The sequence below is a fragment of the Lolium rigidum genome, chromosome 2 (assembly GCF_022539505.1).
Source record: "Lolium rigidum isolate FL_2022 chromosome 2, APGP_CSIRO_Lrig_0.1, whole genome shotgun sequence".
In the NCBI taxonomy this organism is placed as follows: domain Eukaryota; kingdom Viridiplantae; phylum Streptophyta; class Magnoliopsida; order Poales; family Poaceae; genus Lolium; species Lolium rigidum.
In genome coordinates, this window is record NC_061509.1 from 42,030,447 (window position 1) to 42,102,535 (window position 72,089).

Below are 72,089 nucleotides of genomic sequence, written 5' to 3' on the forward strand. Positions count from 1 at the left end.
TGGACATATGAAGATGTGCATCAATGGAGCTTTCCCATCATAGTGTATGGGGGAGCATTTGTGAGTATACACGAAGCGACAATGATCAAGTGATGCATTCCGGCTTGAGTGGAGCGTGAAGTGTTATCATCAAGATCAAGCGGGATGCGCAAGGCAAAGGTATGACCTTGATAGGTTTTCCTTTTACCGGTCTCGAGGTGGTTGATGGGAGACCGGATTATAGGATAAATAGCTGCACTATTAAGAGGGGCTTTCGGTTGGTTAACTTGATCACATCGTCTTAGGGAGCTCAATCCTTGCATGCGTTGCATATTCTTATTGCTTCTTGGTATTTCTCGGTGTGAGGTTCTTGAGCTTGTTGTTAGCTTTACAACAAGCCCAAGTTCATCGAAAACGGAGTTCGCATGCATCTTCTATTGCGTTTTCGAGGTTGGGCGATTTTACCGGTTATTCATAATATAAGGTTCTACCTTTTATATTCATGATAACATCCCCTCCTACAGATTCTTGGGTTTTTCACTTTCTATAAGATAGCATTTGTTGTTATCTTCCAAACAAAATTGGTTTCATGCGATTCAGAGTTCGGGAGCAATTGTTATTAGGGAAAAAGAGAAAAGGATAAAAAGAAAAGAAAAGAAGAAAAAAAGAGGCGTGGCAGCCGGCCGGCCGCCCGGCCTGCCGGGCCGCGCGCCGGCCCATCCGGCCACAACCGGCCTGGTGGCTGGTGCCATCCGGAGGCGGGGCCAGTGGGCCTGGCAGCCTCCCCCGGCCCAGGAGCCGGTCTCCCACCGGGCCGGCCGGCCACCACCCCGGCCCAGCCGGCTTTTGAACCGGACCGGGCGCCGGTCCCCTTATCCGCCGCCCGCGTGCGCTGCGCGCCTCGCCCGGCTGCTGGGCCGGTCCGGCCGGACGGGCCACCGGCCGCCTCAGCGCAGAATCCGGCCGGCCGGCCTGGCAGCCGGCTGGGCCACTTTTTAGAGCCGTTTTCTGCCCGTTTTTCTTGTCTTTTCTCCCCAACAGTTTTATTTGCTCCCATGCTATAAATAGCTCTTCTTCCACCTTGAGCAACTAGTTCTTCCTATTCTCTCACCTCCATTGTTGCTATTTGAAGAACTTGCTCTCCCCCTTGATTCCTCCAACCATTCTTGCTCATATTTGAGGATTTGAGAGAGGAGATCTAGATCTACTCTTCCACCAAACCGTTTCTTCTCTAAGTGAGGGAATCTCTTGGGATCTAGATCTTGGAGTCTTTGGTTGACTTTCCCCTTGTTCTTCCTCTCCAATCTCATCCTAGCATTCGTTGCTTTGGTGGGATTTGAGTGTGAAGGACTTGAACACCTCCGGTGTTCTTGCTTTGCATCATTGCATAGTGTTGAGCTCTCCACCACGATTTGTTCGAGTGAGAGACCGTGAGCTTGTTAGTCTTGGAGGGTGACCTCCTAGTTGGCTTGGTTGGTGTCCCGGAGATCTCTTCGTGAAGATTGTGAAGGGGCCCGGGCTTCTCCTTCGTGGAGCTTGTGAAGTGGTTGTGGAGCTTGCCATCTCCGGAGCGGAGGAAAAGCTAACCATAAGGAAAGGGCCATTATCCTTCGTGGGTGTGGTTCGGAGAATAGGGTGAGCCTTCGTGGCGCGGGGAATCCTTCGTGGGACCTCCACTCCTCCAAACGTGACGTACCTTGTTGCAAAGCAAGGGAACACGGGAATACATCCTCGTCTCTCGCGTGCCTCGGTTATTTCTATACCCGAGCTCTCTTTCCTTGTGATAGCCATCGTGCTTGAAGTATATATATATCTTGCTATCACTTGTGCTACATATATCTTGTGCCTATCTTGCTTAGCTCTAGTTGTTATTGTTATACCTAGTTGAGCTTAGCATATCTAGGGTTTGTGCTTGTAAACTAAACGATAGTTTAATTCCGCATTCTTACAAGACAAATCCGAAAGAGTTTGTAATTGCCTATTCACCCCCCCCTCTAGGCGACATCTCGATCTTTCACGTATGAATGGCTAGGATCTTCTTGGATATGGACAGGGGCACGAGCGAGCAGTGCATGACAAGGGGCGTGTTTGGTAGCATGGGCGCCCCTTGGCTCGCATCGGCCCAGCATTTTTTGGGCCGTTTGGCCCCTGAGCTCAGTCGTGTTATTGCATAGCATGGGTCTTAAAGTATCTCTGGGACAGGCTCCGGAGGAACGTCCAATTTGACAGTTTCTCCAGGGCCAGTCCCTGGCGAGACGAAAATCGACAAAGCCGTTCGCGCGGGCGCTCCGCCTCGGCATGGCGGGAGAAGCCGAAATCCCAGCGGTGTTGCGCGTAAAAGGTAGGGGTAACCTCCCTCTTCGTTTACCCTTTCCATTAGCTCCCTCCCAAATTTTCCCTTCCCCCAATTTTCGCACCGGCGGCGGCGGCAACCCAGATCTGGCAACGCGCATCTCCCTTCAGTCTCCGGCGCCGAACCAGGGTCCTCTTTTCCAGCAGTGGCGGAGCCTGCGGACATCTGCGGCGGCTTTCGGCCATGTCCGTCATCCGCCATGACGGAGGTAAGGAGAAACTCCTTTGCTCTACCATACTCTTAGATTCACGTTGGTAGAACTAGTTGGGTTGTATAAGACCGTTCGTAATGCATAGATCTTGTTTGAGTAGACCGATCAGCTCCAGCTTGTGCATCACGCCGCAGCACTCATCGTTTGCATACAAGCCTGGATCCGGATGCTGCACAAGAGAGCAGTTAGGCATGTTGCTTTTCATCGTGTGAGTTACGGTCCAATATTACAACGAGATCAGGAGAGGAGCTGCCAACGTCCGAGTATAGCGGCCACCAGGTTTCGGGTGAGAGAAACGGGACGACATTGACGATCGCATAGGATACCTCGCCTAATGGGTAGAGAAGACCAAAGAAGATAACACCGTGGAACAGCTCTCCATCATGCCGAATGGGGTGGACAAGGGGGAGGCGATCAGGCTAGCAATCAAGTCCTTGGAGGCGCAAGGGCCGCCGCCACACAAGCAACCCCGTTTCTCCACATGCCAGAAGGGCCGTTGGAGGAAGATGCCTTCAGCCTCGCCATGGAGGCCTCACCTACCTCCTCGCGCCATGGTCGCCGTGGGATCAGTGGCCCACACCTACCTGGCACAGCTCCTCCTCCGCCTCCAATGACATGCCCTTTAGAGCATCTCCACCGGCGCCCCCAAAATAGTCGCCGGCAAGGGCGCCGACACTGTCGTATGGAGGATGCCGGCACATCATCCTCCATTTGGGGGAGCTGCTCCCACACCGGCGCGCCTCATACGACAGCCCCAATAGATAATTTCAATTTGAAAACTCAAACACAAGCATAGAAATTCGAATAAGTTTACGAATATGAAGTTTGGGCCAACACACGGCCACCAAATTCGAATAGGTTTTGTAATAAGAAGTTTGGGCCAACACACGGTCACCATATCGCCGTCTTCGGCGCAAAAAAAGGGCTTCCAAGCCAAATGATCACATGAAGGAGGTCACGGGCGGCTCAACCTCGACGACTTACTCATCGGCGGCGAGCCTCGGCGGCAGCTCCGTCGCTCCAGCAGGATCCACAGTCGCCGGGGGAGGCATGAACGTCGACAGTGCTGGGGTAGACATGAACATGGATGGTGCCGGGGGTGGACAGTGCCGGGGGAGATGCCGACGCAGTTCGCGTCTCCATCACCTCTTGGCCGATGCGCTCGCGGTACATCTCGTGCCACGCCCGCGCCAATGGGTCCATCTTCTCCATGTCGGCCATCAAGATCTTCGATTCTTGAGACATTTTGGCCAACGATAGCTGCGTCGCTTCGTTGGTGGCCTTCATGGCAGCGGCGTGAGCTTCCATCTTCGCCGCCTCCACCCTCTCCCTCTCCAACTCGATCTTCATGTCTTGCTTGTCGAGGATTGCCTTCCACACGACGACGGCCCTATCGGCTGCTTCCTTGTTCTCCACTGAGAATGAGGTGATCATCTTCTCGATGGAGGCGTCCATGGCTGCCAATACCGGCGCTGCATCCCTCTCGGCCTTGGCCTTCTTGTTACCAATGAGGCGCCCGGTGGAGGCGCCGGCTGGATCGACCGACCCATCTTCCCCGTACTTCAATAGAGTGTGGAGGAGGTCGTCTCATTTCTTGCAACCTTGGAGCTTGTTGTAGCAATGCATGAAGGGGAAGTCTTTATCCTTGATGTCTACGTGTGCTTCTATTCTTGTAGACAGTGTTGGGCCTCCAAGAGCACAAGTTTGTAGAACAGCAGCAAGTTTCCCTTAAGTGAATCACCAAGGTTTATCGAACTCAGGGAGGTAGAGGTCAAAGATAGTCCTCTCAAGCAACCCTGGAATTAAGATACAAGAAGTCTCTTGTGTCCCCAACACACCTAATACACTTGTCAGATGTATAGGTGCACTAGTTCGGCGAAGAGATTGTAAAACACATGTGGTATAGATGAATATGAGTGGTAATAACAATCTGAAATAAATATGGCAGCGAGTAAACATGCAGTAGAACAGTAAGTAAGCGGTGTTTGCAGTATTGGAAACAAGGCCAAGGGATCATACTTTCACTAGTGGACACTCTCAACATTGATCACATAATAAATTAATAACTTCTCTCATTTGTGCTACATACACTCTTTTGTTGGATGACAAACACCATTCATTGTGTAGGGCTACAAGAGCTCCCTCAAGCCGGAGTTAACAAGCGCCACAACATTCAGCATTCATATTTAAGTAACCTTAGAGCATAATAGATCTTTGCAATTTAAATCGAGAACTAACATAGCATACACATTGTCACCATTACACTATGAAAGGGGGAATAGATCACATCAATACTATCATAGTGATAATTAACTCCATAACCTACAAGAGATTATGATCATAACCTACGACAAGAACTACACGATGCACACACTGTCACCTTTACACCATGCAGGGGGAATAGACTACTTTAATAACATCACATGAGTAGCACATAGACTAGTAGCGATACAAAGCTCATCATATGGATCTCAATCATGCAAAGCAATTCATGAGATCATTGTATTGGAGTACAGAGAGAGATTAACCACATAGCTACCGATACAGCCCTTATCCTCGGGGGAGAACTACTCCCTCCTCATCATGGGAGCAGCAGCGTTGATGGAGATGGCGGTGGTGTCGATGGAGATGCCTTCCGAGGGCACTTCCCCGTCCCGGCGGCGTGCCGGAACAGTGACTTCTGTCCCCCGAATCTTGGCTTCGCGATGGCGGCGGCTCTGGAACTTTTCTCGTATCGTGGCTTTTTCCGTGTCGAGGTTTTAGGTCAGGGAGGCTTAAATAGGCGAAGAGGCGGAGTCGGAAGGGTTCTGGGGGGCCCACACAGTAGCCTGGCGCCCCCCCTCTGGCCGCGCCGCCATGGTGTGTGGGCCCCCTGGGCCTCCCCTCTGGTCCCTCTTCGGTGTTCTGGAAGCTTCGTGGAATTATAAGATACTGGGCGTTGATTTCGTCCAATTCCGAGAATATTTCCTTACTAGGATTTCTGAAACCAAAAACAGCAGAAAACAACAACTGGCGCTTCGGCATCTTGTCAATAGGTTAGTGCCGGAAAATGTATAATAATGATGTAAAGTATGTATAAAACATTCAAGTATTGTCATAAAAGTAGCATGGAACATAAGAAATTATAGATACGTTTGAGACGTATCAAGCATCCCCAAGCTTAGTTCCTACTCGCCCTCGAGTAGGTAAACGATAACAACAAATAATTTCTGAAGTGACATGCTACCAACACAATCTTGATCAACATTATTGTAAAGCATATGAGATGGATGGAGTGATCTGAAGCAAAATATTGCTAACAAAGAGATAATGACTAAACAAATGAATCATATAGCAAAACTTTTCATGAATAGTACTTTCAAGACAAGTATCAACAAGACTTGCATCAGAGCTAACTCATAAAGCAATAAATTCAAAGTATAATGCATTGAAGCAACACAAAGGATGATTAAGTTTCAGCAGTTGCTTTCAACTTGTAACATGGATATTTGTCAATATAGAGTAATATAACAAGTGCAATAAGTAAACATGTAAGAATCAATGCACACAGTTAACACAAGTGTTTGCTTCTAAGATAGAAAGAAGTAGGTAAACTGACTCAACATAAAGTAAAAGAATGGCCCTTCACAGAGGGAAGCATGGATTACTATTTTTGTGCTAGAGCTTTTGCTTTGAAAACATAGAAACAATTTTGTCAACGGTAGTAATAATTCATATATGCTATGCATAATACTTCCTACAAGTTGCAAGTCTCATGCATAGAGTACTAATAGTGCTCGCACCTTGTCCTAATCAGCTCGGATAACACGGATTATCATTGCATGACATATGTTTCAACCAAGTGTCACAAAGGGGTACCTCTATGCCGCCTTGTACAAAGGTCTAAGGAGAAAGCACGCATTGGATTTCTCGCTTTTGATTATTCTCAACTTAGACATCCATACCGGGACAACATAGACAACAGATAATGGACTCCTCTTTTAATGCTTAAGCATTCAACAACAGATAATATTCTCATAAGAGATTGAGGTTGTATTTCCAAACTGAAACTTCCACCATGATACATGGCTTTAGTTAGCGGCCCAATATTCTTCTCTAACACATGCATACTCAAACCATTTGATCATGAAATCACACTTACTTCAGACAAGACGAACATGCATATCATCTCACATGATATCCAACAAAGGTAAAAAGTTGATGGCGTCCCCAGAAACATGGTTACCGCTCAACAAGCAACTTATAAGAATTAAGACACATAACTACATATTCATCACCACAATGGTTTTTAAGCTATTTGTCTCATGAGCTATATATTGCAAAGATAAAGGAATGAAATTTTAAAGGTAGCACTCAAGTAATTTACTTTGGAATGGCAGAAAAATAGCACATAGTAGGTAGATATGGTGGACACAAATGGCATGGGTTTTGGCTCAAGGTGTTTGGATGCACGAGAAGCATTTCCTCTCAGTACAAGGTTTGGGCTAGCAAGGTTGTTTGAAGCAAACACAAGTATGAACAGGTACATCAAAACTTACATAAGAACATATTGCAAGCATTATAAGACTCTATACCGTCTTCCTTGTTGTTCAAACACTTTACCAGAAAATATCTAGACTTAGAGAGACCAATCATGCAAACCAAATTTTGACAAGCTCTACAGTAATTCTTCATTAATAGGTTAAACTACATGATGCAAGAGCTTAAACATGATCTATGAGAGCTCAAAACAATTACCAAGTATCAAGTTATTCCAAACCATATGAAGCATTTTCTGATTCCAACCAAATAGCAACAAGTGAAGCGATCAACTTTCGCCCTTGAACATTAAAAGTAAGAATGAAGAACACTAGTGTTCATATGAAAAAGCGGAGCGTGTCTCTCCCCCACATGAGCTTGAATTTATTCAGAGAATGAAAATAACAAAACGAAAATAAAAGCACACATACGCTCCAAGTAAAGTACATAAGATGTGGCGGAATAAAAATATAGTTTCACTAGAAGTGACCTGATAAGTTGTCGATGAAGAAGGGGATGCCTTGGGCATCCCCAAGCTTAGATGCTTGAGTCTTCTTAAAATATGCAGGGATGAACCACCGGGTCATCCCCAAGCTTAGACCTTTCACTCTTCTTAATCATAGTATATCATCCTCTTCTCTTGACCCTTGAAAACTTCCTCCACACCAAACTTAAAGCAAACTCATTAGAGGGTTAGTGCATAATAAAAATTCATACATTCAGAGGTGACATAATCATTCTTAACACTTCTGGACATTGCACAAAGCTTATGAAAGTTAATGGAACAAAGAAACTCATTCAACATAGCAAAAGCGGCAATGCGAAATAAAAGGCAGAATCTGTCAAAACAGAACATTCCGTAAAGACGAATTTTGCAGGGGCACTTAACTTGCTCAAACGGAAAAAATCAAAACTAATGAAAGTTGCGTACATATCTGAGGATCACGCACGTAAATTGGCAGATTTTGTTGATTTTTTTTACAGAGAGTTCTGCGCGAATTCGTGACAGACAACAATTCTGTTTCTGCGCAACAATCCAAATCTAGTATCAACTTTACCATAGAGACTTTACTTGGCACAAAAACATGATAAGGAGAGGTTGCTACAGTAGTAACAACTTCCAAGACTCAACAAAACAGTAGTAAAATAAACACATGGGTTATCTCCCAAAAAGTGCTTTCTTTATAGCCATTAAGATGGGCTCAGTAATTTTAATGATGCTCTCGCAAGAAATAAAAGTTGAAGCAAAAGAGAACATCAAGAAGCAAATTCAAAACACATTTAAGCCTAACCCACTTCCTATGAAAAGGAATCTTGTACACAAATAAATTCATGAAGAACAAAGTGGCAAGCATAGAAAAGCAACACAAGTGCAATTTTAAGATTCTCATCATAAAGAGGGGAAACTTAATATTATTAAGATGCATATAACCATGTTTCCCTCTCTCATAATAACTTTCAGTAGCATCATGAACAAACTCAACAATATAACTATCACATACAACATTCTTGCCATGAGCTACATGCATAAAATTATTACTCTCCACATAAGCATAATCAATTTTATTAGTTGTAGTGGGAGCAAATTCAATAAAATAGTTGTCATTATTATTCTCATCACCATAATCATCATATATAGGAGGCATATTGTAATCATAATTAACTTTCTCCTCAATAGTAGGTGGACTGAAAATATCATATTCATCATTGCAAACATCATATATAGGAGGTAAAGTATCATCAAAATAAATTTTCTCCTCCGTGCTTGGGGGACTAAAAATATCATGCTCATCAAAACCGGCTTCCCCAAGCTTAAATTCTTCCATAGCCTTAGCAATAATAGTGTTCAAAGAGTTCATGCTAATAACATTGCTACAACTATTTTGCAAACAAAGTTCCATGGGTTTTTTAATTTTCTCTTAAAACACCTCATGTCCTAATTCAAGATAAATACTATAAAGATCTCTAATTTTTTGTTGTTTTCCATTAAGCCTAACTAGTGAAAATAAAAACAAGAAACAAAAAGATTTAATTGCAGAATCTAAAGGAGATACCTTCGAGCAGTCACACACCGGCAACAGTGCTAGGAAATAGCTTAGTAGTCGGAGGATGTGAATACCTTTTACCTTACCTCCCCGGCAACGGCGCCAGAAAATAGCTTGATGTCTACGTGTGCTTCTATTCTTGTAGACAGTGTTGGGCCTCCAAGAGCAGAGGTTTGTAGAACAGAAGAAAGTTTCCCTTAAGTGAATCACCCAAGGTTTATCGAACTCAGGGAGGTAGAGGTCAAACATAGCCCTCTCAAGCAACCCTGCAATTAAGATACAAGAAGTCTCTTGTGTCCCCAACACACCTAATACACTTGTCAGATGTATAGGTGCACTAGTTCGGCGAAGAGATAGTAAAACAGGGGTGGTATAGATGAATATGAGTGGTAATAACAATCTGAAATAAATATGGTGGCGAGTAAACATGCAGTAGAACAGTAAGTAAGCGGTGTTTGCAGTATTGGAAACAAGGCCTAGGGATCATACTTTCACTAGTGGACACTCTGAACATTGATCACATAATAAATTAATAACTTCTCTCATTTGTGCTACATACACTCTTTTGTTGGATGACAAACACCATTCATTGTGTAGGGCTACAAGAGCTCCCTCAAGCCGGAGTTAACAAGCGCCACAACATTCAGCATTCATATTTAAGTAACCTTAGAGCATAATAGATCTTTGCAATTTAAACCGAGAACTAACATAGCATACACATTGTCACCATTACACTATGAAAGGGGGAATAGATCACATCAATACTATCATAGTGATAATTAACTCCATAACCTACAAGAGATTATGATCATAACCTACGACAAGAACTACACGATGCACACACTGTCACCTTTACACCATGCAGGAGGAATAGACTACTTTAATAACATCACATGAGTAGCACATAGAATAGTAGCGATACAAAGCTCATCATATGGATCTCAATCATGCAAAGCAATTCATGAGATCATCGTATTGGAGTACAAAGAGAGAGATTAACCACATAGCTATCGATACAGCCCTTAGCCTCGGGGGAGAACTACTCCCTCCTCATCATGGGAGCAGCAGCGTTGATGGAGATGGCGGTGGTGTCGATGGAGATGCCTTCCGGGGGCACTTCCCCGTCCCGGCGGCGTGCCGGAACAGAGACTTCTGTCCCCCGAATCTTGGCTTCGCGATGGCGGCGGCTCTGGAACTTTTCTCGTATCGTGGCTTTTTCCGTGTCGAGGTTTTAGGTCAGGGAGGCGTAAATAGGCGAAGAGGCGGAGTCGGAAGGGTTCTGGGGGGCCCACACAGTAGCCTGGCGCCCCCCCTCTGGCCGCACCGCCATGGTGTGTGGGGCCCTTGGGCCTCCCCTCTGGTCCCTCTTCGGTGTTCTGGAAGCTTCGTGGAATTATAAGATACTGGGCGTTGATTTCGTCCAATTCCGAGAATATTTCCTAACTAGGATTTCTGAAACCAAAAACAGCAGAAAACAGCAACTGGCGCTTCGGCATCTTGTCAATAGGTTAGTGCCGTAAAATGTATAATAATGATGTAAAGTATGTATAAAACATTCAAGTATTATCATAAAAGTAGCATGGAACATAAGAAATTATAGATACGTTTGAGACGTATCAGTCCTCGTGTTGGTTCTTGTACATTTCGAGAGTTTGGAGCATCTAACAATACATGATGCAAAACAATGGAACAAGTTGGATCATCAAATAGATATGAAAATATAATGGATCGTCAAATAGATATGTAACAAGATCGATCATCAAATAGATATAGAACAAGTTGGGTCATCATTTCATATGTAACAAGATGGTTCATCAAATAAGATAGGCGTAGATCATACCCAATCCACCATCGTATTGCCGCTCTCCTTCCGTGCCTTGATCTTCTCATAGTAGCCATGGAACTTGCTACACGCCGCCTTGATCAAGTTCCAACGGTGAGAGAGGGAGCCCTCGTTCCAGTTCATCTCTATGGCGGCATAATCACCATAGTTCTTCTCGTTGAAGCAATCGAGGATGCGCTTGTAGTACTTGCCCCTGGTTAGGTTTGCGCCGGTGATGGGGCAAAAGCTCACTTTCTTCCACGCCTCGATGAGGCATTCATCCTCCAAAGACCTCCACCTCAGACCACGAGTGCCGGCGGAACGCCTGCGCATCATCGTCGTGGTCACGCCGGCGTTGGCGTCGATCGGCTCCTCCTGGACTTCCTCCTCACCTTCGTCCTTCGGCCTCTTCTTCATACTCGTCGACGGGGGGTTCGTAGGCATGGCCACGTATGATGCCGTTCAGAATCTCCTCCTCGCCGGCAATCTACGCATAAAGTTACAAACTTTCAGTCGCCGCCGATGTCTACAATGCACACAACACATAAAAGTAAGGAAACGCACCTTGTCCTCGCTCATGGACACGCCAGACGCGCTGCCGAACACCTCGGTGCCGTCTGTCACGTGGCCCTCGGTGCGGCGCAGGTCAGGCGACTAGTTCAGGTCGGGGAAGCGGAAGGCGCCGCTGCCCCTCGCCGCTGAATCCGGTGAGAACGACGCGTTGTTGTCGATGGTCATGTCAATGTCCCCGTACTAGGGGGAGTAGCGGGCGCGGCCGTCCATCTGCGACAGCCGCATCTGCGAGATCGACGGCGCGTCCGCGTTGTACCCCGCGTAGTAACCCGGCGACGACGGGGAGCTCGAGATGCTGTTGAGGCCACCGCCCAAGCTCAGACAGGCTTCCGCAGAGGCCGACGCTTTCGCTGCGTCGAGGGCGGCGATGCGGCACCTTCTGCGGTCGACCGTGATGAAGGAGCGGCGTTCCATTTCCTTGTCCCACTCCTCCTGCGACATGGTCGCCGGCTTCTCCTTCGGCGCGACGGTGCGCGTCTTCGGTGGCGCCTTCGTCGGCGGCATCGCTGCCTTCACCGGAGCCTTTCTCTTCGGTGGCATGGCGCGACGGCGAGGGTTTTTCGGGTTGGAGGCTGGATGGGAGATGTTGCAGCTGGCGGGAGAAATGAGCGGCGGAGGGGACGGGGTTTTTGGGAAGAAGATGTATATTTTGCATTGTTCAAAAACAAGGCCGAATCAGCAATTAATAGACCGATTAATCGCTACTAGGTGCCTGACCATGTCGATTACCTCTAATCGCTTGGGTTAATCCTTTAGCCCGATTAATTGCTTTGACAACCCGATTACTAGGAATATTCCCCATTAATCAGTCCACTTTGGTCAATAAAGTTGCAAAATTTTAAAAGCAGACTGTCCGTCCAGCAGCTACCCCGTTTAAATCAAGTAGGTTTGTGAAGTTTCAACTCAAATCTCGCCTCCAGTAGCTTGATTCCCACCGTCGCTGGACAATTGCTCACCGTTTCCTACCAGACCTTAGATACATGATTTCGACCGCCTTGAGGATCTTGTCGAAGAGATCCTAGACTCCTTCAAATAGTGTAGGTTGTTGAGGTGGAAGAGGGGCAGCACCTAGGTTAGGTGGTGGGAGAAGAGAAACTTTAGAGGGCAAAAAAAAAAGAAGCGAAAAGAAGGAACATGGTGGCGGCTGGTGACTCCTTTGTAGCTCATGACCTAGAAGATTACGTCACTAAGGAGAAGCTTACATGTTTTAATGGGAATTTGGCCTCTAGAGAAGTAGGGTAGATACAGAGACTCATATAATATTTCTTTCTTTCTTATATAGATGTGTTTTGGTTGCCAATTTATGTAGTTTATGCCGATTAATAGTCGATCTATTAAATCAGTTAATCGTCTGAATTTCGATTATTCACTACTCCCAAGCCGATCGAGCAGTTAACGATTACCGAATTTCTTACCATTGATATTTTGTTGTTATGTGGCTGACAGGCGGCTCCCACGTCCAAAATTTTCAGCCTCGCGAGGCGCCGGCGCGCCTGATTCGCGCACTTGGCCAAGGGACCGGCACGGGGTTGCCGGCGCTTCTATTGGCCTCGAAAATCGCCGGCATAGTTTAGGACGCGCTGGTGCGAGTCCATTTTCGCTCCCAACCCCCAAAAAACTATCGAAGCCGCTATCGAAGCGCCGGTGGAGATGCTCTTACCGTCATGGGAGCAATCTCCCACGCCTTCCCCGACCGTTCGTCCTCCTCCGCTAGTATAACCTCTGGAGCAGCCCCAACACCCAACTGGTTGTGGGATATACCGTGATCGTTGACCTCACCAAGAACGAAGACGAAGAGCGGCAGAGTAGACTACGGTTCGGCCTGTTTTAGTTTCAATATTACTTTCCCGTTTTCAACTATGTAAATTATTCTACCCTCAAAAAAACTATGTAAATTATTCTTTTATCAATAAAATTAAAAAAAAATTGTCGGACCACTAGGGCTGCCTGACTCAACCAGATAAATGGGATGGCACGGCGGGCCGCTGCCTCGGTAGAGATGCCCTAAATCTGACGTCTTTCCTACAGGATGCGGATAGACAAGGCACAAAACAGCAGCAGGGGAGTAGGCACTGACGGAAGCAAGAACACAGTAGACGCACCAGCAGTATTGACTGGACTAGTCAGTAAAACAAATCAAGCACGAGAACGAGCAGACCACCTGACGATGCTCGCTTCAGGTAATGGGCACATGCCTCTGGTGAACCGGCAGACAGGTCACAGGCAGGCCGCAGGCTGCGCAGATGAGAGACCTCAATCTTTATTTTTCGTAGGGGAAATATAACATCTCGCAAAATAATAAAATGCTACTCCGTAACAAAAGAGATATTACCACGGCTCGTCTTAGAACAAAATACCACGGCTACACAACAGCTGGTGAGTCTGCTTTGTTTTTTCTCTCCGATCCGATCAACCAACTAAACTGTGCTGTACATGAACGTTCTACCCTATACTATCCTCCATACGCGTCACGCGAGGGCTTAAATACTGCTAGGGGGTCCCAAGTACTCTAGGACGGAGGGAGTACTAACTGATCCAAGAGCACTAAGTAACACAATGCAAATACACAAACACTAGTTTGCTAATCCTGTGATCCAAAATCATAACGCAACTCACAATAGTGCAATTTACTAATCCTGTCGTGTAAGATCATAATGCAGCTCACCTACCAGTAGTACAATTTGGTAATCCTGTCATATAAGATCATAATGCAGCTCACACCTCATAAGTCATGGAGACAAACGCAACCACTACTCATACACACCATAGTTGAGGAGCTGACAGACATAGTGCAAAGGACAAGAAATAGTGCTAAAAGTGCCACCATACACCCCATGGTTGGGGAGCTGACACACATGATGCCAGTACCGCAGCAAAAAGATAGGGATTGATCAGCAGTTGATCAGAACCGGCAGTAAATTTTCACTAGTCATATATGAGGAGCCGAAACAAAGCTTAACTTTCCCATACCGCCAACAGCAGCGTCTGAGTAAACTCAGTAGATTATTCTGCTAATCATGTCATCTACGATCATATTTCAGCACACACTAGTTCAATGGCATGGACCTGGACAAGAAATAGCCAAAGAGAACCGTACAAGCCATGACACCCCATGGTTGAGGAGCTGCCACCAGATTCCAATACCGCAAACAAGTTGATCAGCACCACCAGCAGTAACTTTCCACTCAAACACTACCACATCATCTCAAATAGTACGAGCTGATCATTATCTGAAACAAAACTGAACTTTCTCCTACCAACACCAGCAGATGAAAAGAGAAGTGGAGTACTACTTGTAGTTAATTAACCATTGTAATTAACAAGCTGTTTCAACCAATAGTACTTTATTAATGGACAGATCACATAAAGAAACTTCTATTGAATGTACTTAATACTAGATAAACAGATCATAGAAAGAATTTGTACTGGATCAACCAGATAACAGAGAGAATCCAATCATAGATATAGGACAATGGCATCTTTTTGGTTATTTGCTTAATAGCTTTGGCTAAGTAACCCAAGGCAAGTATACGAAAACACTAGTTTGCTGATCATCTTATCTAAGATAATAAATAGTGCAGTTTGCTAATCCTGCAGCTCAAACCTCGTGGCATGGAGACAAACGCAACCACCCCATAGTTGAGGAGCTGACACACATGCAGCTCACAGGTAGTGCAAAGGACAAGAAATAGTGCTCAAAAGGGCCACCATACAGTACCCCATGGTTGGGAAGCTGACACATGCCACCCACATGATGCCAATACCGCAGCAAAAGGATAGGGATTGATCAGCGCATGGAGTAACTTTCCATTTCGACTACAAAGTTAGATCATCATCTGAACAGTACTAGATTACTAGATCACGAGCCCAAACAAATCTTGACTTTCCTATATACTAACATCAGCAGATGAAAAGCAAATTACAACTTCACTTAATTAAGTTGTAATTAAACAGCTGTTTCAACCAATGGTACTTTATTAATGAACAGATCACATAAAGAATTTCTATTTGACTGTACTTAACATATGAACAGATCACAGAGAGAATTCTATCAAACTGTACTTAATGGATAAACAACAGATCACAGAGAGAATTATATCAGATCACAGAGAGAATCCAATCATAGATAACATCTTTTACTTCATCGATTGAAACCAAAGCGATCGAGCGAGATCTATTGGATCTCCTCCTCACAGCACAAAAAATAGCAATCCATCATCACGATTCTTCTTAAAACACCAACGAGACAAGACCATAGTAGCAAAACACTGACTGACTGACGACTTCTTTTTCCCCTAGGACGGATTCCGGAAGGAACGGAGCAGAGGGGGAAGGAAAATAAATAAGAGAGGCGGGCGGCTGGGCGATCTAGCCCAGATCGGCAAAACTAAGACCGGTGGTACTCCGACGACGAGAAATATTTAGGCGAGGCGAGATCTATAGGGTGGGAGGAGATCGGGTTGACCACTCATTTGGCTGTGCAGTCGCGGGACATGTGGCCGGGCTGGCCGCAGGTGTAGCAGTCGCCGCGGCCGCCTCCTCCGCCGTAGCTCCGGCCGCCGCCGCCGCCGGTGGGGCAGTCCCTGGCGAGATGTCCCGGCTCGCCGCAGTTGTAGCAGCTCCCGCCGCCACCACCACCACCGTATCCACCGCCTCCGTACCCGCCGCCACCGCCGTTGACGCAGTCCCTGGCCATGTGGCCAGGCTCGCCGCACTTGAAGCAGGCTCCACCAGCACCTCCGCCACCACCAAATCCGCCTCCAGCTGGGGCGTTGGCGGAGCAGTCCCTGGCCATGTGACCAGGCTCGCCGCACTTGAAGCAGGACCCGCCAGCGCCTCCACCGCCAGATCTCCTCGGGCCGCCCCACCCGCCACCACCACCGAAACCGCCAGATCCATCACGTCCGCCGTAGCCGTCCCCGCCGCGACCACCATATCCACCCCCGCCGCGAGATCCGCCGCCGCCGCGGGACCCGAAGCCGCCTCCGCCGCCGCCACCTCCGCCGCCGCCCTGGACGAAGGATCCGTCGGGGCCGGTGACGTCGACGGCCTTGGTGCGGCCGTCGTCGCCCTGCTCGATGACGAACTCGACGGCCTCGCCCTCGGCCAGCGAGCGGAAGCCGTCGGCCTTGATGGAGGACTGGTGGACGAAGAGGTCCTCGCTGCCGTCGTCGGGGGAGATGAAGCCGAACCCCTTGGTGTCGTTGAACCACTTGACGCTGCCCTTCATCCTCGCCTCCATCGCCATGGATCGATCCGATCCAAACCCTAGCTAGGTGGAACTCGTCTTTTTCTCCCTCTGCTCCTGCGATCAGATCGATCTTATCTGCTCGGCGGGAGGAAGACGACGGGTATATATAGGCGGCGGCGGGGTGCACGAGGGAACCGCGCGGAACAGCTGGACGGCTGGGATCGTCCGTCAGATCTGGACGGACGGTCGAGGCTGGCTCGGCTGACGTGTTCGGGCCGGAGCCGCTGACGTGTGGGTCCCGGACTCTGCACGTGTGGACGAGCCAGCTGTCAGCACGAGCGCCTCTCGCCAGGTTAGTTCCGCTGGGAGAGTATGACCGGTGGGCCAGGCTTGGTTGGATCCGGCGTACGCGGGAAGGAATCAATGGTCGCCGTGATCGTGCGGCGTTGTAGGACCGACCATGCACTGCTGCATCGTGTTCTCCAGGGAGTCTACTACTAGATGGTATATATCTTGTGTTTGTTTCAAAAAGGAAAAGAAGGAGTCTAGAGGAATCGAATCTTAGTAGATTTGTTTAGTTGCTTTCAGGAACATCTATCTCGATTTTGTTTCTGCTACTGGAAGTTAAACGTTGCCATGTTTGTTTTGTTTTACCCGGTGACGACTCGTAGATATTGTGTCAGAGAATTTGGCCCCGACAAAATTCCAACAGAGTTCAGCGAAAGTACGATATACTTCCTCCATCTACGAAAATGTCTCAATTTTATATAAATATAAATGTATCTTTAAACAAAATGCATCTAGATACATTCATCTACTCCCTCCAGTTCTTTTTAATTGATTCGAATTTAGTACAAAGTTCTACAACATCCGAGTCAATTAAAAGAGACCGGAGGGAGTACTTTTAGACGGAGGGAATAGATTCTTAACAAGCGTCATGTCGTGTGTTCGACATGGTTGCGTTTGTGCCCATGTCCGTTTGGGGTGGCTGTGCACCTAACGGCAGCCCGAAAAAAAAAGCAATACCTATGGCCATAAAAGTCTGGTCAACAAAAAAATACATACTCCCTCCGTTTCAATCTATAGTGCCTATAGATTTTCTGCACGGTAATTAGCGCAACTCATTTTTTAACACAAAACCCCCTAAAGAGCCGAACCACGATCGCAGAAATACTCCCGATCTACCGATCCCTCGATCCCGATGTGGAGTCCTTTGCGGAGTAGGAGAGAAATAAGGAAAGTGGAAACAGAAACGGAGGAGATATTGCAAATAAACACAGATATACTCTTATATTATGAAACAAATGCAGAAAATCTATAGGCACTTGATGCGCGTAGATGTACACGTCCGTTGGGAACCCCAAGAGGAAGGTATGATGCGCACAGTGGCAAGTTTTCCCTCAGAAAGAAACCAAGGTTTAATCGAACCGGGAGGAGCCAAGAAGCACGTTGAAGGTTGATGGTGGCGAAATGTGATGCGGCGCAACAACAGGGATTCCGGCGCCAACGTGGAATCCGCACAACAAAACCAAAGTATTTTGCCCCAACGAAACGATGAGGTTGTCAATCTCACCTGAGCTTGCTTGTAACAAAGGATTAAGCGTATCGAGTGGAAGATGATTGTTTGCAAAAAAACAGTAAAGAACAATTGCAGTAGATTGTATGCTATGTAAGAAATAGGACCGGGGTCCACAGTTCACTAGAGGTGTCTCTCCCATAAGATAAAAGCATGTTGGGTGAACAAATTACAGTCGGGCAATTGACAAATAGAGAAGGGCATAACAATGCATATACATGATATGATAAATATAGTGAGATTTAATCCGGGCATTACGACAAAGTACATAGACCGTCATCCAACTGCATCTATGCCTAAAAAGTCCACCTTCGAGGTTATCATCCGAACCCCATTCGGTATTAAGTTGCAAAGCAACGAGACAATTGCATTAAGTATGGTGCGTAATGTAATCGACAACTACATCCTTAGACATAGAATCAATGTTTTATCCCTAGTGGCAACAGCAATCACAACCTTAGAACTTTCTGTCACTGTCCTAGGTGTCAATGAAGGCATGAACCCACTATCGAGCATAAATACTTCCTCTTGGAGTTAAGAGTAAAAACTTGGCCAGAGCCTCTACTAATAACGGAGAGCATGCAAGATCATAAACAACACATAAACAATAGATTGATAATCACCATAACATAGTATTCTCTATCCATCGGATCCCGACAAACACAACATATAGTATTACGGATAGATGATCTTGATCATGTTAGGCAGCTCACAAGATCCAACAATGAAGCACAATTAGGAGAAGACGACCATCTAGCTACTGCTATGGACCCATAGTCCAGGGGTGAACTACTCACTCATCACTCCGGAGGCGACCATGGCGGTGTAGAGTCCTCCGGGAGATGAATCCCCTCTCCGGCGGGAGTGCCGGAGGCGATCTCCTGAATCCCCCGAGATGGGATTCGCGGCGGCGCGTCTCCGGAAGGTTTTCCGTATCGTGGCTCTCGGTGCTTGGGGGTTTCGCGACGGAGGCTATTTGTAGGCGAAAGGGTAGGTCAAGAGGCGGCACGAGGGGCCCGGGGGCAGGCCGGCGCGGCCAAGGCTTGGGCCGCGCCGCCTATCCCCGGCCACCTCGTGGCCCCACTTCGACTCTCCTTCGGTCTTCGGAAGCTCCGTGCAAAAATAGGACCCTGGGCGGTGATTTCGTCCAATTCCGAGAATATTTCGTTACTAGGATTTACGAAACCAAAAACGGCAGAAAACGAGCAAGCGGCTCTTCGGCATCTTGTTAATAGGTTAGTTCCAGAAAATGCGTAAATACAACATATAATGTGCATAAAACATGTAGGTATCATCAATAAAGTAGCATGGAACATAAGAAATTATCGATACGTTGGAGACGTATCAGCACTATAGATTGAAACGGAGGGAGTATTATTATTGGCCATGCGGCGGTGAACGATGAGGACATGTGGCAATGGTTAGACATTACTCTGTGGAGGTGGGACCGGTCGGCGGTACCGGGGCCTGCATCGCCGACTGCTAGATGGCTTCATTGAGGCCACCCCCACTTCGCTAGCTCCCCCCACCGGATCCCCCTCCTCGTTCTCCAGCGGGTCCTCCAATGTGCTCGCAAGGCGGCAGCAACAGCGACGGGTCCATGTATTGGGTGTACGCGGACGTTAGTGCGACCAGTCCGGCCACCTGCGCTCTGGGATGGGGAATGCGTACCCTACCACGCCTCATCCATCACCCGTGGCTGCTCCGTCTCCTCCTTCACAGTCGGGATATGCTCCGACACCTCTTCCTCCTTGTAGCGCTCGGAGTCATCATCGTCGTTGTACTGGCTCTCTAGGTGGGCCTCGATGGATTGACGTTGAGCGTCGTGCTCAGCCTTGAACCACTGCGCCCACAACGGTGATTCCACGACGTAGGCAAGGTCCAACAGTAGATTCGATGGGAGAAAGGTCGGACACTGGCCGACACCATGTGGCAGGTGCACATCACGCAATGGGAGGGTTGGTCAAGCTATGTTAACTGGCACGCGGCCTCGGCCTCCATGTACAACACCGGGGCGCGCTGTCAAACAAATTAACGTCGGTACGGACAATGCAATGCTGCATTATTTTATTTAGGTGTCTATGGTGGAATATTATATAGTAATATCACACATATTTTCGATAAAGAAAATATACTAATAATTTAATATCATGAAGATATCAATGTATATGATGCTCCATCGGTCCCAAAAGAAGCTGCTCAACTTTTTCTTGATATAGATTTATCTACGCACTAAAAACATGTCTAGATACAATCATATTTAGATAAACTTGAGCAATTTTTTAAAACATAGGGAGTACTATCTTTATAATGCATGATTTCATGTAGTTATGTAGTAATATCATGATTTTATTATATTATTAATTTTTAGAATATCAATGCAAAATTGTATACAAAATCTATTTACATTCAGTTTTATCGTAATGACGGAACTGCCTATGTTACTCTAATCATCTCTCTCCTCCTTAGTTAGCTATCACACCAGTATTTTTTTTTTGGGGCTAAGGTGCATGATACCAACTAAGATAGCCTTACTCCCTCTGATTCTTTAATTACTATCGTTAATTTAGTATATTGTACTAAATCATCAACAATTAGTATGGATTAGAGGGAGTACCTTTAATAGTCATGTAATAAAAGCATAATAGAAAAAAGCCGCCGCCTCTCCAAAACCCTAGCCGCCTCCACTTCAGCCTTTTCCATAGATTGGTTCTCCCTCCTCCAGTCGGCTTCGCCGGCGTCGGGAGGAGTGGGGAATCTGATCTATGCGTGGAGTTTCCAATAAAAGTAGTGTTTTCAGTTGATTATGTTAGGATTTTGGTAGTTGTCTTCTTGTGGTTTCCTCTCAATGGAGATGGCATCGTCTGCAATAAGTGATCTTCGGGCTTTCGTTCGACGACGAGATCTCCTTCCCGATATCAATGGTGGTGTTGAAAGATTACAATCTTCTAGGTATGGACCTTTAAATATTGCTTCGCCAGATCAATTTTGGATCTTCTGTCGTTATTGCCGCGAGGAGGATTATCCTCGCAGTTTTTGTCCCGGCTGCTACGTCCTTGATAATGGTGATTCATATTCTCGGCTCTCCATCGACATCGACAAGGCTAGTCAGTTGTTATTCCTTGATATACTGGTGTTGGTACCCTTGCCGATGTTGAAAGACTGCTTTAATGGTTGCGCGCGTGCACGCAGCCTTGGCATTGCGGCTCAAATTAAAATTTGGGAGAACCTTCGTCGGTATTTACAAGTCTATGGTTCGTTATCTATCTTTGGCTGCCTTCAGAAGAGTACAAGATTATGTTCTTGAAGAAGAAAAAAATTGAAGACATCGAAGAATTGTTAGTATATTTTAGACTTTATTTTGTAATCGTTGGAGTCAGCTCATGTATCTCTACCATGTACTATTTGTTACTATGAATATATGTGGTACTGATTGTAAAAAAAAAAAGCATAATAAAGAAAAAACAATACGAGATGAAAGTTCAAGATGCAATAAAGCCATTCCTCTAGATTGGTAAAAGGAGCAGCCGAAAGTGAACATATCCAATAACTAAAAGATGCTTCTCAAAATCAGCTGCCATACCGTCAAAAATGCAATGTCTCCGAAACAACGTTAGATAAAAATGACAGCAACCACACTGCAGCCAGACGCGATGTATTTCTATAAGCATCGCAGACACTGTCACAAAACAAAGGGGTGGATGTCGCTGCAGAATCTGGAAGGAATAAAGCAAGGTTCTCGAACCGCGTCCTCCAGTCGTTTTCGAGACCTGGATAGGCAACGGGACAGTAACATGCTCGTAATAAGCATCAGCCCCAAAGATGGAATTTGGTGTAGTGCAGGCTGCCTTCAACCACAAGCTCAGACAGAACCTCTGCTTGCTTGTGGCTACCAGCTGGGGCCATTGCTGTCTCATGATGCCCACGCTTCACATATCTTGGCGTCCAAAAGAATTCAAACAAGTGGAGGTCACCCAGGAGATTATCATAGTAGGGTTCATGATTAGTTTAAGGGTACATGGATGGATGGCCTTGAACTACCGGGCCTTACTGACAAGTTCCAGCTTAAGTGTTTCCTCCAGCTGCGAGAACAATGATGAGAACGTACCTGCACACAGAACAAGTGGTTCAGAGACGGTATCACCACAGCAACAAAATAAACACTCGAGCTTTATGTGTTACTGGCGATCTGGAGAACTACAGTGCAGTGTGTCTGAGAGATCATCGTGTGGAAGCGCTATCTGGTCAACATTCATAACTGAACTCTCTACTGGGTTTAGAATCCATTGGAGTTGGTGCCAAAATAATGAGCAAAATACGCATGAATATGCATATGCAATGCAGATGCGGCACAAAGGAAAGTATGTATCCTGTGTTGGGTTCATGCAATCTGAATATTAGAAGTGATATCTTATTCACATAAGAGATCGTCTACAAGTTCTTGCACACCTAAATATTGTCAATGGAAAGGACGGTCCATAACAGAGGAAGCTCCTACAAAACCAACATGCCATTTGATCCGGATCTGTAGGCTCTGCTTCCTACAGACCAACCATTCAACCTCTCCCAATGGTCACTAGCACGTCAAAATGTCATTATTATGTCGCCGTCATGCTTTTACCAAACTAGCAGCTGTCAGAGCCAGTCAACAAAACTAGTGAGGCATCAGTACCACTGCCACCCCTCTTTAATGGATAGACAACTATTAGCAGGACTGTAGGACCAACATTTTCCACATCAGACAGTCACTTTGGTAGTTTTTTTTTTCTGCTTCGTGGGGTGCTTGTCCAGAAAATCTATGTTACTCAGTAAATATCTTGGATTGTGTGGTCAACAAGTATTCTGAACTCGTTTTCTGTTTTAAATATCTCGGAATCTAGACCATCACGTATTTGAAAACGATAGAATAAACCCCAACATAAAAACTACGAGGACAAGAAAATATAATCATGCCATATACTGAAGAAAGCCAGAAAGGTGTCTACAAGTGCGTCCGAAAATATAATCAGACAGTCACTTTGGTAGTTTTTTTAAGTCTTCATGGTGTGCTTGTCCAAAAACTCTATGCTACTCAGTAATATATCTTGGATTGTGTGGTCAACCAGTATCCTGAACTCATTTTCCGTTATAAACATCTCGGAATCTAGGCCCACACGTATGTTGAAAATGATAAACGAAACTAAAACATAAATAATAACTGTAAGAACAAGAAAATATAAGCATGCCATATATTGAAGAAATCCGAAAAGGGTCTACAAGTTTGTCCGAGAAGTGTGATATTTTTGACATACAGAACAAAGGGTACCTGAGAGTGCTTTATTCAATAATGAACCTCTGATTAGCAGTGTGCCGGGCATCTGTTCAAACACCTATGCAGAAGTAAATTTATAAATTGTTTGGGAGGCAACATCGAAATAGGTACGAGATAAGCAATATACAGACAATATATTATCAACATACCGAAATACGGAAGGATGACCCTGTAACAGTGCTATGGAGCTTTGTAGAGTTGTCTTCAATAGAACCAGGAAGGTCATCACCATCCAATATTGCAGCCTCAGTCTGCTCATCTGACAATGTAACCTAAACAAGCAAGAGATTGACATACTAAGATTTTACAGAAGTACAAAAATGGCAGATCAGTGTGGGTCTCTGTCCTCAAGTAATTTAAGAAAATGAAAAGGTCGAAACTTAATAAGGATTCTTACGTCAATAGAAAATGACAGAGAATCAGTTTTACATGATAGATTAGATGCACAGAAAAATGCCTCAGCTGACTTCAACACCTGAAATGCACCATTTCCGCGATGAAGACCCTGAAACTCATCATGTATAAACATTACACTAAACAAGGAAGCAATAGTGAAAAATAGTAGCGGATTAGTGGTAACAATAACTAAAACATAAATATAGGTTGATGAGACGAAAGGAGTTTTATGTCAGGCTAGCCAGCAGTCTTAACGCAACCTAATTGCAAATCCAACAAGGATACAAAAAGGTTACAAATAAAGATGAGATGTACTCAACTATTTATTTACTATTATGCAGATTAAATGCCATTCACGATGCAGAGATCACAATAATGAGAACTGGAGAAGATAGTTGAGAAAGACAGGTTGTCAAAGATGAAGTATCTCATTGAAGAACAGTAACCTTTTGTGAGACAGATAAAACCAAAGGTATATCAAATTGGACGTAGGTGCTGTAAGCAACAACATGCATGATTAAGGAGCAAAAGGTGACATGTTGCCCACCTGAAGCATGAAAGAATAGTGGACTTTTCCTGGTATACTGGATCTTACAACCATTTTTCTTGGAGCAATGAATGACCATGCAAGGCCCCATCTAGCTGTTTGTCCTTGCACAAACTCGGTAGTTTTTACAACTGAGGCCCCAACTGCACGGGCTTTCGATACTAATAATTTTAGATTTGCTTTTCTGCCAACCATTGATGTAAACCACCTATAAAAGTTAAGTAATACTGTGAACAACAGAAAAAAAAATATAACAAACTATGGCCATTGCAAGAGTAGATTGTAGATTCGAATTACCTGAAAGAGTTCTTAAGGGAAGCACTGTCTTCAATTATCAGTGTTATAAAGGCCTGCTCACCACCAGGGCAAGCCATCTCTTCAGCAGTTCCAGCACAAGAAGTTTTTGGATTAAGGCCAGCTTCCTCCATACTCTCAAAGAAAGGTGGATTGCACATACAGAAGTCAAAGATCTCACTATCCTTCACAACACCCACGAGAATAGGTGGTATTGATCGCACCACATTCTCCACTGGCTCTGAAGTGCTCTCCCTGACTGCTTCCTCGGCAACTGTTTCAGACTTGGAAGAACAGGGTACTTCATTTGCATTTCTGATCTCAATTAGACCTGCTAGATGTGGATTGCTCTCCACATTCTTCTTAGCCCATTCAAGAGCAACATCAGTAACATCTGCAAAGAAAAATCACTGAGCATAGATCCTTCTAATTTACCGAAGTAGGTTACTAAGAGATCCCTAGTTTACGCTTCACGAAACTTCCCGTACACAGGATAAAAATGTACCAGATCCAACAAAGCTCCAGCCCAGTAATGATGCTCCGAGGAGAGGATAAATGCAATTAGCACCTGTGCCTATGTCAAAACCCCTCACTGTCTCACTTGAGTTGGATATTCGCGGTATGAGATCCGACGAGAGGAGATCCTCAATCCAATGGATGTAGTTGGATCTGTTTGGAACAGTAGGGCAAAGCTGTCCATCTGGAATCCACCTGATAGTAGTAGCGATATATATCATGGTCACATAACAAGATGTGGTGTTTACCACAAACCGTATTGCATGGAAAATAGAAAAGAACATACTCAGCATATGAGGACATACTGTGCACGGCATACAAAATTGAATGGTTTTTTTGAAAATCAAGTGACACTTAATCTCTTACGGTTAGCAAACTGGCAGCTGACAATTTTGCTAAACAAGGATCATATTTGAACTTTGGTTATACAATTTTCCTACATCAGATGATTTGAACTTGAGAAAATCATGTAAAATATTTACTGAGATGTCTTACCACAAAAGATAAGAGGGTCAATTTGGCACAGCACCACGAATTAACAAGACAACCTCTGTACAGAGAGACCGAAGTGGAAAGCATAGACATCTTGCTATGGCATGTTATATGTAAGTTGAGCACCCATTTTTTACATGGACCGCTCTCTATAGAAGTTCCCAGTGGCATTGCTCGTAAAGCTGAACAATAATACAATAGCATCATATACTTTTTGGCAGATTTTGTTCAATACAAATAGTCCACTGTTTACTGAATCAGCGACAACTAATATGGAACGGAGAGAGTATTATGCAAGTACCGTTGCAAGACAAATCAAATGGTCTCTTGTCAATTACGAAATGTTGTGCACAGCACTACCATGTACACAAAATACCAGCCTCCCGAGCTCTGAAGTCATCTCAAAACTTCTGAGAGCAGCGTTAGCAATTCATAATTCGATGAGTGCGTCAGGCACAGGTCCTTGAAAGTTGAAACCGAGACGCAGCATGCTGAGCTTGATGCTTCAGTCAGTCGGTGGAATTCAGGAACGCCATTGCATTTAATTCCACGGCAGCACAACACCAAAGAGACGAATACCTCAGCTAGTTCCATGGGAGCGAACAGGTGCAGCCGAGACGGGAACAGCAGCAGACGCGCGTAAGGGGTTCAGAGGAGGGGTTGGGGGTACCAGTTGACGCCGTGGTCGTGGAGGAGGAGGACGCGCGTGAGCTCCCGCGTGGCCGCGAAGTCGGTGAAGTCGACGGCGGCGCGGCCTCCCCCCGCGGGCACGGAGACGAAGGGCGCGAAGGAGGGGTAGAGCGCCGCCAGCGCCGCGAAGTCCGGCGCCGAGGAGGCGTAGCGGTTGCGCGGGTGCATCGTCGGCGGCGCGTCCGAGCAGTCGCGCTGCTGCCGCCGCCGCTTCCTCCCGCCGCCCATCTGCGTTGCGGCGTAGGCGCCGGCAGCGAGGAACGGGGGGCGGCCGGAGCGGGGAGTGGAAGCGAGGGACGGCGAGCGGCGGGGCACGAGTGGGGAACACTGTCAGCTCTCTCGCGTGGGCCTGTTTCGGATTTGGGCCGCCAGGGCCAGGCGTGTCGAGGGAATGTATTAGGCCATGTACAACGAGCAGGAACCTCTAGCTATCCAAACATGCCAAATGCAAAGGTTATTGCCAATATAGTGGTCGAGGAGAGGCGCCGGAGTACATATTGCTAAGTTTAAGGCTAGATCCAGTCTAGGTGTAGTTTGTTCCCAAGTGAAGTCTGGCGTGATGCCGATGGGGATTTGTCTGCCGGGAAGTTTGAGCTGCTTCATGGTGATGGCGGCGCTGCTGCTCGTGGAGCTCCGATGGATGGAGACGGAGGCGGGTGGTGGTGGAGCTTCTACGTCCATTCAATAAAGCTCGTCGGTAGCTCTTTTGATGCGTGTGCACCACCAGGTTCTCTTCTCTTTCAAGCCACCGTGGAGGTGGAGATGGAGAGGATTTCCTTGGTGTTGCTGATGGATCGAAGGAGCCGCATCCTGGAGCGATGGTTCGATCTTCCTCGAGTGCAAATGTGCAATACATGGTGACCACATCGGTCGCCATGATTCTCGGCCAAGAAGGTGGCCCAAACTCAACCTCCCTATTGGAGGCCTTGTTGATTCGTCGCTGCAGCTCGACGCCTCTAGAAGACCAAGTGGTTCGTCCCCGGCCTTCTGGAAGCAACCAGTGTCCGGATCTTGGCGTAGGAAGAGAGCTCATGAGCAACCTGCTCTTGGAGCTCGGCGGAAACGCCTCGAGCTCGCCGGCGTTCGGTGCCAGAGACACCTTTGTCCTTGATTGCTTTTATCTCTTTTCTTCTAGGGAGTTTTTTTTGTAAAAGTGATGGCCTTATTCTCGAATTATAGGTTTTTTAAAGCGAGTGATGATAATGTGCCTATTCGTAAAATGTACCTTCGACGTCCAATTCAATGACAACTCCACCGGGGTCATTGAGCCCTCTCAGTGTTAAAAAAAATAATGTCTATACCTTTGTTAGAGAGAAATGTAAATGCAAATGGACCTTTGTTGCTAACAAATTTCAACCACTCGGGTTAAGGTGCACAATGCATTTTTTTTGTCAAGAATGACACAATGCATTTTCTCCTCCTATAATAATACCGTTCCTCGAGATTCGAGTCAATGGTACCCCACGTAAAAGATAATCTACATATGTCACGTGTGTAAAAGCAATCTAAATAAATTTGGAAGGACATTATAAATCCAGCATGACGTATCACAGGACTACATATACATAGTTTAAGGACTACATACGCAAACAATAGATGACTTTGTAGATGCAGTTCACGAAATAAATTTTGAAATATTAAATATTAGATTAATTTCGAAGAGTTCGTCGCGAGGAAGTCAAACATGAAAAAAAAAACTCATTTGCAGTTAATGTGTGAAAGTTGTGTTCGTTTTTCGATTAGTAGTGTCTTCTCATATGAGTGGACACATATGCGGGTTCACCTTTTGGCATCTGTATGTCATGCAATGGTGGAGATATCAACTTGATCCCATATTCAGTGCACCGGTGTATTTTCGTAATAAGTGTTGTGAATTTTCATGGTGATAACTTTCCAACAACCTTGTACTGTCACCATATATTGTTGAGATATAAAAATATCTCTAAGCGTGTTCCTCAAACAACGGTGTGCAAAAACGCCGGATAGATCGAGCTGAGGAGGCCGCTTGGTGCGGCCTTTGGCTGCTCGCTAGATACGGAGGTCATCCCGTCGAAATCGTGTACAGGTTCGCTCCAGAAACAAAACAAAAAAAAACAGAGCGCCGCCTCCCCTTCCCTCCCCTGACCGCCGCCATCCCTTCTCACGCGAGCGACCACAGGCCCCGGCGGCGTCGCGCAGGTTCGGCCTCCCTCTCCCTCCCCGTCTCCCTTCCCTGCCCTCCTCCCCGTCCCCGCCCTTATCCCCCCTGCCCGCCCCCCTCCCCGGGAGGGCAAACGGCGGCGGCGGACCGACTGTTCTTACTTATTAGCCATGTTCATCTCCATCGAACCCTCCCGTGTCCTGCCGATGTCTCCTGCCGGAGCTGCTTCTGCCGGCCGGTGAGCACATCAGCACAACCTCCTTCCCCTTCTCTCCCCAATCTCATGTGCCCTACTAGCTACCAGTCTCGGTGATGTACGACACAGGGAAAGTCCACCACGGGAACAAGGCTAGATACCTGTACATCTGCACGCAGCTGAGTTGTCAGGCCACAGCAAGTTTGTTCTAGTAGCATTGTAATTACGCACAGAGATTTAAAACAGACAGGGAATACAGTTTGGATTTCCTTTTGTAATCAGTGTAGGTTGGCAGTGCGTGTGTGTGTGTATATTTGGGGAGACTGGAGCCTTTGCCATTCTATTGTGCCACGAGAGAATAGCAAGCATTCTTTTATTAGCTAATGATGTTTACACATACGGATGGTATAACTGCTATTGCAGGCAGGCCCTTGCTATTAGTTTGCATTCCTGTTTGTACATGTAGATGTGTGGTGACCAGAAACCGATTTTTGTGCTGTGCTCACTCACAAAAATGAGGGTGTCCATTCACATGAATAAATAGTTTTAGCTTCGTAGGTTCATTCTCCTAGCATTACCAGTACAATATGCATGTTCTGATGTTCCAGCCTCGGTGTGACAGCACGATCCTCTGTAACGATCAAGACTGCTTAAGCAGTGTTAGTATATATCCTATGTCAGGTGCACAGTTGAATTGGCCTGTATGTGCCTGGACCATTGTCTGTCCGGCCGAATTGAGTGAAATAAATAAACTTGACTGTTCCCGTTCATATCTGTCTCAAACTTGGCATTCTGAACAATTATGTTCCATTTATGATAGTTCCCAATTGCCTATGAAATATTGTATGGTGGTCGCGTATATGCCTGGAGCATTTATCTGTTCGGTCAAATTGTGTGCAATAAATAAGCATTACCAAGTGTATATGCTGTTGTTTCAGTGGAAACTAGAAACAAATGTGAATATGTGAATTCAAGATCCTCATCTCTGTCTTTCTGGTTCCTTTTTGCATCCACAGCCCAAGGGTAGCATTTTGTGGATAATAGCATCCCTCATCCTGCTGACAAGGTCAACATAAGAGTTTAGACTGCAGGTACTGTATTGTGTCATATCATCCTGATATTTCGCTTGACTTGCTTCACTAATTTGGGCAAACAAAATCTTGTTAGTTTTAATATTCATTGTCTTGTGGAATTACTAAATCTTTGTCTTGTGGTAGTTACTCTTGATTCCTGCATTTCTGGACAATTTGTAGTGGGAAAAGATGGTGTCAATTAGCGGTCCAAAAACCTCTCCCCACAATTTAGATTCCCCATGGCCTCTTTTTAGACAGCGAGTTCAGTTACATGGCCATACATATTTATGACTTGCTCTGCTCAGTACTGTTTCTAGCCATAAGCTGAAGCCCTAAACAACAATTACAACAATAATATGTACTCCCTCCGATCCATAATAGTTGTTGCCAATATGGATGTATCTAGACACATTTTAGTTCTAGATACACCATATTATCGACAAGTAATATGAATCGAAGGGAGTATAAGATTACTTGGCAATATGTATGTACACCCCCATTGAATAAGACTGGCAAAGTCTATTTGTTTATTTATTTATTTTGATGTGACTTTTACAAATCGATTGATGTATTCCTGACTGGAGTCTGAGTGAACTGGTGCTCTCGTTGAGGTCTTGTGAGAGCTCCTGGTCCTTGATCTTTGTTTTCCAAAAAGTTGCAATGAAATAACGGATCCACTAGTTCTATATACATAATGTGATATGGCAGATAAAAAAGAGAGGCCAGAGTACTTTTGAAACTAGTAGGATTGCCTTGTCTGTTGTGTCTCAGTAGCGTTTGCCCCCTGACATTGGCTCATTTGCAGCAGCTTTTCAGTTGGAAGGCTTTCTCATCTGTAGATAGTTGTTTTATTGAGCTATGTATTCATTGCGCAAAAAATCTCTATGCAATATATAAACTATAACAATTGATCGCAGCTTAGATCAAAAGTGCATCAAGTTTGTAGATTTGATGAATTATTTTTAGTATGTGCATTGAGCATCTTTATAGTGCCTACAATTTGCATCTTGTTAATGTTGGACAACAAATGATGACTTAGAGCATATAATGGAGGCCGTTGTGCTTGTGTGTGTGCCTCGGAGAAAGGAGCATAACGAGTGATCTTCTCCATGCCTTCCTATTGGCTATAGTCGTTGCGCCCAGACTCCATAGGGAACGAGACAGTTAGGTATTTGAACCCCTTAAAAATGATACTATTTGTAGTTCGAAAAAGAATCCTCTAAAAAAAACTCCCTCCGTCCCATTAAACATGTCGGAAGTTTGTCTAAATTCAGATGTATCTAGACATTTTTTTATCTCCTAGATACATTCAAGTTTAGAGAAACTTCCGACATGTTTCATGGAATGGAGGGAGTATGAAGTTTGGAAAAAAAAGACTTTTTCTCACAAAAATAAGAAAAAGAAGATTTTCAACTTCAAAACCTGAAGTTCCACAATGTAGTAAGAATAAAATACGAATTATTGCTAACTGCTGATTATATAAGTTAGCTGCACCATAATTACAACATCAACATTCTGTAGCACTAGTCTGCCACTTGCCCGTTTTGCGTCTGCGTGGTAGCACCGGTTATCAACCTAACCACAAGAACCTTGGAGCAAACCATATATACTCTTTATTCGTACAAAATAAACAGATTTAAGGTCCTTAACCCTGCATAACAATGATTTACAAGTATTCTGGTATTTGTAAAAATTTCATCGAAACACAAAGATGTATCGTTAATCGTGGAATTCAGATTGTGTATCAACTTTGCGTTTGCTATACTTTGTTTTGCCTTGGTGCTGGTACTTTCTGGTTTTAGTAATGGCCAAGTACTCTTTAGGTGGGAGTGTGCCTCAGCGCGTAGCTCTGTTACTGCCCCCACTAGGATGTCTAGTGTGGAGATCCGTATGGATTTGAATTGACATCCTTTGCTGGTGAAGACTCTTAATTTTCTTGGATTGATCCAATAATTCTTTCTTGTTATTTCCTTGCTGTGAGCAATCTGATACTCCAATTCATTGATATCATTGTGGATTGTTGCTGCCTAGAGGTTGCTGTGAGCAATCTGATACTCCAATTCATCGATATCATTGTCCTGAGTATTTTTGTCCTGAAGGTGTAGCATTTCTTTACAGATCTTACTCTGTTAGCAACAAATATCATGAGGAAATGGAGTCACTTTGAATCTTTCTAGACATGACTTTGCTTTGTGAACTTCTGAGGAGACTACTTCCAGTGCTGTATTTGGGAAACAACATTTTTGTTCATAGAAGAGGATAAAAATGGACAAGCTACTTCATTGTTTTTTATGTTTAAACATAAAACTAAGCCAGCATATAGCTAAACCTAATCACCTAGGGCATGGATCACTTGTGTTAGGAATGGCACTATGCTCTTATTCCATGCTATGCTAGCACAAATAGTTGGTATCATGATTAGACCAAGATGCATGCATACAGCTAACTGTTACACATGGGGTCTTTTAGTATTAGTGTATGCTGTCCTCTTTGAATGGATAACTTCTCTTATTTGTCAATAATAAGTCATAGACCTGACATTGTACTGCATTGGCTATTGTCTTTGTTTTCATTCCTTATTTGTGACAAATCCTGTGGTTGCAGATGGCTAGGTGGGATGAAATTTTGACTCTTCCTGTTCAGAATCCAACTACACTAGAGTTTTCAGCAGCAGATATCACGTGGACTATGGTTGTGGGCTGGAAGGACTCGATGGACAGGCTTGCACTCATTCCATTTTCCAGAGTGAATGACTTTGTCAGAGGAGAGTCAAACAACAAAGAATGTCAAACACGATTTCGCAAAGAAGCACACAGAACGCGTCAGCCAACCATGAACTGCAAACCAAAAGTTGATGGGATACTCGAGTATATTCTGTAAGTAAATGGAAGCATGCCTAATGTTAATGCTAGGAAATGAAGCTGTTCGTTCATCTTGTCAGCTTTTCCTTAGCATCTCCACACTAAAGATAATTAGGCTATCACTATTTTATTACACTGCCTTCATCTTTTCTTACCTTATTTCTTGTTTGAGATACTATAATTTAAATAGAACATGTGTCATTTTGACACCATTGCATGCAGGTATTGGTGCTCTTTCGGTCCAGATGATTATAGAAGTGGTGGTGCTGTCCGCCCTAGCAGGGCCTCTCGTGGAAAGAAGAAGACACCTGCTGGTCGTCCTAATACAAAAAGGGGATGTGTTTGCCATTTTATTGTGAAGCGTTTGATTGCTGAACCATCATTGGCTCTTGTGATTTATAACCACAATAAGCATGTAGATAAAAAAGGCTCACCCTGCCATGGTCCCATGGACAAGATGGCTATTGGGACGAAAGCAATGTTTGCACCCTACATATCTGATGAATTACGTGTTGAAGTTATGTCTTTGCTCTATGTTGGTATTCCTGTTGAGACCATAATGCAGAGACATACTGAAATGGTTGAAAGGCAAGGAGGGCCGTCAAACCGTGATGATCTTCTTACGCACAGATATGTTAGGAGGATGGAGAGGAAAATGCGGCGTTTTGGTTATGAACTTGATGAAGATGATGCTGTTAGTATTAACATGTTGGTTGAGAATCACCAGGATTACATATTTTTCTTTGAAGATTTTACGGACAGGGATAGCTTTGTCTTGGGCATTCAGACAGATTGGCAGCTACAGCAGATGATTCAGTATGGCAACCACAGTTTACTTGCTTCTGATTCAAAGTTTGGAACAAACAAGTTGAAGGTCTGTCAATGTCATTTTTATTTTTTAGTAGTTCAAAGTTTCCTTTGATTTGATATTAGTATTGCTGTTTGCTATTTTGCAGTATCTTGTACATAGTATCCTTGTTTTCGACCAGAAGAAAAATGTGATTCCTGTTGCTTGGATCATAACTCCCAATTTTACACATCATGAAATGTATGGATGGATGGGTGCTCTTTATGACCGGGTTCGTACAAAAGATCCGACATGGCAGTTGGGTGGCTTCATTATTGATGATCCCTTGACCGATGTGCGCACTATAAGGTAACTGATGCTTCTCTACCAGTGTACTCTTCCCCTCGGGTCTGGGTGCCTGAGTATGTATTCTGTTGAACAGGGAAGTGTTCCATTGCCCAGTTTTGATTACCATATGGCGTATCCGGCATGCTTGGCATAAAAATTTGCTAGACAAGTGCTCAGATTTTGAGAAGCGTTCAATGATGGCTAAACGACTTGGGAATGTAATATCCAGTATCTGCAGAGGAAATGGTCGTGTGGAATTATTTGAAGCCTTCCTGGAAGATTTTGTTGATTGCTTTAGTTTTCTGGACTACTTCAAAGCTCTATGGTTTCCAAGACTTGGTTATTCCATGTTCCTTTGCCTCTACCTGTTTTACCTGCCATATCTTGATTTTACTTGTTAGGTTTTTGGATGAGTTTTCTAATTCAACTCTTTAATGTGTCTGCCAGAGGCATGGACAACTGTCTTGAAGAGCACCCCGTTGGCTACTGCTGAGATAGCTTCAGCAATTGAGACTTACCATCACCTGCTAAAAGTTCGGCTGTTGAATGAGGCAGATGAAAGCATCTATCAGCGTGCAGATTGGTTGGTTCATAAGTTGGGTACAAAGGTTCATTCTTACTACTGGTTGGATGGATTTTCTGGGAAGGACACCTTTTCTCGTTACTGGAGGAGTGAGTGGAAAAATGGCCCAAATCAATGGCAACAGGGATTACAAATTCCAGATTCTGATATTGTCATAGAAGATAATTATGCTAAAGTGGTCTGTCAGAAAGATAAGGAGAGGTCCCATGCCATAGTGAACCCAGGTTCTGAGCTTTCTTTGTGTGATTGTAGCTGGTCAATGAAGGGAAACCTTTGCAAACATGTAATGAAGTCCACTAAGGTTTGCCGCCACAGGGGATTGGCACCACCATCCTTGGCTCTACTTCGCTATTACCAGGCACTGGCAAATGTTGTCCATTGCCTACCCAGTGACTCTGTGGTTTGTGACCATGCAGTTGCTGTGGCAGTTTCTGTTAGAACACAGTTAGAGACGCTACTTAGCGCCAGTAATGGTTGGGGATTTCAAGGATCCCCAACCCACCAGTGAGCCCAGAATTGAAAATGGTACATGTGCAAGTCGATCTCTGGCTTGCTCGGATGACGGCAATGAAGTTCCCACCAATGAAGACAGTGGTCAGGACATGTATGTTTGCAAGAAAAGAAAGTCTGGTGGAGCGTCAGATGAAGATGAAGCTGCTACATCTGCGCAAGTCATGCAGCCTTCTCATCGCTCGCCAGGAAAGAGAATGCAAAGAAGCTTCTGATGGTGATGAAGGAACCACAGATATGCAAGCTTCCGATGGTGATGAAGGAACCGCAGAGATGCAAGCTTCTGATGGTGATGAAGAAACGCAGTGATACAGATCATGCAACCTTCTGGAACTGATGGCAGTCAAGCAACTCCTGAACTGAATGATTCTTCAGATGAGGTTAGATCAGCTGATCGGATAGGTGGGACATGACACCTTGGCACAGAAAGGAAATCGGAGGTCTGTATATTTTAGTCACTGAGAACTAATCAGAATGGTATGTTCTACCATTGAACTTAGTGAGCTGGCGCATATGTTAGTTAAAGCAAGGCAAAAGGCAAGCAGATGTTGAACGAAATCTGGAAAACCTAATGTGCTTGTATCATCACCAGCCACCGCACTCCCCGTTACCAACTTCAAAGGACGGCTCTACTTGGCGTCATACTACTCACTAACTCACATGACAGGCAGAAGCTACTAAGACTGTTGGGCACCGATGGGTTCATGATATCCATGTGGCATCAACTCCTAGGCCTACTGGGCGTAGGAGGCCTTGATGATCAACATGGAAGAGAAGCTGCGGTCACTGGACAGCAGCAATGGTCCTGATCAGCCTGTGTTTATCGTGTTCAAGTGCTTTGATGAGGGGAGAAGCACGGTTTTGCTGCATATATATTGGTGTGATTCCAGTCATACTCTGCCTATCGTCACTTGATGTGCGTGCAACATTACTCTACTCCCTCATTTTGAGGCAGCAAGTAATTAAGGGTTCACTATCGTTTGCTTATCTAGGAATTTTCTTATGGTTAGGCTAGACTAGCTAATTATCTTGAACCAATTCCTGCGATTCAGCTTTGCTAATGGTAAGGAATTATTCACCAAACACCACCTACATTCTCAGTCTGGTATGCCATTAGCAGAACCAAGTTTGGTACGCCATTAGGCATCAGCATGTTTGGACAAGTCTGTTATGCAAGAAAGAAATATAGGCAATAATTCATTCAAAGGGAGTAGTACTATTTATACCTTTAAAACATGCTGTGTCAAAGTGAACTTGCAAGCACCCTTCTGAATATTCTGGGTAGGTCAGTGTAAACCACCTAACCGCCACCGTTGTCCGAGGGCACCGTTCCTTGCCTAGGTTTTCCGATGAATTTGGGTACCCGGCCCACATCTCATTGGTAGCATGTACTACCTGCGTCCTAAAATTAGTGTTTCACTTTCTGCCCACCGAAGAGGACGTCCTAAAATTAGTGTCTCACTTTCTGCTCACTGAAGAGGACGTCATAAACTGCTCCTTCTTGCTGCTCCGCTCGTAACCTATGTGCACTTGTGCTACACAACCGGTGCAGTCAGAATCACAGGGCAGGCCGCAAAAATCTCAGAGGACGGCGGCACCGGTTGGGGGCCTGCCACTTCTGGCCACCATGTCCTCCCATTCGGGTTGCTCCAAGACTAACACGAGCGAAGCATCATCTACTGGCTACTCATAGCGGACTACGGTGACCAAGTTTTCACCTATGATATCCGTGCAGAGAGGCTGGCCACGGTGAAGCTCCCACCCACCAACTGCAGAGGAAGCCAACGACTCCTAGCCTCCTAGGGAAGTCGTCGGACACTCGGACGGGAGACTGCAGTTTCTCGTATTGGCAAGAAGGTTAGTGATCCTGTTTAAGCACTCCGAGGAATAGTTGTAAGTCAGGAGAGCTAATATTGCATGCAAATCAATCCATGTTTGTGCTGATCTTGTTCCGCAATTACATGTCAGAGAACATCATACAATGTCAATTTATCTTAGTCGGCTACTTTTGGCAAGAAGCAACAATTTCGAGTTAAACGTTATGTGTGACATGACTTCCAAGTGTCACCCTGATAATGACATGCACATATACGCTTCTGCTTCAGTGGTCCAACCCCTCCAAAACCCAACGTGCGCTCAAAACACAAGAATGATTGAGATTTGTTGATACCTTTAAAATTCCGCTAAACTAGGGTAAGACATAGAGCCCTGAAAAGGCCCGTATGGCATGTTTGATTTTACACATATTGTCCATGGGTATATAATCGTCCATGGGAACATAATCGTCCATGGGTATAAAAACACATCGGATGCATCGCATCCTCGCATCTAGCCATTCCTCCCCCAAATCTAGTACGAGAAAACCCCACCTCACGTCATCTCCAATTCCTTCCGGCCACGTGCATCGCTGCCGCCGCACAACCTCTCGAGTGCGTTGATGGATTGAGCACAGGAAGAAGTGACGAAGAAGCATGCATCGAGCTCGACATTGATGGTGATGTCGATGTAGGTGCATTTGGAGGCACTGTTCTTGATGTTGCTGCTGGAACTACGACACCTGGTCTTGCCACCTCGGCGACGGTGGTCAATCCCATCGAGGAGGAGGCAGAGGACGTCATCTTGACGTTCTCTTCAGAGACAGACCTTGTCGGGAACCCCGGAGGTCGGGGCTAGACAAACCCAGATCTTCATCTGGCATAAACCTAACCTAGATCTCTAGGGTCTACAGGGTGAGAATCGGTAACACAACAGTGACTCTACGACTCAAAGAGTAATACAAGCTCATAACTGAGCGAAGAACCAAAGTATTACAAGCGAGAGGTCACCGACCCGACATTTCATCAATCAACGGAAGCGAAGTTATGCTATTCTAAATAGCAAGATAGCAAAAGGCCTAAGAGGCCGGGAGCATAACGGCGACGTCCCAGCCCATAGATTCCGGGCTGCCACCGGGAATCCCAAGCTACTCGTCGATGTCGACCTAGAAACCACCATCCGTTGGAGCGACTTCGTCCGAAACAAAGCATGCAAAGCTGAGTACAGGGACTCAGCAAGACTTAGTACAACCTTTTAGCAAAGCTGGTATGCGAGGCTTTATGTGGAGCTTATTTTGCAGAAAGCCAGTTTTCCTTTGTAAAACAAGAGGGAGCAGAAGCTCGTCTACTCAGATCATTTTAAAAGGGGATAAGAGAGCGATATCTCTAGCTCTACTGATCATCATATTGAATCCACCAAGATCTTCATCATCACCTGAACCTATCACCTAGGATCACCCCCTCGACACCCTGAGAGGGGATCCTTATCACACATTGACATCTAGTTTTACGATTAGGTTCAAGTTATCTATGATCATCACGTCCTTTCCCAAGTCGTCCGTAACCGTGGACACGGCTTTTCGAAAAGATTTACCCTGCAGGGGTGTACAATTTTATCCACACGCGCCGACCGACTCTTAGTGCCGTACGTTACACACTTCTTTGGTGTGCCGGCAGAGGGTGGTCGACCAAAACCTTTCCCTTACTTTGCCTATTCCATGATTCAATCTAACAGGGGAACTCCATCATCGTAGGTAGCCATTCTCCGAGGCGGTCCCGGTCATTGTGTGCAGGGGATCCAGTTCAATGCCTACAACATCCTTCACCCCGACCACGCCCTGTATGATGCACTTTGAAAACCTTTTCCACCTTTTCCCCATGCGTATGGCAAATGGAACTCGCAAAATAATTGACTCATGGGTAAGCTAGGCAAGTTTGGGCCAAGGGGTTCCCATGGGCCCCGTGTGGCTGTACGCTCAGTCTTGGTTCCAGAGGCAAGAACTCAGGTCCTAGTACCGGCGAGAACGAGTCAAATCACCACATCCCCATGTGGCGGCCCATCCAAGCCTTTAAACATGTTTATTTAACATCACTGATCTTACCACGTCATCCTGTCAAACTAGGTTCATTCGCAGCTCTGATTCATCAACCGGATGGATCAGGATTCGTCAACTAAGCATGGCTAAGCATATCCGATATAACAGCTCTAGCGACGCACACATAGCTCAAACCTAGTCTTGCTGGGAGCAGTGGATCAGGGTATTTGGGCTACGAGGATGGAATATGCAACACATAGGATAACTATATCTGCCGATAAAACATATTGGAAAGCGTGTGCAATATGTAGGAACCAGAAGTAAAAGCATTTCGAAACCATATATGAACCAGGTTAGGGCTTGCCTTTGTCCCTGACAAACCAATATGGATCTTCGGAGATCCCATGCTTGAATTCTTCGTCGGTGGACAGGTATTGAGTTGCGTCGTTGTCGATCTTCATCGTCTCGGGCACTTGCTCTATCGATCGCGAAGAAGCAAACACCGGAAAGGTAGAACAACAATCAACACATGGCATTGATGCAATGCACATACAAGAATGATGATATGACATGTTAATTAGGTACTGAAATAACCCTAAGACATCATCAATTTAATCGGGGTTCGACGGGACTAGGGTTAGTAGTTCGGAGCCTCGAAAGGGGTACAATTAGTTCTTCTAAAACAACTAGGGTTCAAAGTTGTTTAACAATGCATGATTGTGTAACCAAATTGTAGATCTCATTTTTCTGAAAATTTTGATATATTATACATATTTTTCCAATTTAAAAAGAATAAGTTATGAATTTTACAAGTTTTATTCATTTTAAATCATTTCTGAAAATCCTGGAAAATGTTAAAATCCTGACAGGTCGGACCCACTGTCATAGATTTAATCATTTCCTAAAATATTTCTGAAAATATTAAAAATCTGACAAAGGGGCCCACATGTCAATTTATTTTCATTTAAAGAAATAAAACAAAATGAAAAGAAAAAAGGGCGGCGGGTCCCACGGGGTCAACCGCCGGTGGTCAACTCCGGCGGCCGGCGCCGGAGACCATAGCGCGGCGGCGCTGGAGGGCTCCCCTGGACGCGCGGCCTAGCGCGTTCGACGCGGGCGACCACGGCGAGCGAGCGAGGTGGCGGCGCCGCTAGGCCGGGGCGGCCGGAGCATCGCCGGTGACGATGCCGAGCGGCGGCCGGGGCAGGCGGGCGTCGCGGGGATCCTACAGAGGGGGAGGGAGACGGCCGAGAGCACCGGCATGAAGAGGGGCTCACCGCGGAGCCGTAGGGCTTGTCGGCGAGGGCGGAGATGGCCGGTAGCGGCGGATTCGGCGGTGGCCGGAGCTCGGGCCGACGAGCTCGATTGGCTCGTCTGGGAGCTCCCCGGCCCCTGCGCGTGGACGAGGCGGACGAGGAGAGGCCGGTGGTGCTGATGCGCCACTCGCCGGAGCTTGGGGGTGGCCGGAGCTGCGGGGCAAGGTGGTGGCCGGCGGGTAGGGTTTCGGGGGAGGAGACAGAGAGAGCGAGGGAAAGGGAAAATGGGGCGGCCTAGGGTTCATCCGCGGCGGCGCGGAAGCTTTATAGCCAGCCGGGAGCGGCGGCGGGCATCTCTGCGCGCGGCGACCATCGGGCGGCCGGCGAGCTGCCAGGCAGCAGCTTGGTTTCGCGGGGGAGATGAAAATTTTGCGAAAAAACCTCCTGCAACTTCTGTCGGGCTGAGATGGGTTCTGGCTAGGCCGAGTTGGGCCGCTTGTTGGGCTGCGCAGAGAGAGGAGAGAGGAGAGGGGAGTTGGGCTGCTGGCCCAAAACAGAGAGGGAGCTCTTCCCTCTTTTTCCCAAAATTATGTTTTATTTTGTTTCCAAAATCTTTTGCATTTTGAAATCTATTTGAAACTTCAAACTTTTGAAATGTTTGAGCAATTGAATTTGAGAGAGATTCAAACCAACATTAGGGTTTCAAAATTCACTTCATTGCATTTTTCTCAGGAAATCATGATGCTCATGAAATGATGCACAAACAATCCTAATCTAGGTTTAGCAAAAACAGGGATGTTACAGATCTATCCCCCTTAAAAGAATCTCGTCCCGAGATTCCAAGGTAGGAGTAGAAAAGGTAACAAGGACTACACCGGTCTTCAACGATATTGTCGATACCACGACGATATTCCTTCTTGAAGAGTTTGATTCATGACACCATGAAGAAGTTGATCCACAACACCATGAAGAAATTGACCCACATCACCATGAAGAGCTCTTCATTTTGCTTTCTTCACCCTAAAGGAAAGAGGGAATGACACTAGACGATGGATCTTCACGAAGATCGAGTATCTCATGGTCAACTCATGGAAGGAGTGTTGAAAAACAACTCTTGAGTTAACAAACACGAAACACATCAAGGTAACGGAGGAGACGGAAGAAGTTTCAAATTTTTGGTAGACAATTGCTCCAGATTACAAGAATACGAAGGACAAGGTAGCGAGGAGTTAAACTGCCTTTGATACCATGACGAGGCACTCTTAGAGAGGGTGACTCGTAGAAGCACGAATGATTATCCAACAAGAGCAACTTTGGATTTCAATATCATAGTCAATCTTCGGGCAAGGATGCATGAAACGCTTGAAGTGTATTCAAAAGGCCGGGGCCGTAGATGGCTGACGAATTCACACAACGTGTGAATTGATTGGAACTTTAGGTACAAACAACAGGAAGGGAAGGAGCATTGGCTGCTGAAGTGCCAAGGTTTATGATATTACTTCATGCTACTTGAACGAATAGGCAACGGATATTTGGCACCCTAAGAAAAGATACTTCTTGGAGGCTTTGAACTTTGAATGTGAAAAGATGATTATCATTCGGTTAAAGCTTGCTCAAAAGTACTGGGGTCACATATGGCTGACGACTTCACACAACGTGTGAATTAAAGAGATCTTCAAGTAAAATCCAAAGGAAGGGGGAAAACATTGTCAAATGACGTAGCAAGGATCACCTGGAAAGTGAAATTTTCTCCAAACAGCGTTGTTGTCACAGGAGAATGGTTTCAAGGGATTGACCGAGAGACATTTAGCAACTATGCTTTTAATGTTCTCCTTGATGTTCTAGACACGAATATCAGACTATGAACTAGCCTTCAATAGGTCATCAAGTGAAGGTCAGACTTCGGATTTGAGAATACATCATAAGGGCAACTCCTAGAATAAGTCACATAAGATCCTTATGGGGAGTGGTTATTCTTGTTGTTTCAAGAGAATATGACACTAGACCTTCCGACTAATTGTGTTAACCACTACATCATTCATGCCGGATTTATAAAGAGACCTATGTCAAAAATCCTTGAGAAAAACTAACCATCGTTGCTGCTTGAGATTCAGCTTAGGTTAGGTGTAAAGATATTTAGACTTAGCAAGCCCAAATAGAAATTTGCAATAGTTACCACCAAGGTAAAGTTGCTAGATTCTCAAGATATGGACTACAATGTGAATCTCCAAAAGATCGAGCTAGATTGCGTAATCCATGTGGTTGCGATTGCCAAAAGGCAATTGCGCGCATATGAACTTCTTGCAATGTAACACAATTGAGTCCTGGTGGGGACATCGAAGAAGATATTGAAGTTCTTAAACTTCTTCTCTTTCTTGAACAAAGAAGCTAGTGGCTTAGTGTGCACAGATGAACTTTTCAAGGAAATGGAGATAACAACCTGCCATCTCAAGAATATTCCGCACATGCATAACTGACTTGCGATGATTCCCGAGGAAAGGAAAGGAAACTCTACTCGGATCCACGGCGACATCTTTCAGCAAATGCACATGAACCAGAGAAGATCACTTCTAACATCCAAAACACATACTTCGTGATGACACGAAAATGGTTCTTAAAAGTTTCCAACATTAGTGCCAGTTGTTCAATACGAACCTCTTTAGACATGGAGAGAATAAGAATGTCATCGATGGGCTCAACAACAAACTCATCAAGATACTCCAATGAGATGGTCTTATATGTTGCATGAACAAGGCAAAAGTATTGGTCGGACCAAAGGACACGAAGATGTACTCAGGCTAAACACCATGAGTATAAACATCATCAAGATAGTCATCGGAACTGAGTTTGATTTTATGATAGCACAAACTCAAATCAAAGATTTGGGAGAAGATAGCATATCCATAAAGGAGATACTTCCTAACTTCAACACGAACAAAACTAGACATCCCTTTTAAAAGGATCAAGTCGGATGGAGCTCTTATCTTTCAACTCTTCAAGTTGTTGTTTAAGCTCAATCAACTAGTCCAGGGTATCCAGTATGGTTTCTTGGAGAAGGAGCGATTCAGAGAACCAGCTTACTCACGAACTTGACAACACGGTCATGTGTCAACATGGCGATACTTCTAGAAAGACATCCAGAATATCACGAACCACCGATATGTCACTGAGTTCGAGAGGGAACTTGCTTTACAAGGAAAGCTATGTGGTCTTGCGAGCTTTGGTACGAACCTAACTCTTTGACCGAAGAAGGTGCACATGAACAACGGACTTGGGAGCACAGTCAAACTTTGCTTAGTGATTGATTAACCAATCATGCTAAGAATGACACAGATGTCCTTGGATTTCAAGGCAATGAGAATTGCTAAGAATCTCGGATGGCCACATCAATACAAACACCCCAACATTCCCAAGCACGGATAACTCGGAGGAAGGACGAGTAAAGGTATGTAAGAGCATCACTTCATCGATACGGCCATGCGACTTAGCACGACCTATAGATATAAAAGAGTGTGATACTCTAAGGTAGAACAGACTAGAAGCTACATAAGCCTTTTAATCTGTGGATTACAACACTTTGACCTGGTCCTAGAAATGGACGAGGTACTGGAGTTTGTTTCTCCTGACATCTCGAAATGAAATGTCTTGAAAAAACCACAAGGGTAACATGCACTGGAAAACACCAATGCTTATTTACAACTTGGCTGCTAACTCGCAGACAAAGGTCAGAAAAAGACTAGGAGGAGGAACATGATCAGAGTTAGAAATCCTGAGATGTAGATGCACAAGATAGTACTCTTGTAAAACTCGTGCTAGAAAAAGAAGTGTGGCAGAATCACGGATATAGATGTGAGACTCACAAAGAGCACTCTTGTCGTGATCCATTTGATTCCATGAAAGAACCTCTGCCATAGCTAATGGTAGAGTAAGATCTTTTATTGCCGCAATTAAATCATGACAATAACCACAAGCTTGAGGGCTTGCTAAGTTCAACAGAAAGGATCTTGGGTTAAAGGTCAGCATCATGTACTGAATTCAAAAGAACCAAGCACAATCTGGGACCTTCGGTTCAAGTCCAAGAGTTAAAATACAGAGAAAGGAGTAACTACTAACTGAGTGACACAAAGGACACTGCGAGGTAGTAAGGTATTTTTCAAGAAGCCATACCTAGCTTCAGAAGTATCCAAGAAAAAGGAAAGGAGGCATCCAAGGTGAAAGGAAACCTCGAAGCCTGGAACAGAATTATGTGGAACCCACAAAATAGAGAGATCATGATGGAAGAGAATCTCTCGATTGAAACGAAACAAAGAAAGAACAAAGAACACACAAGAGTTTAGAGCACACAACACTAGGTCAACTGGTTAAGAAACGTTCTGCCCTTGAGGCACCTAAGTTTTGAAATACCATAAGAGGTGGTAAAACTTTCTCAAATCAACACAAGGTAAGGTGTGACTCTGAATTAGAGCGATACCAGATAAGGAGGAAAAAGAGTCCTAATCAGATTTTCACAAATACTTTTAGCTTTCAAATAGTTTTCACAAGCACTAGACTCAACATCGACCAATAGAAAGGGTTTCCTACAGGCAGTCCTGCTCTGATACCAAAACCTGTCGGGAACCCCGGAGGTCGGGGCTAGACAAACCCAGATCTCCATCTGGCATAAGCCTAACCTAGATCTCTAGGGCCTACAGGGTAAGAATCGGTAACACAACAGTGACTCTACGGCTCAAAGAGTAATACAAGCTCATAACTGAGCGAAGAACCAAAGTATTACAAGCAGAGGTCAACGACACGACATTTCATCAATCAACGGAAGCGAAGTTATGCTATTCTAAATAGCAAGATAGTAAAAGGCCTAAGAGGCCAGGAGCATAACGGCGACGTCCCAGCCCATAGATTCTAGGCTGCCACCTGGGAATCCCAAGCTACTCGTCGATGTCGACCTAGAAACCACCATCTGTTGGAGCGACTTCGTCTGAAACAAAGCATGCAAAGCTGAGTACAGGGACTCAGCAAGACTTAGTACAACCTTTTAGCAAAGCTGGTATGCGAGGCTTTATGTGGAGCTTATTTTGCAGAAAGCCAGTTTTCCTTTATAAAACAAGAGGGAGCAGAAGATCGTTTACTCAGAACATTTTAAAAGGGGATAAGAGAGTGATATCTCTAGCTCTACTGATCATCATATTGAATCCACCGAGATCTTCATCGTCACCTGAACCTATCACCTAGGATCACCCCCTCGACACCCTGAGAGGGGATCCTTATCACACATTGACATCTAGTTTTACGATTAGGTTCAAGTTATCTATGATCATCACGTCATTTCCCAAGTCGTCCGTAACCGTGGACACGGCTTTTCGAAAAGATTTACCCTGCAGGGGTGTACAATTTTATCCACACGCGCCGACCGACTCTTAGTGTCGTACGTTACACACTTCCTTGGTGTGCCGGCAGAGGGTGGTCGACCAAAACCTTTCCCTTACTTCGCCTATTCCATGAGTCAATCTAACTGGGGAACTCCGTCATCGTAGGTAGCCATTCTCCGAGGTGGTCCCGATCATTGTGTGCAGGGGATCCAGTTCAATGCCTACAGCATCCTTCACCCCGGCCACGCCCTGTATGATGCACTTTGAAAACCTTTTCCACCTTTTCCCCATGCGTATGGCAAATGGAACTCGCAAACTAATTGACTCATGGGTAAGCTAGGCAAGTTCGGGCCAAGGGGTTCCCATGGGCCCCGTGTGGCTGTACGCTCAGTCTTGGTTCCAGAGGCAAGAACTCAGGTCCTAGTATCGGCGAGAACGAGTCAAATCACCACATCCCCATGTGGCGGCCCATCCAAGCCTTTAAACATGTTTATTTAACATCACTGATCTTACCACGTCATCCTGTCAAACTAGGTTCATTCGCAGCTCCGATTCATCAACCGGATGGATCAGGATTCGTCAACTAAGCATGGCTAAGCATATCCGATATAACAGCTCTAGCGACGCACACATAGCTCAAACCTAGTCTTGCTGGGAGCAGTGGATCAGGGTATTTGGGCTACGAGGATGGAATATGCAACACATAAGATAACTATATCTGCCGATAAAACATATTGGAAAGCGTGTGCAATATGTAGGAACCAGAAGTAAAAGCATTTCGAAACCATATATGAACCAGGTTAGGGCTTGCCTTTGTCCCTGACAAACCAATATGGATCTTCGGAGATCCCATGCTTGAATTCTTCGTCGGTGGACAGGTATTGAGTTGCGTCGTTGTCGATCTTCATCGTCTCGGGCACTTGCTCTATCGATCGCGAAGAGGCAAACACCGGAAAGGTAGAACAACAATCAACACATGGCATTGATGCAATGCGCATACAAGAATGATGATATGACATGTTAATTAGGTACTGAAATAACCCTAAGACATCATCAATTTAACTGGGGTTCGACGGGACTAGGGTTAGTAGTTCCGGAGCCTCAGAAGGGGTACAATTAGTTCTTCTAAAACAACTAGGGTTCAAAGTTGTTTAACAATGCATGATTGTGTAACCAAATTGTAGATCTCATTTTTCTGAAAATTTTGATATATTATACATATTTTTCTGATTTAAAAAGAATAAGTTATGAATTTTACAAGTTTTATTCATTTTAAATCATTTCTGAAAATCCTGGAAAATGTTAAAATCCTGACAGGTCGGACCCACTGTCATAGATTTAATCATTTCCTAAAATATTTCTGAAAATATTAAAAATCTAACAAACGGGCCCACATGTCAATTTATTTTCATTTACAGAAATAAAACAAAATGAAAAGAAAAAAAGGGCGGCGGGTCCCACGGGGTCAACCGCCGGTGGTCAACTCCGGCGGCCGGCGCTGGAGACCATAGCGCGGCGGCGCTGGAGGGCTCCCCTGGACGCGCGACCTAGCGCGTTCGACGCGGGCGACCACGGCGAGCAGGCAGGTGGCGGCGCCGCTAGCTGGGGGCGGCCGGAGCATCGCCGGCGGCGATGCCGAGCGGCGGCCGGGGCAGGCGGGCGTCGCTGTGATGCTACAGAGGGCGAGGGAGACGGCCGAGAGCACCGGCAGGAAGAGGAGCTCACCGCGGAGCCGTAGGGCTTGTCGGCGAGGGCGGAGATGGCCGGTAGCGGCGGATTCGGCGGTGGCCGGAGCTCGGGCCGACGAGCTCGATTGGCTCGTCTGGGAGCTCCCTGGCCCCTGCGCGTGGACGAGGCGGACGAGGAGAGGCCAGCGGTGCTGATGCGCCACTCGCCGGAGCTTGGGGGTGGCCGGAGCTGCGGGGCAAGGTGGTGGCCGGCGGGTAGGGTTTCGGGGGAGGAGACAGAGAGAGCGAGGGAAAGGGAAAATGGGGAGGCCTAGGGTTCATCCGCGGCGGCTGATGACCCACAAGTATAGGGGATCGCAACAGTCTTCGAGGGAAGTATTACCCAATTTATTGATTCGACACAAGGGGAGACAAAGAATACTTGTAAGCCTTAACAGCGGAGTTGTCAATTCAGCTGCACACTGGAAACAGACTTGCTCGCAAGAGTTTATCGATAGTAACGGTTTTATGGCGGTGGAAATAGCGAAATAACGGCAGCGGTGAAATAAAGACAGCAGTAGTGATTATAGTAAACAGCGGGATTAAAATACTGTAGGCATAGGGACGGATTTAACGGGCGTTGCATGGATGGGAAAAACTCATGTAACAATCAAAGCATGGGCATTTGCAGATAATAATAAAACGGTATCCAAGTACTAATCAATCAATAGGCATGTGTTCCATATTTAGTCGTACGTGCTCGCAATGAGAAACTTGCACAACATCTTCTGTCCTACCAGCCGGTGGCAGCAGGGCCTCTAGGGAAACTACTTGGATATTAAGGTACTCCTTTTAATAGAGTACCGGAGCAAAGCATTAACACTCCGTGAACACATGTGATCCTCACATCACTACCATCCCCTCCGGTTGTCCCGATTTCGTCACTTCGGGGCCATTGGTTCCGGACAGCGACATGTGTATACAACTTGCGAGGTAAGATCATAAACAACGAATATCTTCATGAATAAATAACATGTTCAGATCTGAGATCATGGCACTCGGGCCCTAGTGACAAGCATTAAGCATAACAAGTTGCAACAATATCATAAAAGTGACATCTACGGATACTAGGCACTATGCCCTAACAATCTTATGACTATTACATGACCAATCTCATCCAATCCCTACCATCCCCTTCAGCCTACAGCGGGGGAATTACTCACACATGGATGGGGGAAACATTGCTGGTTGATGGAGAGGTGTTGGCGGTGATGGCGGTGAAGATCTCCTCCAATTCCCCGTCCCGGCGGAGTGCCAGAACGGAGACTTCTGGCTCCCGCGACGGAGTTTCGCGTTGTGGCGGCTCTCTGGAGGGTTTCTGGCGATGTCGACTTCTCCCTGTGCGTTTTTAGGTCGAACCCGATAAGTAGTCCAAAGGGGGGCGTCGGAGGCCAGCCGAGGGGCCGGACCACATGGCCGCGCGGGCCCCCACGGGCCGCGCCGCCATGTGGTGTGGGGCCCTCGGGCCTCCACCTCCTTCGCCCTTACGGCTCCGTCAATATTTTGGTAAAATAGGGCCATCCGAAGAAATTCGAGGATTTTCCCGAAATTTGGATTTACTGCACAAAAACGAGACACCGGAGCGATTCTGCTGAAAACGGCGTTAGTCCGTGTTAGTTGTATCCAAAATACACAAATTAGAGGCAAAACAATAGCAAAAGTGTTCGGGAAAGTAGATACGTTTTGGACGTATCAACTCCCCCAAGCTTAGCTTATTGCTTGTCCTCAAGCAATTCGATTAACAAGCTGAGCGATAAAAGAACTTTCACGAACACATTTGCTCATATGATGTATATATTCTCATGCTATGGCTAATACTTAAGCGAGTTCATAATAAGATACATGCAAATAAGATCATCCAACAGCTATGTCAATCATGGAGAGGTACCAACAATTAATAATAAGCACCATGAAGCATGTATATAAGCAGGATTGCAATGTTCATAAGAGAATATGATAAAGTGGTATCTCGCTTGCTGTATTTGATCGGCAAAACATAAATGCCGAGGCACCTCTTGAGTTCATAGAAAGACTAGAAGTAGTGATTGTCAAAGATAAAAGCATCAAAGTTATACCACAATCAATCATATTTTGAGACAAGCATATTATACTAAGAATGACGAGTCATGCTCTCAAGATAGTGCTCAAAGAAAGAATGGAGACACAACATAAAAGTAAAAGATTGACCCTTCGCAGAGGGAAGCGAGGGATTAACATGCGCTAGAGCTTTTCATTTGTAAAGCAGGAGTAAAATTATTTTTGAGAGGTGTTTGTTGTTGTCAACGAATGGTAATGGGTACACTAACTACCTCATCGACCGGACTCACAAGAGCGGCTCCCATTTTATTTATTTTTGGTTGGCACTCCTTCCAACCTTTCTTTCACAAACCATGGCTAACCGAATCCTCGGGTGCACTGCCAACAATCACATACCATGAAGGAGTGCCTTTTTATTTAAGTTTTATTATGATGATGACACTCCCCCAACCTTTGCTTACACAAGCCATGGCTAACCGAATCCTTCGGGTGCCGTCCAACAATCACAAACCATGGAGGAGTGTCTATTTAAGTTATTTAATTTGGGACTGGGAATCCCATTGCCAGCTCTTTTTGCAAAATTATTGGATAAGCGGATGTGCCACTAGTCCATATGAGAGTCCGTCAAAAGTAAATGACAAGGTCGAAAGCTAAACACCACATACTTCCTCATGAGCTATGAAACATTAACACAAATTGAGAAGCATTTTGAAGGTTTTAAAGGTAGCGCATGAGAATTTACTTGGAATGGTTTGAAATGCCATGCATAGGTATTTATGGTGGACACTTATGGAACAACTTGGTTTTCAGGTGTTTGGAAGCACGAGCGGCGTCACCGCTCGGTACAAGTGAAGGCTAGCAAAAGACTAGGGAGCGACAAATCAAGAGAGCGATGACTTGTCATAATTATGCTTGCGGCAAAATAAATTAACGGAGGCATAAAAGTAATACAAGAACTCTGAAGCAATATAAATCATCGAGGCTTAATTGACCTTTTTTGTTCAGTCATATGCATGCGTGAGCATGTGCCAAGTCGATATAAATGAATTATTCAGAGGAGGATACCACAATGCCATACTTACTTATGAATAAAACAATGCAAGCAAACATCCATGACATGCTACTCATATTAATAAATTGAAACTAAACATGAGAGATCATGAGCTACTAGACTTTCTCAAACAACATATACCTCACATGAACCAACTAAGCATGATCATATGGATGAGTATATGTACAAAAATGAAAGCAAATAGAGTTCATACCAGCCTCTCACCACAATCAGATTGTCGTAGATCGTCATTATTGCCTTTTCACTTGTGTAGCTTGGATAGTATGAAATGAAAACCACGCTCCAGCCACCGAAGACCATTGAACTCATGATGAACTTTACAAACCAAAGAAGAACGGCAAATATTTTTGGTGTTTTCGAATTAGAAACAAGAACGAAAGAAAACAAGCAAACAAAGCAAAATCTTTTTGGGTTTTCTTATAGCAAACTAACGATAGCAAATAAAGGAAACTAAGAGCAAGGTACCAAATAAACAAATGGTGAAGAGAAACAACAGAAATATTTTTGGTCTTTTTGTGTTTTAGGAAAGAAACAAAGCGAAAACAAAAGAATGCAAACTAACGAAACACGGAAAAGCGGGATGACAGAAATCTGCCAAATCCTGACAGCAGTACAGAAATCGAATTTAACAAAAATCTTCCATTGCTCAGACCAAAAAGTGTTCAACTAATGAAAGTTAGATAACAACCTGGGGAACATGCTCAAAAATTGGCAACTCAAAATAACGTTCTGGCTGTGCGTATGAATTTTTTTGGTAACAGCACAGAATCTGTTTTTGGACAGCACTTCCCCAAATATCATCTCCCTCTCATTAGAAAACCACTCTAGAGACTAAACAAGTATGTACAAGTATCCAGCAACCATAATATGCAAAGAATGAGTGATGCCGGTATACCTCCCCCAAGCTTAGGCTTTTGGCCTAAGTGGAGTTCATTCCCAACGAGGGTCGGAGTTCCACGCCGGTGGATCATACATGGAGTGGTAATAGGGCCCCTGTGCAGAAGAATATCGTGGAGGTTCCACATGCCCATGATGTTGATATGAGGAGCTTGCTGCATCAGATGAAGAGTCGGGATGCTCCTCGGTCTCCTCCACATCTTCCCTCGCACGACGGCTTTCTCTTTCTATGTATGCGTTTAGCTCATTTTCTGTGATCGACCACCCGTTCCTGGCATCAAGGTTAAACAAAGCAGGTGCAGGCAAGCGTACTAATTTTTCAATTTTCTTAGTTATACTCCAACTTTTCTTATACAAAGTTATCCTATAATGCAGGTTGTTCAAATTAGATGCATCTGAAATAAACTCATGTCTGATCATGGAGAAAACATCAAGTTTCTCTATAGAAAGCGGAATATCTAAATGGTGAGGACCTACACCATGCATAGCTAATAAGCGAGAGGCGATAAGACCTCCACAAATTCCTCCTTTCTCACGGTTAGTAGCAAGCCTACAAGCTATTAAAGCACCCAAATTATAAGTCCTATCCTGTTGCAAAGCGACGGCTAAGAAGGCCAAATCTTGGACGGATAATTTACCTCCGAGTCCTCCTCGCAAGAACGCACTTTGTAATGAAATAGGCAAAGTAGCGGATGGCTGGATGTTGAATGCTACTAATCTTACCACCATCATTGGAGAAGCTCCTCCCATTACAAATCCTTGTATAAAGATCTGAGAGCTCCCGTGGTGTTCCCCGATCTTCTCGCGGGATCCCCACTGCGGCACTCTAATCGTTTGTGCAAAAATCACTCGAAAGGCAAGTCAATAGTTTTGTTATAAATTTTATACCGGACCATGGGGTCAGTTCGAGACCGGTGAAATTCGAAATCCTGCACAACCGACACCGTTAGTTTAGCATATTGGTGAGGTTCACCAACAGCAAAATTTCCCAATCCTGCATTGGAAATTAGTGTTTGCACATCTTGCAGGATTCCTGCATTCCGCATAAAGTCCGTGCATGGGTAATAAGAGGGGTATACTCCCTCTTCACGATGGACTCTCATAACTTGCTGTACCTCCAACTCTTCTTGGTTAAGTTGGTGCACACTCCCTTCCATTTTCTGAAATTTTTCAACAATCATTATAAAATTTGATTTCAAGGTGTGTAATTGAAGGGAACTACTATAGGAACTTGCTAGAGTACTAAGCATGCATCAAAACTAATTTCTTCCACTTAGAACAAGCATGCAAGCTCACTAAACATGTTATCTACAGCAGCAAAATATTCAAGATATACTCAACCAAATGAAATTCTAATTGGACAATCAAAGGAGTCACATACCAAGGAGTAAATGTGCCAAATTTCAGACAGAAATCTGGGCTGAGCAAGGAGATCGAAAAATCGCGAGTTCTTGAGCAGAAACGCGAGTGAGAGAAACTTGGTACGAGCTTTTCGGGAGAGAGAAGGTGCTTGGGAGAAAGAGATGATGAAGTGGGGCAAGGGGTGGCCCACACCACATGGTGGCGCGGCCCCCTTGCTGGCCGCGCCGGCCTATGGTGTGGCACCCCCTGGTGCCCCACTGGTCATCCTCTGGTACTCCCAGGTGCCTCGTCGAAAAATAGGACCAACGGTGTAATTTTTGTAATTTTTAGAGAACTTCGAAAAATGCACATTTCTGGGTATTAAATTAATGATTACTGCGCAGGAAAATGATTTCTAAAATCTTAAATGACTAAAGCATATTGCAAAACAAAAGTGCTACAGCAAGTAAAATAGGTGGAAGGAAGAAAGGAAGAAAGAAGTGTTGTTTAGCTCTTTTATGCAATAAAATATACTTGTTAACAAGGTTGATCAAGTCTTGCTATCAAATAAATTTTATATGGCATAAGAAGAAATAAACCTCAAATCAATCATGTTACCTTATATTGAATTGATATGGATCCAATCACAAGAGTTTGATATTCTTCTTTAGGCTCATATATAGGACAATCAATGGATCCCACTTTGATAGTTTTCACATTAAAAATTGTATTAACTCCATATACTTTATCAATCCTCTTGGGAAAATAAACAGTGTGTTCCTTATCATCAACATTGAAAGTAACCATGCCTTTATTGCAATCAATAACAGCCCCTGCAGTATTAAGAAAGGGTCTTCCAAGAATAATGGACATATTATCATCTTCAGGCATTTCCAACACAACGAAATCAGTTAATATCAAGCAATGCTGAGTAACTTGCACAGGAACATTTTCACATAAACCAACAGGAATAGCAGTAGATTTATCAGCCATTTGCAAAGATATATCAGTAGGTATCAATTTATCTAAATCAAGTCTCTTATAAAGAGAAAAAGGCATCACACTCACACCTGCTCCCAAATCACATAGAGCAGTTCTAACATAATTATTCTTGATGGAACAAGGAATAGTCGGTATACATGGGTCGCCCAACTTCTTTGGAATCTTACCATTGAAGGAGTAATTAGCGAGCATAGTAGAAATTTCCTCATTGGGGATTTTCCTTTTGTTAGTAACAATATCTTTCATATACTTTGAATAAGGAGGCAATTTAATAGCATCGAGTCAAAGGAATTTGCAAAAATAAAGGTTTCATCCAATCACAAAATTTATTATAATGTTCCTCTTCCTTTGATTTTAGTTTCTTAGCAGGAAAAGGCATTTGCTTTTGAACCCAAGGTTCTCTTTCATTACCATGCTTCTCAGTAATAAAATCTTCTTTAGTGTACTTTTTATTTTTAGCGGGCTTTTCAGGTTCTTTTTCGATTTCTTCTTTATCAGGAGTATCATTCTTATCATTATCTTCCTCATGTTCATTACCACTTTCAGTTTCAGCATCAGAAATAGAAATACTATTAGGATCATTAACGGGTTCGAGAGGATTCTACAACATTCTTATGTTTCTTTTTCTTTTTCTTAGATGGAGCACTAGTTTTAATTAGTTGAGAATCTTGTTCAACTCTTTTGGGATGCCCTTCGGGATATAGAGGATCCTGGGTAGAAACACCACCTCTAGTTGTTACTTCACAAGCATGTTTTTCTTTAGAATTATTTCCCAACAAGTCATTTTGCACTTTAGTAAGTTGATCAATTTGAGTTTGAACCATTTGAAAATGTTTAACAAGTATCTTAACATCATTGGAGGTTCTCTCCACAATACCATGTAATTCACTAATAGCTCGGGAATTTTCCATTAAATGATTCTCTACTCTCATATTAAAGTTTTCTTGCTTAACAATATAATTATCAAATTCATCTAAGCATTGAGCAGGAGATTTTGAATACGGAATATCTTCCCTAGTAAAGTGTTGAAGCGAGTGTACCTCAATCATGGATGAAGGGGGAATTGTCTCACATATATCTTCTATAGGAGGTAAATTCTTCACATCTTCGGGTTTAATACCCTTCTCCTTAAGAGACTTCTTGGCTTCCCTCATATCTTCATCATTTAATTTAATCATACCCCTCTTCTTCACTATCGGTGTCGGGGTTGGTTCAGGTGTAGACCAATCATCATGATTCCGGCCTATTTTAGCCAATAATTCTTCAGCGTCTTCTGGAGTTCTTTTCCTGAAAACACAACCAGCACAACTATCCAGGTATGCCCTAGACTCAATAGTTAGTCCACTATAAAATATATCAAGTAAATCATGCTTTTCTAAATCATGGTCAGGCTGAGCTCTAATAAGAGAACAGAATCTCGCCCAAGCCTCAAGCAATTTCTCTCCATCTTCCTGGTCAAAATTATAAATTCTCTGCAAAGCAGCATGTTGAGCACTAGCAGGAAAGTATTTTCGAAAGAAAACATCACGCAAATCAGTTGGACTTTTAATAGAACCAGGAGGCAAATTATTATACCAAGTTTTAGCATCATCCTTTAATGAGAACGAAAAAAATTTAGCGACAAAATAAGTACGCATCTTGACATCATCAGAAAACAAGCCACTAAGAGTAGATAGCTCAGTCATGTGTTCAACAGCACTTTCTTTTTCAGTACCACAAAAGGGTGTTTTCTCAACAATAGCTATATGAGATAAATCAAGAGAAAAATCATAATCTTTATCCCTAATGTTTATAGGAGATGTGGCAAATTTAGGATCAGCAGATGGTTTATATCTAACAGCATGTTCTGCAAGCAACTTTTTAATTTTTCTTGCATCGGTAGTAGCCTTGCATTTTTCAATAAAATCATTATCAAGCTCTACATAATCCTCATCAAGATCATCACTAGAATAATCAACAGACTCAGGTGAATTAACAGGTGTAGCAGCATTTTCATTAGGAGTTTCAGTATTTTCAATTTGTCTAGACTTAGCAATTGTAGCATCTAGAAAAGATCCTAACGAACCACTATCATCAAGCACAGCAGAAACATTATCAATATTATGAGAATTTTCAGATTCAGCAGAAGTACCAGCACGCGAAGCATGTGGCGGTGAAACAAGTTTATCAATCACAGATGGTGAATCAAGAGCAGCAGAGGTACTCAGAGTTGTACCTTTTCTTGTAGTGGATGGTAATATGGCGATCTTAGTATCGCGAGGTTTACCCATAATGGAGAATTTGCAGCGAACAATATCAATCCAAGTGAACTTCCAAATAAAGCTATGCTCCCCGGCAACGGCGCCAGAAAATAGTCTTGATGACCCACAAGTATAGGGGATCGCAACAGTCTTCGAGGGAAGTATTACCCAATTTATTGATTCGACACAAGGGGAGACAAAGAATACTTGTAAGCCTTAACAGTGGAGTTGTCAATTCAGCTGCACCTGGAAACAGACTTGCTCGCAAGAGTTTATCAGTAGTAACAGTTTTATGGCAGTGGAAATAGCGAAATAACAGCAGCGGTGAAATAAAGACAGCAGTAGTGATTATAGTAAACAGCAGGATTAAAATACTGTAGGCATAGGGACGGATTTAACGGGCGTTGCATGGATGGGAAAAACTCATGTAACAATCAAAGCATGGGCATTTGCAGATAATAATAAAACGGTATCCAAGTACTAATCAATCAATAGGCATGTGTTCCATATTTAGTCGTACGTGCTCGCAATGAGAAACTTGCACAACATCTTCTGTCCTACCAGCCGGTGGCAGCCGGGCCTCTAGGGAAACTACTCGGATATTAAGGTACTCCTTTTAATAGAGTACCGGAGCAAAGCATTAACACTCCGTGAACACATGTGATCCTCACATCACTACCATCCCCTCCGGTTGTCCCGATTTACGTCACTTCGGGGCCATTGGTTCCGGACAACGACATGTGTATACAACTTGCGGGTAAGATCATAAACAACGAATATCTTCATGAATAAATAACATGTTCAGATCTGAGATCATGGCACTCGGGCCCTAGTGACAAGCATTAAGCATAACAAGTTGCAACAATATCATAAAAGTGACATCTACGGATACTAGGCACTATGCCCTAACAATCTTATGACTATTACATGACCAATCTCATCCAATCCCTACCATCCCCTTCAGCCTACAGCGGGGGAATTACTCACACATGGATGGGGGAAACATTGCTGGTTGATGGAGAGGCGTTGGCGGTGATGGCGGTGAAGATCTCCTCCAATTCCCGTCCCGGCGGAGTGCCGGAACGGAGACTTCGGCTCCCGCGACGGAGTTTCGCGTTGTGGCGGCTCTCTGGAGGGTTTCTGGCGATGTCGACTTCTCCCCGTGCGTTTTTAGGTCGAACCCGATAAGTAGTCCAAAGGGGGGCGTCGGAGGCCAGCCGAGGGGGCCAGACCACATGGCCGCGCGGGCCCCCCCTGGGCCGCGCCGCCATGTGGTGTGGGGCCCTCGGGCCTCCACCTCCTTCGCCCTTCTGGCTCCGTCAATATTTTGGTAAAATAGGGCCATCTGAAGAAATTCCGAGGATTTTCCCGAAAGTTGGATTTCTGCACAAAAACGAGACACCGGAGCGGTTCTGCTGAAAACAGCGTTAGTCCGTGTTAGTTGTATCCAAAATACACAAATTAGAGGCAAAACAATAGCAAAAGTGTTCGGGAAAGTAGATACGTTTTGGACGTATCAGCGGCGCGGAGGCTTTATAGCCAGCCGGGGGCGGCGGCGGGCATCTCTGCGCGCGGCGACCATCGGGCGGCCGGCGAGCTGCCAGGCAGCAGCTTGGTTTCGCGGGGGAGATGAAGATTTTGCGAAAAACCCCCTGCAACTTCTGTCGGGCTGAGATGGGTTCTGGCTAGGCCGAGTTGGGCCGCTTGTTGGGCTGCGCAGAGAGAGGAGAGAGGAGAGGGGAGTTGGGCTGCTGGCCCAAAACAGTGAGGGAGCTCTTCTCTCTTTTTCCCAAAATTATGTTTTATTTTGTTTCCAAAATCTTTTGCATTTTGAAATCTATTTGAAACTTCAAACTTTTGAAATGTTTGAGCAATTGAATTTGAGAGAGATTCAAACCAACATTAGGGTTTCAAAATTCACTTCATTGCATTTTTCTCAGGAAATCATGATGCTCATGAAATGATGCACAAACAACCCTAATCTAGGTTTAGCAAAAACAGGGATGTTACAGACCTGCGGCAACATCTCAAGGTGATGAATCTTTCGGTTGTCTTTTTCGCCATCCTCGTGATGCAGCCGGTCGTCAAGGAAGAAAGGGGCTCCTGCATCTTTCCTAGCGACAACGTCAAGCATGTAGATCTACTCTATATATGTTTGATGGCCAGGGTTAGATTCCTAGGGTTAGTTCACACATGTGTATGATTTGGTGCCCGGAATGCATGATAAATTGGTAGGGTTAGGTCTAGTCTCTCTTTGATTGCTAGGGTTTGTTCTTGGTTTATTGTGTTCGTGTTTGTCTTCTCGATTGATCCAATTTTACAACTGCAAGCACCAAATTCCAAAAAAAATGTAGGATTCGGTAAAAGGTCATTGTCCCGATCAATTTATCTTCGGTCACGACTTCATGCACATCATGAAATTATTAATTGAACCTTAGCAAGCATGATGTCCACCTGACATTGTACCTTTGTTGATATATATATATATATATATATAATGATCAAGCCTTTGGCAATATAAATTTCCTAAGCATGTTCTTGTGTTCCATACATTTGAATTTCTGCTCATCTGACCACTACCTTATGACCAGCTCTAGATGTACGTGCTTGAAACTAGTTTTATATGCTTGTTGCACTGTTTCTTGGTCTTGAATGAACACAACCATATTTGAACTAATTAAGAGGAAGTTCCTAACTTTATGGTCTTCCGCACGTAGTTGCATATACATGACACTGTTTCCTTTTGTGCATTGTCATGTTGAGAAATTTTTATAACAAAGTGGTGTTGCTCTTATATGTGATGTCGTCTCACATTTAGATCCATGTGTTTGATTTTTTGAGATTGACAACTAGCGGTATAATTTGTATTTGTTTCAGATCATTTTCTTAAAAAGGTATGCTCATTATTGTGAAGATTGTAGATCACAATAATTTATCACTATATGGTGTATATAAAGATCACATTAAAATCTACATCTGCTTAATGTTTAAGCCATATTATTGTAAAAATGATAAATCATATTAATGTATACACTAAAAATGATAAAGGCTACCACCTCCACATGATGTAAAAGGTATAAGAAGTTTTCTTGATCATGCATGCTTTTATAGAAGATTCATTAAGAATTTCTCTTAGTTGCTAGACCATTAACTAATCTCTAACAAAAGGATGCTCGTTTTAACTATGATGGAAGCTGTTTCATTGCTTTTACCACTTTAAAACAAGCCCTTCTAAATGCTCCTATCATTAAACCACCTAATTGGAGGAAACCTTTTGATCTATTTGTGAAGCTAGTAATTAAGTTTTTGGGGATGTTCTTTGCTAGCATGATGGTGATGAACTCAATATCATTCATTATGCTAGTCGTACCCTTAATGAAGCTCAAAGAAACTACCCAATGGCCGAGAAGAAATTCTTTGCAGTTGTATTATGTTGTGATAAGTTTAGATGTTATATTGTTGATTCAAAAGTTAGAGTACATATTGATCGTAATATCTTGAAAGAAATTCTTGATAGAACTGATGTTAAGCCTAGAATGATTTTACTTTTACAAGAGTTTAAGTTACAAATAATGCAAAGAAAGGAGAATTCACCTGAGGTACCAAGTTCATTTGAAGAAATACTACACAAGAGAGGTTATCATCGATCTATATATCATATACCCCGAGATACCATTGGACCAGAAAAGAAATTTTCTAACCCTTTGTAATGGCTTTAGCAACTTCTTGCAACTAGTCATACACAAGGGGAATTGAAAAAATAATGCAAAAATAGAAGGGAAGTAAAATTACCAAACTCATTCCTTGACGATCCAGTGAGTTAGTTAAGTTTACTTTAACTCATTTTTGTTTTGTTTTCTTTTTTTCCTTTTTCATTTCCATTTTTGAAGCCCTTGTGTTTTTATCTGGTTGGCTATTTGGGCGGTTGGTACGGGCGGGCGGTACTACCGCAGGCGCCCGTACCAACGTTCATTAAACACCCCTACCTTCTCTACTAAATTTGTTGTTTTCATGCCGAAGTGGTACAAGCAGACGGTACATGCAGACCCCCCCCCTGATGTCTACGGGTGCTTCTGTTCTTGTAGACAGTGTTGGGCCTCCAAGAGCAGAGGTTTGTAGAACAGCAGCAAGTTTCCCTTAAGTGAATCACCCAAGGTTTATCGAACTCAGGGAGGAAGAGGTCAAAGATATCCCTCTCAAGCAACCCTGCAATTAAGATACAAGAAGTCTCTTGTGTCCCCAACACACCTAATACACTTGTCAGATGTATAGGTGCACTAGTTCAGCGAAGAGATAGTAAGATGCAAGTGATATGGATGAATATGAGTGGTAATAGCAATCTGAAATAAAGATGGCAGCGAGTAAACATGCAACAGAACAGTAAATAAACGGAGTTTGCAGTATTGGAAACAAGGCCTAGGGATCATACTTTCACTAGTGGACACTCTCAACATTGATCACATAATAAATTAATAACTTCTTCTCATTTGTGCTACATACACTCTTTTGTTGGATGACAAACACCATTCGTTGTGTAGGGCTACAAGAGCTCCCTCAAGCCGGAGTTAACAAGCGCCACAACATTCGGCATTCATATTTAAGTAACCTTAGAGCATAATAGATCTTTGCAAAATAAACCGAGAACTAACATAGCATACACACTTTCACCATTACACTATGAAAGGGGGAATAGATCACATCAATACTATCATAGTGATGATTAACTCCATAACCTACAAGAGATTATGATCATAACCTACGACAAGAACCACACGGTGCACGCACTGTCACCAATACACCATGCAGGAGGAATAGACTACTTTAATAACATCACATGAGTAGCAAATAGACTAGTAGCGATACAAAGCTCATCATATGGATCTCAATCATGCAAAGAAATTCATGAGATCATTGTATTGGAGTACATAGAGAGAGATTAACCACATAGCTACCGGTACAGCCCTTAGCCTCGAGGGAGAACTACTCCCTCCTCATCATGGGAGCAGCAGCGTTGATGGAGATGGTGGTGTCGATGGAGAAGCCTTCCGGGGGCACTTCCCCGTCCCGGCGGCGTGCCGGAACAGAGACTCCTGTCCCCCAGATCTTGGCTTCGCGATGGCGGCGGCTCTGGAAGGTTTCTCGTACCGTGGCTTTTCCGTATCAAGGTTTTAGGTCAGGGAGCTTTAAATAGGCGAAGAGGCGGAGTCGGAGGGGACCTGGGGCCACCACACAGTAGGGGGGCGCGCCCAGGCCCTAGGCCGCGCCGCCCTGGCGTGTGGGCCCCCAGTGCTCCCTCCGGTGCCTCTCCGTGTTCTGGAAGCTTCGTGGAAATATAAGATGCTGGGCGTTGATTTCGTCCAATTCCGAGAATATTTCCTTACTAGGATTTCTGGAACCAAAAACAGCAGAAAATAGGAACTGGCACTTTGGCATCTCGTCAATAGGTTAGTTCCGGAAAATGCATCAAAACGATATAAAGTGTGAACAAAACATGTAGGTATTGTCATAAAACAAGCATGGAACATCGTAAATTATAGATACGTTGGAGACGTATCAAGCATCCCCAAGCTTAGTTCCTACTCGCCCTCGAGTAGGTAAACGATAACACAAATAATTTCTGAAGTGACATGCTACCAACATAACCTTGATCAACATTATTGTAAAGCATATGAGATGAATGGAGTGATCCGAAGCAAAAGATTGCTAACAAAAGATAATGACTAAACAAATGAATCATATAGCAAAACTTTTCATGAATAGTACTTTCAAGACAAGCATCAACAAGACTTGCATAAGAGCTAACTCATAAGCAATAAATTCAAACTAGAATGCATTAAAGCAACACAAAGGATGATTAAGTTTCAGCAATTGCTTTCAACTTATAACATGTATATCTCATGGATATTTGTCAACATAGAGTAGTATAACAAGTGCAATAAGTAAACATGTAAGAATCAATGCACACAGTTAACACAAGTGTTTGCTTCTAAGATAGAAAGAAGTGGGTAGACTGACTCAACATAAAGTAAAAGAATGACCCTTCGCAGAGGGAAACATGGATTACTATTTTTGTGCTAGAGCTTTTATTTTGAAAACACAGAAACAATTTTGTCAACGGTAGTAATAATTCATATGTGCTATGCATAATACTTCCTACAAGTTGCAAGTCTCATGCATAAAGTACTAATAGTGCTCGCACCTTGTTCTAATTAGCTCGGATAACACGGATTATCATTGCATGACATATGTTTCAACCAAGTGTCACAAAGGGGTACCTCTATGCCGCCTGTACAAAGGTCTAAGGAGAAAGCACGCATTGGATTTCTCGCTTTTGATTATTCTCAACTTAGACATCCATACCGGGACAACATAGACAACAGATAATGGACTCCTCTTTTAATGCTTAAGCATTCAACAACAGATAATATTCTCATAAGAGATTGAGGTTGTATGTCCAAACTAAAACTTCCACCATGATACATGGCTTTGGTTAGCGGCCCAATGTTCTTCTCTAACACATGCATACTCAAACCATTTGATCATGAAATCACACTTACTTCAGACAAGACGAACATGCATAGCATCTCACATGATATCCAACAAAGGTAAAAAGTTGATGGCGTCCCTGAAACATGGTTACCGCTCAACAAGCAACTTATAAGAACTAAGACACATAACTACATATTCATCATCACAATAGTTTTTAACTATTTGTCCCATGAGCTATATATTGCAAAGATAAAGGAATGAAATTTTAAAGGTAGCACTCAAGTAATTTACTTTGGAATGGCGTAAAAATACCACATAGTAGGTAGATATGGTGGACACAAATGGCATGGGTTTTGGCTCAAAGTGTTTGGATGCACGAGAAGCATTTCCTCTCAGTACAAGGTTCGGGCTAGCAAGGTTGTTTGAAGCAAACATAAGTATGAATAGGTACAACAAAACTTACACAAGAACATATTGCAAGCATTATAAGGCTCTACACTGTCTTCCTTGTTGTTCAAACACTTTACCAGAAAATATCTAGACTTAGAGAGACCAATCATGCAAACCAAATTAAACAAGCTCTACGGTAGTTCTCCATTAATAGATTAAACTACATGATGCAAGAGCTTAAACATGATCTATGAGAGCTCAAACAATTGCCAAGTATCAAGTTATTCCAAACCATATGAAGCATTTTCCGATTCCAACCAAATAGCAACAAGTGAAGCGATCAACTTTCGCCCTTGAACATTAAAAGTAAGAATGTAGAACACTAGTGTTCATATGAAAAAGCGGAGCGTGTCTCTCTCCCACATGAGCATGAATTTATTCAGAGAATGAAAATAGCAAAACGAAAATAAAAGCACACAGACGCACCAAGTAAAGTACATAAGATGTGACGGAATAAAAATATAGTTTCACTAGAAGTGACCTGATAAGTTGTCGATGAAGAAGGGGATGCCTTGGGCATCCCCAAGCTTAGATGCTTGAGTCTTCTTAAAATATGCAGGGATGAACCACCGGGGCATCCCCAAGCTTAGACCTTTCACTTTTCTTGATCATAGTATATCATCCTCTTCTCTTGACCCTTGAAAACTTCCTCCACACCAAACTTAAAGCAAACTCATTAGAGGGTTAGTGCATAATAAAAATTCATACATTCAGAGGTGACATAATCATTCTTAACACTTCTGGATATTGCACAAAACTTCTGAAAGTTAATGGAACAAAGAAACTCATTCAACATAGCAAAAGCGGCAATGCGAAATAAAAGACAGAATCTGTCAAAACAGAACAGTCCGTAAAGACGAATTTTCCAGGGGCACTTAACTTTTGCTCAAACGGAAAAACTCAAAACTAACGAAAGTTGCGTACATTTCTGAGGATCACGCTCGTAAATTTGCAGATTTTTTTGACTCTTCTACAGAGAGTTCTGCGCGAATTCGTGACAGACAACAATTCATGTCTACAGCAGCAATCCAAATCTAGCATCAACTTTACCATAGAGACTTTACTTGGCACAAAAACATGATAAGGAGAGGTTGCTACAGTAGTAAACAACTTCCAAGACTCAACAAAACAAGTAGCAAAATAAACACATGGGTTATCTCCCAAGAAGTTCTTTCTTTATAGCCATTAAGATGGGCTCAAGAATTTTAATGATGCTCTCGCAAGAAATAAGAGTTGAAGCAAAAGAGAGCATCAAGGAGCAAATTCAAAACACATTTAAGCCTAACCCACTTCCTATGAAAAGGAATCTTGTACACAAATAAATTCATGAAGAACAAAGTGGCAAGCATAGAAAAGCAACACAAGTGCAATTTCAAGATTCTCAACATAAAGAGGGGAAACTTAATATTATTAAGATGCATATAGCCATGTTTCCCTCTCTCATAATAACTTTCAGTAGCATCATGAACAAACTCAACAATATAACTATCACATACAACATTCTTGTCATGAGCTCCATGCATAAAATTATTACTCTCCACATAAGCATAATCAATTTTATTAGTTGTAGTGGGATGCTAGCGTGTAGTCAACACGTCCGTTGGGAACCCCAAGAGGAAGGTGTGATGCGCACAGCAGCAAGTTTTCCCTCAGTAAGAAACCAAGGTTATCGAACCAGTAGGAGCCAAGAAGCACGTGAAGGTTGTTGGTGGAGGAATGTAGTGCGGCGCAACACCAGTGAAACCGGCGCCAACGTGGAACCTGCACAACACAATCAAAGTACTTTGCCCCAACGTAACAGTGAGGTTGTCAATCTCACCGGCTTGCTGAAAACAAAGGATTAAACGTATCGAATGGAAGATGGTGTTTGTTTGCAAAGAACAGTAAAAGCAGTAGAATGTATTCAGATGTAAAAGAATGGACCGGGGTCCACAGTTCACTAGTGGTGTCTCTCCAATAAGATAACTAACATGCTGGGTGAACAAATTACAGGTGAGCAATTGACAAATAAAGATTCAATACATATCAACGATGATTACTATGTGATTTAATCAGGGCATTACGACAAAGTACATAGACCGCTATCCAAGCATGCATCTATGCCTAAATAATCCACCTTCAGAGTTATCATCCGAACCCCTTCCAGTATTAAGTTGCGAACAATGATAATTGCATTAAGTATGGTGCGTAATGTAATCAACACAAATATCCTTAGACAAAGCATCAATGTTTTATCCCTAGTAGCAACAAGCACATCCACAACCTTAGAACTTTCTCATCACCGTCCCGCATTTAATGGAGGCATGAACCCACTATCGAGCATAATTACTCCCTCTTGGAGTTACAAGTATCAACTTGGCCAGAGCCTCTACTAGCAACGGAGAGCATGCAAGAACATAAACAACACATATATGATAGATTGATAATCAACTTAACATAATATTCTATATTCATCGGATCTCACCAAACACAACATGTAGCATTACAAATAGATGATCTTGATCATGTTAGGCAGCTCACAAGATCTATAACAATGAAAGCACAAGCGGAGAAGACAACCATCTAGCTACTGCTATGGACCCATAGTCCAAGGATGAACTACTCACGCATCAATCCGGAGGCGGGCATGATGATGTAGAGCCCCTCCGGTGATGATTCCCCTCTCGGCAGGGTGCCGGAGGTGATCTCCTGAATCCCCCGAGATGGGATTCGCGGCGGCGGCCTCTCAGCAATGTTTTCCGTATCGTGGCTCTCGGTGACAGGGGTTTCGCGACGGAGGCTTTAAGTAGGTGGAAGGGTAGGTCAAGGGCGTCACGAGGTGGCGACACCACAGGCCGCGCGGCCCGAGCCCAGGCCGCGACGCCCGGTGTCCGGCCACCTCGTGGCCCCACTTCATCTCTCCTCGGTCTTCTGGAAGCTTCGTGCAAAAATAGGACCCTGGGCGTTGATTTCGTCCAATTCCGAGAATATTTCCTTACTAGGATTTCTGAAACCAAAAACAGCAGAAAAACAGCAACTGGCACGTCGGCATCTTGTTAATAGGTTAGTGCCGGAAAATGTAAAATAACGCTGTAAAGTATGTGTAAAACACTCAAGTATTGTAATAAAAGTAGCATGGAACATAAGAAATTATAGATACGTTTGAGACGTATCAAGCATCCCCAAGCTTAGTTCCTACTCGTCCTCGAGTAGGTAAACGATAACACAAATAATTTCTGAAGTGACATGCTACCAACATAGTCTTGATCAACATTATTGTAAAGCATATGAGATGAATGGAGTGATCTGAACAAAAGATTGCTAACAAAGATAATGACTAAACAAATGAATCATATAGCAAAACTTTTCATGAATAATACTTTCAAACAAGTATCAATAAGACTTGCATAAGAGATAACTCATAAGCAATAAATTCAAAGTAGAATGAATTGAAGCAACACAAAGGATGATTAAGTTTCAGCGATTGCTTTCAACTTGTAACATACATATCTCATGGATATTTGTCAACATAGAGTAATATAACAGGTGCAATAAGTAAACATGTAAGAATCAATGCACACAGTTAACACAAGTGTTTGCTTCTAAGATAGAAGGGAATGGGTAAACTGACTCAACAATAAAGTAAAAGATTGGCCCTTCGCAGAGGGAAGCATTGATTACTATTTTTGTGCTAGAGCTTTTTGTTTTGAAAACATAGAAACAATTTTGTCAACGGTAGTAATAATTCATATGTGCTATGCATAATACTTCCTACAAGTTGCATGTCTCATGCATAGAGTACCAATAGTGCTCGCACCTTGTCCTACTATCTCGGAAAACACGGATTCTCATCGCATAACATATGCTTCAACCAAGTGTCACAAAGGGGTACCTCTATGCCGCCTGTACAAAGGTCTAAGGAGAAAGCACGCGTTGGATTTCTCGCTTTTGATTATTCTCAACTTAGACATCCATACCGGGACAACATAGACAACAGATAATGGACTCCTCTTTTTCATGCTTAAGCATTCAACAATAGTTAATATTCTCATAAGAGATTGAGGTTGTATGTCCAAACTGAAACTTCCACCATGATACCACTACAAGAAAAGGGACATGTAGAGACGTCCATGTTAGAGGATAGAGACGCTAAATTTCATCTCTACGTAGTTGTAATGACGCTCTTACAAAGCGTCATATGAGCGTCTTCTTATGCACCGTCTCAAATATTGTAAAGACGCATTGTCAGCGTCCCTAAATTACAATGGGACGGTTTCAAAAGCGTCTTAACCCAAAAAGAGGCGCTTTGTAGATGCCTAATATATCGTCTCTAACAGCATTGAGTCGCTTTATTGCATCTTTAATGGAGATTATTTTGTGTTAAATATAAACTGATTTGTTATTCAAATCTTTACAAAAATTGCACGAGTGCACAACATATGATCACTAGTCAAATTCCATCTATCAACGGACAAAAGGTATTAAGAAAATACAGTGCACCGCAGAAAAATTTTCATTATGTCATCTGATGGCAACTGAACTTTACAAGTGAAATGTACGTATACAAAGATTTACATACACTACTGAACAATACAGTACATTAGAACTTTCTTATATATTTTCCTAACTAACGAGAATAAATATGTTGGATCTCCAAATCATCTCTTTGTCCGGTTCACCGCTTATGCAGACCTTCGTTGCTCTCTAGAACGCCTCATGAAAAATCTTCGCAAGAAGTATCCTGCAGAGGGACAACTACATGAGGAAAAATCAATAGGTATTCTAAAAAAAAATTTAGAGCAACTTAATAATATTCTTATGGTCTCAGAGTAAATACCCTTTACCGTGTGCAACATAATTTTTTTATCCTGGAGTTCCAATCTAATTGAAGATTACGCATGCAGATACTAGACGACTCCAGCAAACATGATCCTGTTTGTAGATAAATCTAAAATGTTAAGGCATTAGTGAATTAAAATAATTAGAAAATAAAATTACTTTCCGTTGGTCAATTCAATTGGCTCCCAGCTTTGTATACCACTTCCATATGTTGGCTTTTTTTATCTTCTGTGAAAATATACCTCAATATCCATGTCCAATCTGCACCATAAAATAAATGTTTCAGAGATCTGAGGGGAAAAGTGGAAGAGGTAACTACCTGCGGAGAGGAATAAGGAGGCTAGGGGCAATGAGGAATTATGATCGACTCCAGCGGAAAGGAATAATTGATCGGCTCTGACACTCGTTACCAACGAAGAGCTAATTTAGTTGGCAAGGAACTCACCAGATTCGACAATGACCGAGTGCAGCGTCCGGATCATAGTCTCATGGGTCTCCGCTGATGCATAGTAGTATTAGCAATTAGCTCCTATAGCCGCGGGAGGGAGTGTTCGCTGCACAGCAGCGCGATTGGATCCGATGGCGCCCTGGCGGCGGCTTAGGTTTGTTTTTGCAGCTTAGGTTTAACATGGGACGGCTAATATATCTACTTCGCGTGATCCTGGGCGGGTGCGGATCTGTTGGTTATAAATAGCTATAGTTCTTTTATTAGTGCGTAAGTCCTAAAGGTTACGACGATACATGGCGCGTCTCTATAAACGTCTTAACAAAAAACTCGACCACGGATGTAGAGACGAAATAAAAAGCGTCAAATAGACAGCGTCTCTACATGACTCTTTTCTTGTAGTGTACATGGCTTTAGTTAGCAGCCCAATGTTCTTCTCTAACATATGCATACTCAAACCATTTGATCATGAAATCCACTACTTCAGACAAGACGAACATGCATAGCATCTCACATGATATCCAACAAAGGTAAAGTTGATGGCGTCCCCAGAAAACATGGTTACCGCTCAACAAGCAACTTATAAGAATTAAGACACATAACTACATATTCATCACCACAATAGTTTTTAAGCTATTTGTCCCATGAGCTATATATTGTAAAGGTAGAGGAATGAAATTTAAAGGTAGCACTCAAGTAATTTACTTTGGAATGGCAGGAAATACCACATAGTAGGTAGATATGGTGGACACAAATGACATGGTGTTTGGCTCAAGGTGTTTGGATGCACGAGAAGCATTTCCTCTCAGTACAAGGTTTGGGCTAGCAAGGTTGTTTGAAGCAAACACAAGTATGAACAGGTACAGCAAAACTCACACAAGAACATATTGCAAGTATTATAAGGCTCTACACTGTCTTCCTTGTTGTTCAAACACTTTACCCGAAAATATCTAGACTTAGAGAGATCAATCATGCAAACCAAATTAAACAAGCTCTACAGTAGTTCTTCATTAATAGATTAAACTACATGACGCAAGAGCTTAAACATGATCTATGAGAGCTCAAACAATTGCCAAATTGTCAAACCATATGCATCATTTTCCAATTCCAACCATATAGCAATTTAACGAAGCAATAAGCTTTCGCCATGAACATTAAAGCACAATTAAGAACACAAGTGTTCCATATGAAAAAGCGGAGCGTAATATCTCCAATATAAGAATGGCGAGATCCAATTTTATTCAAACAAAAACAAAAACAAACCGACGCTCCAAGTAAAGAACATAAGGATGTGACGGAATAAAAATATAGTTTCACTAGAAGTGACCTGATAATGTTGTCGATGAAGAAGGGGATGCCTTGGGCATCCCCAAGCTTAGATGCTTGAGTCTTCTTAAAATATGCAGGGATGAACCACCGGGGCATCCCCAAGCTTAGACCTTTCACTCTTCTTGATCATAGTATATCATCCTCTTCTCTTGACCCTTGAAAACTTCCTTCACACAAACTTCAAGCAAACTCATGAGAGGGTTAGTGCATAACCACAAATTCATATATTCAGAGGTGAAACAATCATTCTTAACACTTCTGGACATTGCACAAAGCTTCTGAAAGTTAATGGAACAAAGAAACTCATTCAACATAGCAAAAGCGGCAATGCGAAATAAAAGACAGAATCTGTCAAAAACAGAACAGTCCGTAAAGATGCATCTGGACTGGGCACTTAACTTGCTCAAATGGAAAAACTCAAAACTAATGAAAGTTGCGTACATATCTGAGGATCACGCTCGTAATTTTTCAGATTTTTTCGAATTTTTTACAGAGACTTATGCCAGAATTCGTGACAGACAGCAAGGCTGTTTCTGCGCAGCGATCCCAAATATAACATCAACTTTAGCATAGAAACTTTACTTGGCACAAAAACATGATAAGGAGAGGTTGCTACAGTAGTAAACAACTTCCAAGACTCAACAAAACAAAAATTGCTGTAGTAAAATAAACACATGGGTTATCTCGCAAGAAGTGCTTTTCTTTAACGCCTTTCAGCTAGGCGCGGAAAGTGCAAATCAAGTAACATCAAGAGTAGAAGCATCAACATTATCTCCAGGGGCGTGGGAATTTTCTTCCACAATGCATGTTATCTTATCTATGTAGGTTTCAGAGGCTCCTTTTTCATTATTCTTAGGCTTGCTATTCTCATCAAACAAATTTTCAGGAACAAGCCAACCATAGTTATTTTCTAGAGCTTCATGCATTCCTAGGAGCTTACAAGGTATTGTTGTCTTAATCTCCCCACCATCATTAACATAGTTAGTGTACTTTATTCTATCAATGTCCATCTTTTCAAGGGTACTAACAAAGTTGGTGTAAGAACCAAGCATTTTATATCTAGCAAAGACTTTTCTAGCCTCTCTCGCTACACCTCCAAATTCTTTAAGAAGGGTTTCTAAAACAAAATCTTTCTTTTCTCCTTCCTCCATATCACCAAGTGTGAGAAACATGTGTTGGATAATAGGATTAAGATTAACAAATTTAGTTTCCAGCATGTGTACTAAAGAAGCAGCAGCAATTTCATAAGTAGGAGCAAGCTCTGCCAAGTGTCTATCTTCAAAATCCTCAGCGGTACTAACATGAGTGAAAAAATCTTCTATATTATCTCTTCCAATTATAGACCCTCAGCCTACCGGTATGTCTTTTAGAGCGTACTTAGAAGGAAACATAATGAAGTAAACAAAAAGTAAACTAGGCAAATAAAGTAAAGACAAGTAACTAATTTTTTTGTGTTTTTGATATGAAGAACAAGACAATAAATAAATAAAACTAGCAACTAATTTTTTTGTGTTTTGTTTAAGTGCAGCAAACAAAGTAGTAAATAAAATAAAGCAAGACAAAAACAAAGTAAAGAGATTGGAAGTGGAGACTCCTCTTGCAGCGTGTCTTGATCTCCCCGGCAACGGCGCCAGAAAAAGTCTGTTGCCGTGGGAGGCAATTCTTGGTGGTGTAACTTTTCTTCAGTTCCCCGACAACGGCGCCAGAAAAAGTCTTGCTGGCGTGTAGTCAACACGTCCGTTGGGAACCCCAAGAGGAAGGTGTGATGCGCACAGCAGTAAGTTTTCCCTCAGTAAGAAACCAAGGTTATCAAACCAGTAGGAGCCAAGAAGCACGTGAAGGTTCTTGGTGGAGGAATGTAGTGCGGCGCAACACCAGTGAAACCGGCGCCAACGTGGAACCTGCACAACACAATCAAAGTACTTTGCCCCAACGTAACAGTGAGGTTGTCAATCTCACCGGCTTGCTGAAAACAAAGGATTAAACGTATCGAATGGAAGATGGTTGATGCGCGTAAATGTACACGTCCGTTGGGAACCCCAAGAGGAAGGTATGATGCTCACAGTGGCAAGTTTTCCCTCAGAAAGAAACCAAGGTTTAATCGAACCAGGAGGAGCCAAGAAGCACGTTGAAGGTTGATGGTCGCGAAATGTGATGCGGCGCAACACCAGGGATTCCGGCGCCAACGTGGAACCTGCACAACACAACCAAAGTACTTTGCTCCAACGAAACAGTGAGGTTGTCAATCTCACCGGCTTGCTGTAACAAAGGATTAACCGTATTGTGTGGAAGATGATTGTTTGCAAGAAAACAGTAAAGAACAATTGCAGTAGATTGTATGCTATGTAAAGAATAGGACCGGGGTCCACAGTTCACTAGAGGTGTCTCTCCCATAAGATAAAAGCATGTTGGGTGAACAAATTACAGTCGGGCAATTGACAAATAGAGAAGGGCATAACAATGCATGTACATGATATGATAAATATAGTGAGATTTAATCCGGGCATTACGACAAAGTACATAGACCGCCATCCAACTGCATCTATGCCTAAAAAGTCCACCTTCGAGGTTATCATCCGAACCCCATTCGGTATTAAGTTGCTAAGCAACGAGACAATTGCATTAAGTATGGTGCGTAATGTAATCGACAACTACATCCTTAGACATAGCATCAATGTTTTATCCCTAGTGGCAACAAGCACATCACAACCTTAGAACCTCATCGTCACGATCCCAGTGTCAATGAAGGCATGAACCC

The 72,089-nt window shown here is 43.7% G+C and overlaps 2 protein-coding genes and 1 pseudogene across 2 annotated transcripts; 1 reads left to right on the plus strand and 2 right to left on the minus strand.

Moving 5' to 3' along the window:
- Positions 1-15,624: 15,624 nt before the first annotated feature.
- LOC124686318 (glycine-rich protein 2-like) lies at positions 15,625-16,814 on the minus strand. The gene has a single exon (XM_047220285.1). The coding sequence runs from the start codon at positions 16,747-16,749 to the stop codon at positions 15,970-15,972; it is 780 nt and encodes a 259-aa protein (XP_047076241.1). The 5' UTR covers positions 16,750-16,814; the 3' UTR covers positions 15,625-15,969.
- A 5,103-nt stretch (positions 16,815-21,917) lies between these two features.
- LOC124686320 (RNA N6-adenosine-methyltransferase mettl16-like) lies at positions 21,918-26,742 on the minus strand. Its single transcript, XM_047220286.1, has 8 exons — positions 26,495-26,742; positions 25,322-25,527; positions 24,820-25,210; positions 24,523-24,730; positions 23,977-24,084; positions 23,729-23,851; positions 23,574-23,637; positions 21,918-22,376 (listed from the first exon to the last, which is right to left on the minus strand). The coding sequence occupies exons 1-8, from the start codon at positions 26,740-26,742 to the stop codon at positions 22,306-22,308; spliced, it is 1,419 nt and encodes a 472-aa protein (XP_047076242.1). The 3' UTR covers positions 21,918-22,305.
- Positions 26,743-32,505: 5,763 nt separating this feature from the next.
- LOC124691659 lies at positions 32,506-35,973 on the plus strand (annotated as a pseudogene).
- Positions 35,974-72,089: the final 36,116 nt, after the last annotated feature.

Bases quoted from the DNA above. Each gene is read 5' to 3' on its own strand.
- LOC124686320 (XM_047220286.1), bottom strand. From the start codon at position 26,742: ATGGGCGGCGGGAGGAAGCGGCGGCGGCAGCAGCGCGACTGCTCGGAC. The intron at 25,528-26,494 runs GTACCCCCAACC...TACTACTATCAG, and splicing joins CACGACCACGGCGTCAACTG to GTGGATTCCAGATGGACAGC. The intron at 24,085-24,522 runs GTGGGCAACATG...GATGAGTTTCAG, and splicing joins ACTATTCTTTCATGCTTCAG to GGTCTTCATCGCGGAAATGG.
- LOC124686318 (XM_047220285.1), bottom strand. From the start codon at position 16,749: ATGGCGATGGAGGCGAGGATGAAGGGCAGCGTCAAGTGGTTCAACGAC.